The following is a 72089-nucleotide window of genomic DNA, read 5'->3' as shown; positions in this document are numbered from 1 at the left end:
CACTGGGCTTTGTTTTTAAACCATTCTTTTTGGGCTTTTAATTAAACTGTTTTGTGGGCTTGTGTTTAAACTGAATTCTGGGCCTGTGCCATAATTTGTTTCTGAATTTTTGTAAACCCAGCAAAACTTTTTGTCTCTAAATTGTGGGCTTAACCCAAACAAAGTTTGAGAATCAGTTTTAAAACCCAACTAGGCTTCTGAACTGAATTGTGGGCTTGACCCAACAAATTTTGAAAGATATTTTTAAAAGCCCAAGTGGGCCTGGTCCTATAACAAACTGAAAGCCCAACAGCCAAAATCCAGTTGGGCCTCGCACTTCAATCTCTGAACTCAGCTGGGCTTCCATATTTAAAACTCACAGCTGGGCTTGTCCCAAACAAACCAAATTTTTCTTTTTATTTGGGTTTCTTTTTCCCAAAACCCAAATAAACCAAATTTTTCTCTTTAGCCCATAAAACCAAAAGTTTTCAAAACCCAAATAAACCAAAAGTTCTCAAACCCATTAAGTCCAAATTTTCTAAAACCCATTAAAAACCAAATTTTCTAAAACCCATTAAAAACCAAATTTTCTAAAACCCATTAAGTTTTCAAACCCAACAAAACCAAAAATTTACCCATTAAAAACCAAATTTTGGCTTTGTAACACAATTACTTAGCCTTTGAGACAATCATGTCTAGATCTTGGTCTACAGTAGGGGAATACAACAAATCCCTTAGAGAACTTGCATATGGACAGACTTTAGATCATGATGTCAATAGTCACAGGAATTATTACGGACAATTTCAAAATCCTGAGCCTCATTACATGAACCCTAATGACTATTCACACATGCAACGTGAAAATGAACATATTGCTAGTGCCTCACTCACACAATCATCACTGATCGATCATTTAGAAGCTCGAGTAGCAGCTTTAGAAAGGCGAGCATATAAGAAATCTGTCACATCTAGTTTTCCTAGGCAACCTGAAATCCATGCTTGTCCCGCATGTGGTGGCTTAGACCACACTATTGCGAATTGCTATTTTTTCCATAATTTTAGGCGGACTAGAGAAATTCCAAGGTTTGAAGTACCTACAAATTAGTATGATGGTAGTTATTGGGACCATAATCAACCTTTTGAAGGTTGCGATCAATCATTTATAAACCCTAACGACCATGCACCCATGTATCAATCAACACAAGGGGAAGACGAACAATTCCAAACTCCCATGAGTCCTTGTATGCAATCTATAATGGAAAACATCAAACTCATCAAACAAAACAATGCTAGATTAGAAATGCAAACATTGAATGATCATAGCAACATTGTTATCCCTACTGAAATTAATTCTGAAAATAGTGTTGATAATCCTACTCATGCTAGTAATATTGAATATGAACCTAATTTAGAGGAAAATGAGTGGACTAGAGACACTACAGTTTTTAGGGAATGTCATTCATGTTTTGATAATGATGATGATGTTATATTAGAAGAACATGTCTATACTGATGATGCTATGGAACCTTTGGGTTCAAATACATTAGGCTACTCTGCCTCGACCTTAATGAATGATGTTTCTTCTAGTATTCCATGTGATGTTTCCCCTGATTTGCCGATACATGAGAATAAATCTGTTGATGATTCTGATTGTGATCTTGCCAATTTATTTGATGATTGTGAGCATGTTGTGACACTTGTAGACGATTTAGGAGATATTGATTTGATTCATAATGATGTGCCTATCGTCTTGCATGAGTCACAATCTGATGGCCTTCCACCCAACCTAGATTTGGTTTGTACCAATATTGTCAACCCGACTTTTATGAGAGTCCCTAATCTAAGTTTGGAACTGTGTGCTTCCCAAGTACTCTTGGACCATTTTGCATCTAAATATAATATCTTTGAGGAACCACAGTTGGAAATAGCATGTAAGCCCGTCCCTAGCACAGTCCATTTCGAGTTAGACCTCGCACATAAGGAACCCCCAAAACTGCGAGATTTTGTGTCCAAAATTTTATCTGTTGAAAAATCCAGGTTGGGGGTAGCTCATTTTGTTTCACAGTTTCACTTGCATTTCTTTCCTATTATTATTGTGTGAAGCTGTTGAAACCTCTACACTTTGTCTTTTGGGTTGATCCTCAACTCTTTAGATTGTTAGTGTATGGTGAATTTTTTGTATATAATCCAGTAGATAAAATTTTAAAACCTTATGTTCCTTTTGTATATATTTTTCTAATCCAATATGATCTCGGCTGAAATATGTTGGATTCTTGCCCTATATAACGGAGTTCAAATCTTGCTTTCGCCGAAATCGGGTATTCTCTTTCCTTTTTCTCTACTCAACATGATCCTCTTCATATTTTGTACTATAATTCTTTACATCTTTTGAAACATTGAGGACAATGTTTAGTTTAGGTTTGGGGGTATAGAGTAGATACCATGATAATATGCCATAATTGAAAACATAACTCCTTCTTTTTGGAAAAAAAATAAAAAATAAAATAAAAAAAATAAAAATGAAAAATGAAAAATGAAAAAACCTAAAAATGGAGCTCAGTTACCTTGAAAGAGTGATTTTTGTGCATATATGTTAACGCAGGATTCTTAGTCTAGATGATAAGGCACCACTGATTCTAGCACAATTCACATGATGATAAGAACTTTGCACATGCACGATCTACTAATACATGTTTAGCCTCGGGTAGGTGTTTTATCGGTTAAGTAGACTACCAATCATCTAGAATACTGAATGAGACTTGACTAGCTTGTTCTTTGGTTGGCTGGGATAGAAGTTGGAGGTTACGTTAAGAAAAGCAACCATTGAATTTGACCGGGTACATCGAAAAGGGCTACCTCTTGCAAAGTGTCATGTAAATTTTAATTTATGTTCATAAAATCAAAATTGTTAGTGTGATGTAAATTGTCGTTCACACAGTCTCAAAAAAACAAAAAAAAATCAGAAAAAAAATCAGAAAAATACAAAAATATTAAGTTATATTCATTCCATGTTTTGTCATGTAAAAGGCAAAGTTTCTCTCTTGTCCAAAAATAAAAGAGAGTAGTCAATGTAAATAAGAGTCATGTAAAGAGTCATCTTTGTGTTGTATATAGTCATGTAATAAGCAAGGAGGGTGCAGCCATCGATGTATAACGCGAGTAAACTGAAACATCACCAACTCTTGGGTGAACATTCAAAATTCTCGTAAAGCCGGACAGCTAGCTTGGCTTTGAATTCGGTTCTTAGCCTAAAAACTATCTCTTAGCGATTGGAAGTCATAACTTCTGATAATTCTTAACATGTGTAGATACACTTTACACTCTTATCACATGTCTTTAGTTGTTATCAGTGCTAGGATTCTGCCTTAGTAGCTAGACTGACATATCCATTTTGCTGTGAGCTTCAACTGTCATGCACATGTCACATTTCATGGAATCTGAGCTTATATTTTGTCCTAAGGTTTTGTGGGTACACCTCTGGTAAACCCTCACGAGACTTCAACTCGTCCACTAGGGACACTTAGTGGTTTAAAAGGTTAGTGCATACGCTAAATGCATTCGAGAGACCAGCGACAACGGTATAGTTAGGATTTCCTTAGTTTTGTTTTACTTGAGGACAAGTAAAATTCAGGTTTGGGGGTATTTGATGAGTGCTAAAAAGTGCATATTTCTATATCTTTTTCTTGGCATTTAACTCATCTTTTGTGCGCTAATTCTACATTTTATCCCATATTCTGTATTTTCATTGTTTTCAAGAATAAATATTTTTATTAATTAATTTTGCATTTTTAGGTAATAAATAAAGTTTGGATGAATTGCGGAGCGAAAAGAGCAGAAAAGTAGTGAAAACCCCGGAGGAATTACGCAAGGAAGCCGCGAGGAATGTTGTGCACAAGACCAAAAGGCTAGAAATGGGCTTAACAAGGAAGAATTATTCTTAAAGAAGATATGGGTTTGGCATACCCAAGGCCCAAAACCCATACACAAATCCATTTCCAATATCCATACCCGTCTCCTTCGTCAGCGGCCAGATTGGATCACATCTGAATCCAATGGTCACAGCATCGCCTGGACATCAAACTTGAAGTTCCTGCTTCACACTATAGCACCTAACTCCATCTTCAACCGTCATTTTCGACGTATACCTTCATCCAACGGTCGGTCGAGTCCTTCCTCATCTTACCCTCCGATTCACCTCATCATCTTATCATCCTACGGCTGATCTTCGCGAATCATAAAAATGTGTTGTACCCGCTCAACACCCAAACACCGAATACCCTATACCCCCACCAAACACTCCCTTCTCCCCAAACTATCGACCTCTTCTTCTCTTCCCCAAATTTCCTCTCTCCCATCACCTGCAACTCCTTCACCACCATGCCCCGACACCACCAGACCTCGAGCTCCATCTCCATCATGCCCCGACATCACCAGAACCCCCACCCAGTGCATCCTTTCCCCCTAGCCTAAAGTTCTCATCAAACTCATACCTCTGAACCCTACGTATGGAGTTGATGAGAAATCTCGGGTAGGGTTTACATGGAGCGACATGGAGTAGCAGAGGAGGATAAGTACAAATATGGGTTGAAGCTATTTCGGTCAGAGGGTGAGTTATTTTGATTAATTTACAGAAACCCTAATTTTCACTGTTTTGGGGATTTGTTGTAAGAACCCTAATTTGTGACATTGGGTATAAATAGGGGATGGGTTAGTGTGTTATAACCATGTCTGGATTAGCCAGCTTCACTCTCTAGAGGTCTGGACTAGCCAGGACCTCAATTGTCCTGTTTTGTTCCAAGTTCAATGTTATTTTCAATGTCCTGTTTATGTTCAAATTTCAATTTCAGTTCAGTTTATTTCAAGTTTATGTTTAAATTCAGTAGTAGTTGCATTATGTTCTAATTCATTGTGTTAAGATTTAGATGAAAACCTAGTTGATAAGAATCCCCTGTTTGATTCACTATTGCTCCATGAACTTAGAAGTAAAAGCATGCTTTAACCCCTGAATACGCATTGATTTACTCTCACCTAGTATGTCATGCATCCTAGGTAGTTAGGTTAACACTTTGATGTATATTCAAGCTTAGTAAAATGATTTTAGCTCAATTTGTGATTGCCCATACTTTAAACAGATGGGTAATGCTAGGAATTGGAATTTTTAGTTCAATCTTTCCTTGGTTGTGCCTTAATCAGACAGCCAATTCTTGGATTTGACAGACTATTAACTTAAGGTTAATTCATGACATTTTGGTGATTTATCACACCTTCAAGGTAGTTGAGGCTGGAACCTCTATACTCCTTGATTGAAGAAGAGAACTAGGGTATCAAAACAGGGATTTCTAAGCATCTAGGTTGTGGATTCAACAACCTTAGTTCACTTCCTTCACTAGTTCAGTTACAACCATTTTTCACTCTTACACATTTTGACATCTCACTGTCCTCAGCTGAGTTGTGTCTCAACACGGCTCAAAGTTCTCAACTGCCACTGTTTTAGCTTAGGAAATCTTCAAACATATACCCAAGTCCCTGTGGAATGACCCGTATTTTCATAACACCACAATCGACACCGTGCACTTGCGGTTATCACTGTAGGCTTCTCATACATTCCCATCTTGCTCTCATTTTTATACACAGTCCCCAGCCTACCAAGTACCAAAAGATTCGAAGAAAAGGGGAAGGAAAATTATTGAAAAAGGCAAGTCAAGTGAACGAGATGTGAATAAAAAAGGACCGATGTTAGTCTCTCAACCTACTCCGTCGGAACCGAGGCAACCAAGTCAACGAGGCGTGAATCTAAAGGCTCCAGTTGATACAGCACCTCTTGATGATAAAAGGTACTTGGAAGACCTACCTCCTTACATTAGAGATTACGTCATATCCACCCATGACGTCACTCCGGATGGTAATTGCGGTTTCCATGTAGTCGTACAACAAATAGGGCCTTTCACTCAAGGTGCCAAGCTATATAATGATAATCAAATCACTTATGTTCGTCAAAGGTTGTTGATGACACTAAAGCAGAAACCGGAATTCTACAAGACAATGTTGTCCGATGGCGATGCTAGTTTAGAGGTGCAACTTGTTAGGTTTCACATTCGTCTCCACGGGGCCGATCCAACCACAAGGGATCATTGGATGTCAATGTCGATATGTGGGCACTTAATCGCCGAGGCTTTCAATTTCGTAGTGCATTATTTTTCAAGAGGTGGTAGTTTCACATACACTCCCAAAACAACCATATGTGTCGAGAAACTTAGACATAGGAGAGTGGTGATTGCGTTGTTTAACAACAACCATTTTATAGGCCTCCGGTTAAAAGACAATTGTCCATTGCCACCGATATGCGGGTGCTCTTATTGGTCGGGATTTAACCCCGACACAATGTTGGGTTGGTGCATTATGTATCAATATAACATGGAGATGTGGAAAGCTTTGGAGGAATCGGACAAAATCATACACGGACATTCAGTTTCCCTTGGCTAGAATATATGTATGCTTTTGAATATCATTTGAATGAAAGATTGTGTTTTTTGGCATTTGGTCTTATGTATGCTTCAATTGATTAAAGTAACAACACCAAAATAACAAACAAATGTGCAAGAAATTTCTAGAGCTAAAATTACATAACATTTAATATCCGAAACGCGTTATGAAAATGCACAAGGATGCGGAAATGATCTTCATACTTGAAATCCTTTCTCTTCCATCTTCGCCATTCATTTTTTGCTGTTAAAAGAATGTCCTCGTATGTTTCACCCCTAAGTCGATACCGCCTTACAATCCGAAACAAAGCCATAAATTCCAAAACTCTCTCTTTAATCTTATCAAATCGGAGTAACAAAGCTATATGATCACGGTTACGAGGGTTTCCTGTGTCGGAGAAAAATTCCTCATGAATTTTCCCCCAATAAGTTTGACTCATAATACCATTCATTCTTCGTTCTTCACCCCTCTTTGGATAGTATAGTTTGTAGTTTCTACAAAGAGAAAGATCTTCACGTAGACTAAATTTAGCCGTATTATCAGCCATATTCAGAAGATTTTGAGAAAAAATGCTAACTATGAGACACGTATTTATACCACTGAGGTGTGTAACGGCTATAAAAATAGCCGTTACTTGAAATCCGTGTCATTCAAACTTCAAAATATATAGTTCGTTTACTTCTAAAATTGTGCAGGTAATCGAACTGAACCTTTAAAAAAGTTCAAGGGTTGAGTTCGGTTACCTGGTAAATTTCTGCAGGTAATCGAACAATGTCATGTTTTTGGAACTTTAAAGTTCGGTTACCTGCCATTTTTCTGCAGAAAACCGAACTGAGATGTTCGCTTACCTGCCATTATTTGACATTTCACCGAACCTTCTCCTGGATGTTTTAGCCTCTTTTCATTTTTGTTCAACATTTTAGTTCGGTTACATTGGAATTTTTCAATTTCTTTGTGATCGAACCGAACTCTAAGGTCATAGTTCGGTTATTACACAACTCAAAATACAGGGAATAACAGCAAGGATCGGTTACTTGGAAAATTTCTTTCTAATTTTTTTAAACCCTACAGTTCGGTTACATTGGAATTTTTCAATTTCTTTGCGATCGAACCGAACTCTAAGGTCATAGTTCGGTTATCACTCAACTCAAAATACAGGGAATAACAGCAAGGATCGGTTACTTGGAAAATTTCTTTCTAATTTTTTTAAACCCTACAGTTCGGTTACATTGGAATTTTTCAATTTCTTTGCGATGGAACCGAACTCTAAGGTCATAGTTCGGTTATTACACAACTCAAAATACAGGGAATAACAGCAAGGTTCGGTTACTTGGAAAATTTCTTTCTAATTTTTTTAAACCCTACAGTTCGGTTACATTGGAATTTTTCAATTTCTTTGCGATCGAACCGATCTCTAAGGTCATAGTTCGGTTATTACACAACTCAAAATACAGGGAATAACAGCAAGGTTCGGTTACTTGGAAAATTTCTTTCTAATTTTTTCAAACCCTACAGTTCGGTTACATTGGAATTTTTCTATTTCTTTGCGATCAAACCGAACTCTAAGGTCATAGTTCGGTTATTACACAACTCAAAATACAGGGAATAACAGCAAGGTTCGGTTACTTGGAAAATTTCTTTCTAATTTTTTTAAACCCTACAGTTCGGTTACAATGGAATTTTTTAATTTCTTTGCGATCGAACCGAACTGCACCTTTTAAAATTTAGAAGTTAAATGCTTGAGTTCGATTACTTGTAATATTGTGGAGGTAACCGAATTGAACCTTTAAAAAAAATCAGAAGTTCAAGGCTTGAGTTCGGTTACCTGGTTAATTTCTGCAGGTAATCGAACAATGTCATGTTTTTGGAACACTAGAGTTCTGTTACCTGTCATTTTTCTGCAGAAAATCGAACTGAGCTGTTCGGTTACCTGCCATTTTTTGACATTTCACCGAACTGTGAGTTCGGTTACACCCTAAAATTGCTATGAAACCGAACTCATAGTCTGGAAATCAAAAAACTAAAAATTGCAAACTTTTAAGGTAACCATGACTATACCAAAAACTAAAAATTTCAAACTTTTAATGTAACCATGACTGTAACATAAGTCTTCCAAACATAAGAACATAAGGAAACTAAATCCGTCGTTAAAAAGTAAACATAAGTATTTTTCACCATAATCAGAAACCAAATAACTCCAATCACTCATTTACCACGACCACTACGAGAAATCTTTCCCTTCTTGCGGCTATTACGACGAATTAGTTGTTGCTCTCGAATCGGTCCCATGGAAGATTCAGCGTTGTTCTTGCGGCTAGTACGACGAATTAGTTGTTGCTCTTCTACCGGTTCAGCTTCTTCCTCAAAATCGTTTGGTTGATTAGCTAAACGACCTAATGATGGACCTGTTCCTGGTCTTCTACCGGTTTGCTTTCGACGGCCCATTGTTATACTCGATTGATTAATCGACGGTGAAAATTTTATGAATCAACGATGAATCGATGATGGAAACGAGTTTGCAATGAAAAAGAAGAATAAGAGAGGAAGAGGAGACGATTTTGGATGATGAAACTAGTTTACGTTTTTTTTTTTTTTTATTTATTCTAGGGTTAATTAGGTTAGTATTAGGGTTAGTGTTAATTAGGTTAAGGGAAAATTAGTAAACTTGTTAAGTAGGATTATTATTAGGACATCCCTTATCATTGTAGGGTGGGTAGCCTAATAAGACCATGGTCCCCCCAAAAAAACCATGGTCCCCAAAAAATGGTTGTACCAAAATTAGACCCATTAGCAACTCAATAGCTGATGGGTATTATCCGATTAGATCCGAAATGGATCCAAAGGGGTAATAGTCATTTGATACCCGTGGGTATCGAGTACTCAATAGCATAGAATTCTAAGTACAGTAAAAACTCTATATATTAATAACCTTGGGACTTCACAAAATTGTCAATATAGGGATGGATTCAAAATTGTCAAAGCTGTCCATATATTAATAACATTGGGAATACCAAGTGTGGCGGCAGGTGTTTGCAAAGACATGGCTTCATATTTGGGTGATTTCTAAGTTGGTGTTGGAGTTCCTTGTGGATGGGAGAGTATTGTACATGCTGCTAACAGAATACTTGAACTCAAAGGTTCTTTCAACAACATGTCCATGGTGTTGGTTTATTTTAGTAATGCTTTCAACATGGTTGACAGGTATGCCTTAATACATGAATCTAGGTGGCATTGTCCTTCCATTTCAAAATGGATTGATGATGAGTGCTAAAAAGTGCATATTTCTATATATTTTTCTTGGCATTTAACTCATCTTTTGTGCATTAATTCTACATTTTATCCCATATTCTGTATTTTCATTGTTTTCAAGAATAAATATTTTTCTTAATTAATTTTGCATTTTTAGGTACTAAATAAAGCCTGGTTATCTCACGGACCGAAAAGAGCAAAGGAACGGCAAAGACTCTCGCTAGGAGGAAGCGAAGAATGATGTTTGCAAGAGCCGGATCAACTAGAAGTGGGCTTGAAGAGGAAGAATTGTTCTTAAAGAAGATATGGGCTTGGCATACCCAAGGCCCAAAACCCTTACCCAAATCCATTTCCATTATCCATACTCATTTCCATGAGAGCCGTCAGATTGGATCCATCTTGTCATCCAACGGTCTCCTCATCATTGTGCATCAAAATCCGAAGCTCCTGTCAAACACCATAGTACCTAACTCCATCTGAAGCCGTCAATTTTGTTGTATCTCATAATCCAACGGTCGCTACATACCTCTCCATCGTAGCCGTTCGATTCAATCTATATGGGATCATCCAACGTTCTTTACTCGATGTTCATCAAAGTTCGCTATCCCCGCTTCACACCCTAGCAACCGAACACCTACACCCCAAACAAACAGACCCTAATCTCATTATCCATCGAGCTCTCTTCTCCCCAAATTCTCTGCAACAACCATCCCCCAACAGACCTGCAACTTCTTCCACCTTCATCTCGAACACCACCACTACCACCTTCCCCCGACAAACTCAGTATTCCATCACCACCCTTGTCTCTTCCTTTCTCGTCTGTAGCATCGAGTCCTGATGCTACAAACTCGACAGTGAGAGAAGCTAGGGTTCACAGAAGTCTAGGGCTAGGCCAACAGCGCAACAAGAGCTAGAGGAGGAGCAGTAGAACATCAACAGGGCATGGGTCGAGCAGAATTCACACATGGGTATGTCGAATTTGATTTTCCCCAAAAGTTAGGGTTTGCAAATTTAGGGTTTTGTGAAATTAGGGATTTTGTTGTAAGCTATAAAAGGGAAGCTGTAGAGAATGCAAAACTTGTTCTTGGGTCATCCGAGAAACCCCCTAATTGGGTTAATTTCATGTTGTTTCAATTTCAATTTCATAATTCAGTTAATTTCAATTTCAAATATTTATTATGTTAAACTTGTTCTGAATCCACACTAGGGTGAGAAGACCCTTAAACCATGATGGTTAGCCATTAGGTTAGTTTTTGTTGAACTCAAAATAGCTTAGGCTAGTTAGATTCCTAAAAGCTCAACTGACTTGTGATTAGTGGTGCTGTAAGAAGACCACTAATGCTAGGGGTCAGTGGTAGTTCTAAGGGATTAACCAGCCATATTAGTTAGAGACCTAGAAACCTAAATGACCTGTGATTGTTTATGCTTTAATCAGATAGGCAATGCTAGGGGTTAATCCAAGGACTTTAGGTAGTTAACTAGCCACATGACAAGGATTTATCCTAGGCTAACTAGATAGGTGAAAGAGAATTCTCATCCATCTCCATACACTTCATTCCCATCCACATTCACATCTTCCATGTCCTGTTCTTGTTAATTTTCTTTCATGTCCTGTTTTCAAATTTTAATTTTCATATTTTCACTTTTGTTATAACTGTTAGTTCTGATTTTGTTCACTTCTCACAGCTCTCATTTCAGTCCATTCATGCTCTGTTAGCAGTTAGAGATAGCTAGGAAAACTTCATAACACCCCAAGTCTCTGTGGATCGACCCGTATTTGCACATTAGCTTCAATCGACACCGTGCACTTGCGGTATTAGTTTGTAGGTCTTTTTAGAAGCCTACCAAGTTTTTGGCGCCGTTGCCGGGGACTTGGTGTCGTGTAATGAAGTCTTTGCATCTTAGTATAAGCATTTAGTGCATCATAACTTGCATTTTCATCTTTGCATAATTTTTCGCTTTTGCATCATTTTCGCTTGCTGTTCTTGTTGTTCTTGACAGCTTCTGTTGAGCTTTCCAGGTGCTCCTGTTGCTGTGCTGTTGTGACTCTGTTTTGCTTGGCTGAGCCCTTGCTGTTGCTGCTGATTGAGTTGCAGCTGGGCCTGCCACTTGCTGCTACTTTCTTCCTCTTTCCTGTTGCTGCTGCCAGCCTCTGCTGCTGCCAAGACTACTGTTGTAGCTGTTGTGGTGCTCCTGCTTGTGCTTCCTCTGCTGTTGCTGGTGAACTGGTGGAACTGAGGCTATTAGTTTCCCTGTTGCTTCCTGCTGCTGCCTTCTGCACTTGTTGTTGTGTGACCTGACCCAAAGCCTGCTGTTGTGCTGTTGCTGCTGCTGCTGATCTGCTCCTGCTGCTAGACCTGAAGTGGTGCTGCTGCCATTCATAAGCCAAGCCCAACTGGGCTTCAACAAAAGCTTAGGATGATCCAAAGCCCAACTGGGCTTTTGCAACCAAACTGAGCAGCTGGGCTGTGCTTAAGCAAGTAAGCCTAAACCCATTAAGAGAACCCAACCTGTGGGCTTCCATTTTTCTTGTGGGCTTGTAATATTAAACCCAACATTTGGGCTTATATTTTCTTTGGGCTTGTAATCTTAATTACTTGTGGGCTTGTTTGTTTAATTGCTTGTGGGCTTGTGGTGTTAGATTGATTTGGGCCTGTAGTTTTAAATTAGAAAAACTGAACTTTTAAAAGCCCAACTGGGCCTCAGACCAAACAAGCAACAGTTGGGCTGTTTCAAAAGCTACATTGGGCTTCAGTTTGCATACACATTGTGGGCTTAGTTCACCTTCCCTTGGCAAAGCAATTTCTCCCACTAATGTGGGCTTGCTCCCAACATTAAAAACCAAATTTTTCTACCTCTTTAAAACCAAATTTGCTCCCATCAAAACCAAAAGCTCCCAAATGGGCTTTTTCTTCAAAGTCTAAAACCAAAGTTTTTAAAACCCAATAAACCAAAGTGTTTTCTTTTCCCATTAGGTCCAAATTTTTTAAAACCCATTAAAAACCAAATTTCTTTTTCAAACCCGACAAAACCAAATGTTACCCATAAAAACCAAATTTTTCCCAAAAATCCTAACCCATTAAAAACCAAATTTTGGGCTTTGTAACATAGTTACTTAGCTTTTGAGCCAAATCATGTCTGGATCTTGGTCTACAGTTGGGGAATACAACAAATCCCTTAGAGAACTTGCGTATGGACATACTCCACGTTATGAACCTCCCATAGACCATGATGTCAATAGTTATAGGAATTATTATGGACATTTTCAAAGTCCCGAGCCTCAATACATGAACCCTAATAACTATTCACACATGCATCATTCATCACAACGTGAAAATGAACATTTTGCTAGTGCCTCACTCACACAATCATCACTAATCGATCAATTAGAAGCTCGAATCGCAGCTTTAGAAATGCAATCACATGAGGAATCTGTCACATCTAATTTTCTTAGGCAACCTGAAATCTATGCATGTCCCGCATGTGGTAGTTTAGACCACCCTGTTGAGAATTGTCATATTTTGCATAATTTTAGGCAATCGAGAGAAAATCCAAGGTATGAAATGCCCATAAATTGTGAGAATGGTAGTCATTGGGACCATAATCAATCCTTTTAGGGTTGCGATCAATATTTTGTAAACCCTAATGACCATGCACACATGTACCATTCACCACAATTTGAACATGAAGAATTTTGTACTCCCATGAATTTAGACTCCACCACAGAAGCTTTAAGACTCAGTAAGCAAAACTTTGATAGATCTACATCACGAATTCATGCATATTTAGATCAGATTTTGCTTCACCTACAAAAGGAGGAAATTCATGAGGAAATGTATGTTGTCCCTAATGAAGTGTCTAGTCCCATTCATGTAAATGATGTTGAATATGAACCTAATTTAGAGGAACATGAATCGACTAATGACACCACCACTGTTAATGAGGACCAATGTGCATGCTACCATGATGATGATTATGATGATATGTTAGAAGAACATGAAAATATTGTGGAACCTGTTGGTTCAATAACATATGGCTTCTCGCCCCCGACCTTCGTGAATGTTGTTTTTTCTAATACTCATTGTAATTCATATGATTTTGATATTGACATGGGATTCGTACAATTATTCTGCGAAGATGAGCATGACATAGGAATAGTTGAATCTTCTGTAGACACTAATGCTAATATGCATGAAAATATATTTGATGTGTCTGATTCTCTACCTAGGTCACATTGTGATATTTCTCCTGATTTGCCGATGCATGAGAATAAATTTGTTGATGATGTTGATGACTCTGATTGTGATCTTGCCAATTTGTTTGCTGATTGTGAGCATGTTGTGACACTTGTAGAAGACTTAGGAGATGTTGATGTGATTAATAATGATGTGCCTATCGTTCTACATATGTCACAATCTGATGGCCTTCCACCCAACCTAGATTTGGTTTGTACCCATATTGTCAAACCGATTTTTCTGAGAGTCCCTAATCTAGGTTTGGAACTGTGTGCTTCCCAAGTCCTTTTGGACTATTTTGCATCTAAGTATAATATCTTTGAGGATCCACAGTTGGAATTAGCATGTTTGCCCGTCCCTAGCACAGTTCACTTTGAGTTAGACCTTGTACATGATGAACCCCCAAAACTGCGAGATTTTGTTTCCAAAATTTTATCCATTGAAAAATCCAGGTTTGGGGGTAGCTCATTTTGTTTCACAGTTTCACTTGCGTTTCTTTCCTGTTATATTTGTGTGAAGCTGTTGAAACCTCTACACTTTGTCTTTTGGGTTGATCCTCAACTCTTTAGATTGTTAGTGTATGGTGAATTTTTGTATATAATCCAGTAGATAAAATTTCTTAAAAACCTTTTTGTTCCTTTTGTATATATTTTGCTAATCCAATATGATCTCGGCTGACATATGTTGGATTATTGCCTTGAATAACGGAGTTCTAATATTGCTTTCGCCGAAATCGGGTATTCTCTTTCCTTTTTCTCTACTCAACATGATCCTCTTCATATGTTGTATTATAATTTTGTTCATATTTTGAAACATTGAGGACAATGTTTAGTTTAGGTTTGGGGGTGAAAAGTAGATACTTTGATAATATGCCATAATTGAAAACAAGAACTCCTTCTTTTTGAAAAAAATGAAAAAATCAAAATTAAAAATTGAAAAAAAACATAAAAATGGAGCTCATTTACCTTGAAATGTTGACTCTTGTGCAAATATGTATTTTTATTAGGAGTCTTAATCTAGATATTTAGGCACCCTGATTCTAGCACAATTCACATAGTGATAAGAAATTTGCACGCGCACGATCTACCAATACATGTATAGCCTCGATCTTAAAGGTGTTTGATAGGAAGTCACGATTGCCAATCACTTTAGAATACTGAACGAAACTTGACTAGCTTGTTCTTTGGTTGGTTGGGATAGAAGGTGGAGGTTACATTAAGAAAGACAACCATCGAATTTAACTGGGTGCATCAAAAAGGGATACCTCTTGCAAAGTGTCATGTAATCTTTTGTTTCCTTTTGTATATGTATCAAAAGTGTTTCCTTTTCAAAAAAAAAAAAAAAAGAATGAAAAAAAATAAAATCAATCAAGTATTTATCAATTCCATCCTCTCTTGTTCCAAAAATAAAAGAGAGTAGTCAATGTAAATAAGAGTCATGTAAATAGTCAATTTGTTGTTTCATTGTAATAAGCAAGGAAGGGTGTATGCCATTGATGTACAACGCGAGTAATTGTGAAATACCTCCAACTCATTCACAATTCTCATAAAGTCCGGACAGCTAGCTAGATTTCGACCTCAGTTCTTAGCCTGAGAAACTATCTCTTGGTAATTAGTAGTCATAACATCCGATCTTTATTTACACATGTGTAGATACACTTTACACTCTTATCACATGTCTTTATTTGTTATCAGTGCTAGGATTGTGCCTTTTAGCTAGATTGACATCTCCATTTTGCTGTGAGCTTAAACTGACTTGCACATGTCACATTTGATGGAATCTGAGCTTATATTTTGACCTAGAACTTTGTAGGTACGTTCTAAGCAAATCTTCACGAGACTTCAACTCGTCCACTAGGGACACTTAGTGGTTTAAAAGGCTTAGTGCATACGCTAAATGCATTCGAGAGACCAGCGACAGTGGTATAGGTAGGATTTCCTTAGTTTTGTTTTACTTGAGGACAAGTAAAATTCAGGTTTGGGGGTATTTGATGAGTGCTAAAAAGTGCATATTTCTATATATTTTTCTTGGCATTTAACTCATCTTTTGTGCATTAATTCTACATTTTATCCCATATTCTGTATTTTCATTGTTTTCAAGAATAAACATTTTTCTTAATTAATTTTGCATTTTTAGGTACTAAATAAAGCCTGGTTATCTCACGGGGCGAAAAGAGCAAAGGAACGGCAAAGACTCTCGCTAGGAGGAAGCGAAGAATGATGTTTGCAAGAGCCGGATCAACTAGAAGTGGGCTTGAAGAGGAAGAATTGTTCTTAAAGAAGATATGGGCTTGGCATACCCAAGGCCCAAAACCCTTACCCAAATCCATTTCCATTATCCATACCCATTTCCATGAGAGCCGTCAGATTGGATCCATCTTGTTATCCAACGGTCGCCTCATCATTGTGCATCAAAATCCGAAGCTCCTGTCAAACACCATAGTACCTAACTCCATCTGAAGCCGTCAATTTTGTTGTATCTCATAATCCAACGGTCGCTACATACCTCTCCATCGTAGCCGTTCGATTCAATCTATATGGGATCATCCAACGCTCTTTACTCGATGTTCATCAAAGTTCGCTATCCCCGCTTCACACCCTAGCAACCGAACACCTACACCCCAAACAAACAGACCCTAATCTCATCATCCATCGAGCTCTCTTCTCCCCAAATTCTCTGCAACATCCATCCCCCAACAGACCTGCAACTTTTTCCACCTTCATCTCGAACACCACCACTACCACCTTCCCCCGACAAACTCAGTATTCCATCACCACCCTTGTCTCTTCCTTTCTCGTCTGTAGCATCGAGTCCTGATGCTACAAACTCGACAGTGAGAGAAGCTAGGGTTCACAGAAGTCTAGGGCTAGGCCAACAACGCAACAAGAGCTAGAGGAGGAGCAGTAGAACATCAACAGGGCATGGGTCGAGCAGAATTCACACATGGGTATGTCGAATTTGATTTTCCCCAAAAGTTAGGGTTTGCAAATTTAGGGTTTTGTGAAATTAGGGATTTTGTTGTAAGCTATAAAAGGGAAGCTGTAGAGAATGCAAAACTTGTTCTTGGGTCATCCGAGAAACCCCCTAATTGGGTTAATTTCATGTTGTTTCAATTTCAATTTCATAATTCAGTTAATTTCAATTTCAAATATTTATTATGTTAAACTTGTTCTGAATCCACACTAGGGTGAGAAGACCCTTAAGCCATGATGGTTAGCCATTAGGTTAGTTTTTGTTGAACTCAAAATAGCTTAGGCTAGTTAGATTCCTAAAATCTCAACTGACTTGTGATTAGTGGTGCTGTAAGAAGACCACTAATGCTAGGGGTCAATGGTAGTTCTAAGGGATTAACCAGCCATATTAGTTAGAGACCTAGAAACCTAAATGACCTGTGATTGTTTATGCTTTAATCAGATAGGCAATGCTAGGGGTTAATCCAAGGACTTTAGGTAGTTAACTAGCCACATGACAAGGATTTATCCTAGGCTAACTAGCTAGGTGGAAGAGAATTCTCATCCATCTCCATACACTTCATTCCCATCCACATTCACATCTTCCATGTCCTGTTCTTGTTAATTTTCTTTCATGTCCTGTTTTCAAATTTTAATTTTCATATTTTCACTTTTGCTATAACTGTTAGTTCTGATTTTGTTCACTTCTCACAGCTCTCATTTCAGTCCATTCATGCTCTGTTAGCAGTTAGAGATAGCTAGGAAAACTTCATAACACCCCAAGTCTCTGTGGATCGACCCGTATTTGCACATTAGCTTCAATCGACACCGTGCACTTGCGGTATTAGTTTGTAGGTCTTTTTAGAAGCCTACCAATTGAGTTTTGCTACGCGAAGCCATCCCATTTGTACTACAGATACAACACCTTGTCGTCTTCCCAAGGGGTTAAGCAAGGTGATCCCCTTGGATCTTTTTTGTTTGCGCTAACACTTCACCCTCTTGTGAAGAAAATTGACATATTATGCAACCTAGACTTTCAAGCTTGGTATTTAGACGACGACAACCTTATTGGCGATACTATTGAAGTCTAAGGCCTTAGAGATTATTCGTAGTGATGGACACAGCAGGGGATTTCATTTGAACACATCTAAAACGGAACTGTTTTGGGCTTCCTGCGATCCACGGTGCTTGGTTGAGGGTGTTTTTCCTGCAGACATTGGTAGACCCATGGGTGGTGTCAAATTGTTGGATGGTCCTGTTAGCCTAGATTCTCAATTTTGCAGTCAGTTGGTGGAGCAACGTATACTCAAAACCATTCATCTTATGGATTCTGTTCGCAAACTTCATGACCCACAGAGTGAGCTATTACTTCTTCGTAGTTGTACTGGCGTTTCACGTATTTATTTCTCCATGCGTACAACTGATATTTTGGTTGTTCAAAGGGTGCAATCTACTTATGATGATTAGCTTTTTAAGTATCTTCAGCAAGTAATTACTGGCGATGGACCCGGTTTTGGACCCTTACAGCAACGTTTAGCTTCACTCCCCCTTAGAGACGGCGGGCTTGGTATTCACAGTAAGGATGATACCAGTCGTTACTGTTTTCTCGCTTCGTGGGCTCAAACTAAACCATTACAAGATAACATCATGCGTAAGGCCAACGTCTCAAGCACCAGCTCCGCATTTCATTTATCTCTTGATCAGTGCATTCAGGTATGTGGTTATTTACTTCCTTCAGTATCGATGACACTTTCCCACATCTTATGAGAACCATGGCAGTTCCATATTTCGAAGTTGTAAAGAAGGATATGCCCACTAAATACCAAACGAATGATAGAGATTCTGTCTTGTGGCAATGTAACAAAACTAAACATGCGCAAGATTATATCATGGTTGTTCCCATCGAAGGTCTTAATCAAAGTATATTCCTCGTCATTTTAGGTCTGTACTTTTTTACCGCCTTGGTATTCCCCTCTTTGATGCCGACATCTTGTGCCCAAGTTGTAACCGTGATATGGATATCTTTGGTGATCATGTTTTACACTGTGCTAGTGATATTGGGTTAAAATTCCATCATGATCTAGTTCGAGATACCTTAATATATGTTTGCTTTAGAGCTGGTGTTCCTATTGGGAAAGAAGTGGTTCTAGGTTTCTTGTCTGATAATGGTACAGAGTTGCGACCCGTTGATCTTTTGGTATACAATTGGGAAAACGACAAGGATGTGTGCATGGATGTTACTGGTGTTTCTCCTTTCACTGGGAGTGGTATTCTGTCCTTTAAGTCTGGCATCGCAATATCCAATGTTTTCTCTCGGAAACACAATAAGTATTTGGATAAATGCGACTCGCGCGGTTATGATTTGAGTGTTCTGGCTTTCACCACCCTTGGTGAGTTGGGGGGAGACGTGATATCCTTCCTGAAAAGACTGAAGAACTGCATTGCTCGACATGATCTTAATGTCAAAGTCGGTAATTTCTTATTTCACAGGTTAGGGATTGTCATTCGGAAAGGTGTAGGTGCCCAGCTTGTTGCTAGGCTCCCTATCATACCCCTTGTAATGGAAGAGTTATCTTTCTTTGATTAATATTTTATTGTTTTTTATTCTTTAATAAAAAAATTTATAGGGAGGTATACTAAAATAAATGATATTTTTTGCTAATTTAAAGTATGTAGATGATAATGGATATGGATGTCTTCCTTAATCATCCAAATGAGCAACAAGTCGTATATGCTTTAACCAAATAAGAAATCATTGATGGAATTGGAGAAGAAGCGAAAGGAGATAATCGTATATGGAACGGAAATACCAAAAGTTTCATGTCAAAAAGCTTTAAACATGCTCGGCAAGTTGGAAATGTTTTTGGCTTCAAGAAGAAGGTGCCCATAATAATGAGGTCTTACGTATCCGCAAATCAAAAAGTTACATAATTTCTCAAAAAACTATAGATAAGTATTTTGTTTCATCTTAAATTTCGATGTAACAAGATCTATAAGTTTCCAATAATGACGATTATATTAATATATAGAGGTAAATTCCTTATGACGGGACTAGAAAAATCTATTAATATTAAAATATGGAGGTTATTATAATTTATAACTTTTCCAAGTTGTGATTATCAGGGGGTTAGTCGTGGGAGAGTTCGAGAGATTTTAATGTATTTAGGTTTTCTCCTGTTAGTCCTGAGGGAGTCTGAGGGAATCTCTCCAAATCTCCGTTAGTCGTGGGGGAGTTTAGAGGAGTCTCCTAAACTCTCTAGAAAACACCTGTTAGTCGCTGGGGAGTTTAAAAAAAGCTCTTGAACTCCCTGTTAGTCATAAAACCCTACAATACTAGGGAGTTGGTTGCTTTGGGGAGTTCGAAGGAGTTTTTAGTGTATTTTGGTCTCACAACAAATCTCTCAAAAGAGTAGAGATTTGGGAAGGAGTATGGTGCGTAGAAAACCATAGGAGAAAGAAGAGGAAACATTTTTTTCCAGGTATGTTTTTTTTCTTCTTTGATCTCCATGATTGTTTATAATAGTTTGATTTGTGTACTATTTTGATTGTTTTTCATATCTTTGATCTCCATGATTGTTTATTTTGATTGTGTGTATAGTTTTTTTTGTGGGTACTCTCTCTCTGTCAAAACCCTAATTTGTGGTTCAAAAGATCTTGGTAAGAAATTGCATGATTTGATTATAATGATATCATTAAATTAAACCGTTGAAATATGATGAAATTTGAGTATGTCGTAGTTTACCTTGTTATAGAAGTACAATAAAATTTTCACGCGGATCAGGTCATGTTTGCTACTGCAAAACTTGCACAATTTATGACTATGGTCTGCTGAGTTTAAATCCCGAATAGGGGACTGATTCCTATTTATCTCATTCTCCGCTTATCGGACAAAGCTGAAATTTTAGTATGATGTTTTTATATATGAAGGTTACCTACTGTAGAAATTTCATGAAATTCTGATCAATTTAGGTACACCGAAGTGTGAGAAATCCGGAACTGAATTCTGTATGCACGTATTGAAAGTAGTCGGGTTCTGAGTAATGTATCTTTTTAACGAACCGTTGGAATGCTATGATTTTTGAGTGTGTTGTGGAATATTGAGTTGTAAGTGTACCATAAAAATTTAAAGAGGATCAGGTAAGTATTAGTACTGCAAAGATTGGAAAATATGAAACTGTATTTCGGTGAAACAGAATTCCTTTACAGCTATCTTCATAATTTGTTATGTCATCATGCATTAATTGGCTTGCTACTTTGCATGGGTGTCATTGAGAATCTATATGCCAAAGTTCAATACAGTGGCGTACTTCATTCCGTATTGGCGTGTTTTAGCCAATTCATACGGTGCTTTTTTTATACTGATATATTTAAATGCAACCGTTGGAATATGATGAAATTTTATTATGTCGTAGCTTACCTTGTTATAAAAGTACAGTAAGATTTTCACGCGGATCGGGTCACGTTTGCTACTGCAAAGCTTGCACAATATATGACTAAGGTCTGCTGAGTGTAAATCCCGAATAGGGGACTGATTCCTATTTATCTCATTCTCTGCTTATCGGACAAAGCTGAAACTATAGTATGATGTTTGTATATATGAAGGTTTCCTACTGTATAAATTTCATGAAGTTATGATCACTTTAGATACACCAAAGTGTGAGAAATCCGGAACTGAATTCTGTATGTGATGAGTGCCAAATATTGTATATATTTATCCCTTTTTGTTGGCATTTAACTCATCTTTTATGAATTAATTCTACATTTTATCCCATATTCTGTATTTTCATTGTTTTCAAGAATAAATATTTTTATTAATTAATTTTGCATTTTTAGGTAATAAATAAAGTCTGGATGACTTGCGGAGCAAAAAGAGCAGAAAAGTAGTGAAAAGCCGGGAGAAATCACGCAAGGAAGCCGCGAAGAATGGTGCGCACAACCTCATTTTCTACACACAAAAACGCCTCCGTTCTCAGCCATCAGATCAGTTCTCAGAAGCATCCGACGGTCGCTCCTTCATAGAGCATCAAAATCTGAAGTCTCTGCCAAGCACCACAGCGCTGAAATTCCAAGCCTTCAGATTAGATGGTAGTTGAATCCAACGGTTGCTCCCTTGTTGTTCATCAAAGTTTGATATCTCCGCCTTACACTACAGCACCCAACCTAATCTAGCACCGTTCGTTTCGTTGTATCCATTCATCCGACGGTCGCTCCTCGCTTGCCTCCGAATTACCGTCCGATCTACCTACCATCTCCACACCCCACGGCTAAGCATCGCAAGACATCGAAATATGATGGGCCCGACTCACACTCAAACAACCTAACCCTATACCCATCAAACCAAACAGACCTTACCCAAGTCTCATCTTCCTCCTTCGAGCAGTCGAGCTCTGCTCCTGCCATGTCCGCCACCTTACCCTGCCCCGCTCAACCACCACCTCAACCACCACCATCTCCTCTCAAATCAACCAAGCACCATAACACATCTCCACTACCATCATTACAACCTATCTAGCCACCTAATTTCCCATTTTTATACACGTTTTTCTCAAAACCCTAACGTGTGAAAAATTGGTAAGTTAGGTGAGTTAGGAGAGCAATTGGAGGCGTGGAGAGGTAGAGGAGTAAAAATGGAAGCATGGGTCGAGAAGAATTGGGAGTTATCACATCAAATTAGGTAAAATATCTAACCCTAATTTTGACTGATTTGGGGGAAACTTGTAGAACCCTAATTGAGTGTTGTGGACTATAAATTGAGGGTTGTGGGTGTGTTGTAAAGGTATGCTGGACTAGCCAGTGTCCAGGACCGTGAAGTTCTGTTAATGTTTAATTTTAAATTTCAATTTCAATTTTAGTTAATTTTCAATTTCTGTTTTATTTTATGTTTAATTCCAGTTCTTGTTTATGTGTTAGAGTCATTGTTAATGTCATGTTAGTGTCATGTTAATTCACTGTAAATGTTTAGTGTTAAGTTTGTGATACATGTGAAGTGATGGAATGCTAGGATAGAAGCCTTAGAAGCACTGAATTGATTGAGTAATGGAAGAAATCAGTGCTCATAGCAAGCTTATTATCTTGCCATTCCATTTTTGTATGCTTAGGATGCATTGTGTTGATTGAGCATTGGGAGAAATTAGTGCTTATAGCAAGCTAATTCTCTTCCCATTCTATTTGTTTGCCTGTATTCTTCCCTTGGCCTTGCATTGTCACCATTTCAGTTTCACCATCTCCCTTGCCCTTGGCCTTAGGCCTTGGTTCATTTATCTTGTTCACACTGTTTTCTTCATTGTCATCTTTCTTTTGCTGTTTAGTTTTTAGTCTGTTTAATCTTTGCTGTTTTTGCCATTCTTTTGTTCTCTGGTTTGCTTCCATCTTTGGCCTAGAGCCACTGTTTACACTCCTCTTTTGCTACTAAGCCAGAAGCCCTGCTGCTGTTGCTTTTGCCCTGTTGTTGCTTCCCTACCCTGCTACTCAGTGCTTGTGCAGCTGCTTTCTTTGCACTGCTGTTGTTGTAGTTGATGTTGTTGCAGCTGCCTTTTCCTTCTACTGCTGCAGCTGCTGCTGCAACCCTTCCACTGCTGCTTTCCTCTGCATTGCTGCATTGCCTCCCTTCCACTGCTGCTGCTGATGCAACTGAGCTTGGCTCAGCCCAGAGTCATTACTAAAGCCCACTGTAATAGTTCACTTTCCAAGCAAAGGCCCAGTTCACTGTTACCAAGCCCAGGTTTGAACCAAAAGTTAAAGCCCAGTTCATTAAGGCTCAAACCCAATTCAGTCAACTGTGGGCTTAATCAAAAGCCTAATTCAGAGACCAAAGCCCAAGTCCACAGTTCTATTCAAAAGCCTAGTGTACTGATAGGCTAAAGCTAAAGCCCAGTTCATTCCCAAAGAATTCAAAGGCCCAAAGCACAATCATAACCCATTGGTTACCAAAATCCATTGGTACCCAAAGCCCAACAATAGCAACTAGAACCCAAAATAGCTAAACACTACAAAACACTCCCAATCTCTGTGGATCGACCCGTACTTGCACGAGCTACAACCGACGACCGTGCACTTGCGGTATTACTGTAGGCCCGCGTTTCTTCGCTTAATTTTATACGCATCCCCGGGCCCACCAAGTTTTTGGCGCCGCTGCCGGGGAACATTTTGCATTTAAATATAATATCTTTGAGGCCTACCAAGTTTTTGGCGCCGTTGCCGGGGATTGGTGCTGTGTTTTTCTTGTTGTTTTATTAGCTATTTTTGCATTTCACTGCATAGCATTTGCATCTGCATCTGCTTCACTTCATTTGCTGTTGGACCTGCTGTTCTGAACCTGTTTTTCCTCTGCTGGGACGCCACCAAGGAAAAGAACCAAAGCCCAACTGGGTTTTTGCAACAATATCAGAGCAGCTGGGCTGTGCTTAAAAGGTAACCCATTTAAGAGAACCCGAATTGTGGGCTTCCAATTTTTTTTAATTGTGGGCTTGTAATATTAAAGCCAATTTTTGGGCTTCTCTTATTTTCTGTTGGGTTTGTAATAATTTATTTGTGGGCTTGTTTGTTTAATTTGTGGGCTTGTATTTAATTTTTGTGAGCTTGTTTAAATTGGACTTGTATTTTGTATTCTGGGTTTTTAAACCCAGCTGAGCTTGTAACCGATCACGCTAGTTGAACTCGTTAGTGGGCCGAGTACCCAAATTCTAGGCCGAGATTTTGGACTCAGTTCCACCAAAAGTTTTCAACCAAGCGGAGCCAAAGCAAACACAAAACCAACAGTGGGCTTGCTCCCATTCAAAAACCAAATTTTATTTTCTTTTTTTTTAAAAAAAAAAAAAAAATCTTTTGCTCCCAATTTTAAAACCAAATTTCTACTTTGCTCCCATTTTTAAACCAAATTTTCTTTTTCAAATATATCCCATCAAAACCAAAATTTTCCCATAAAAAACCAAATAACGGGCTTTGTGTCTTTTCAAAATGGGCCAACCTAGTGCTCTCCATGAATACATGTATCCCACAATAAAAATTCCATCATCATGTATTGTCTTACCTCAAACCAATAACCCTTTTAAAATAAATGCAAGCATGATACAAATACTTCCTATATTTCGAGGGTTCGATTCTGAGAACCCCTATACTCATGTAAGAGAGTTTGAACAAATTTGTCGGACTATGCAACCTGATCATATGTCCGAAGACTCTCTGAAATTGCGTTTGTTTACATTTTCTCTAAAGGAAAGGGCCAAAACATGGTTTTACGGTTTGAGACCACAATCAATCAACACTTGGGACCAACTCACAGATCTATTTTTCAGAAAATTCTTTCCACATCATAGGACCATCGCTATTCGTCAAAGTATCAATTGTTTTGTCCAGTTGGATGAGGAAACTGTTTTTCACTATTTTGAACGTTTTAATGAATTGTTGAGTGAATGTCCGCACCATGGATTTGAGAAGTGGAGACTTGTCGTCATCCTCTATGAGGGACTAGACTTTAAATCTCAAACCATGGTTGATTCAATGTGTAATGGTGAGTTTATTGATAAATCTGTGGATGATGCATGGAATTTTTTAGCCGAGATTGCAGAGAAAACCCATCAATGGGAATCCGTTAGGGAAACAGGAACAACACCACATGATATGAGTCACCCTCATGAATTAGAGTTTTATTCTTGTAATAGCTCCGACCTTAGGATTGAAAATTATCCTAGTTTGCAAAATTCCTATCATGATGATGATGATGATTATGATGTTATGTTAGAAGAACATGTCTATACTGAAAATGTTATGGAACCTTTGGGTTCAAATACATTAGGCTTCTCTGCCCCGACCTCAATGCATGATATTTCTTCTAGTATTCCATGTGATGTTTCCCCTGATGTGCCGATACACGAGAATAAATCTGTTGATGATGTTGATAATTCTGATTGTGATCTTGCCAATTTGATTGATGATTGTGAGCATGATGTGACATGTGTAGATGAGTTAGAAGATTTTGATTTGATTGATAATGATATGCCTATTCTTCTACCTAAGTCACAATCTGATGGCCTTCCACCCAACCTAGATTTGGTTTGTAACAAAAATTTTAAACCAACTTTTCTGAAGATTCCCAATCTAGGATTGGAACTGTGTGCTTCCCAAGTCCTCTTGGACTATTTTGCTTCCAAATATAATACATTTGAGGAACCACAGTTGGAAATTGCATGTTTGCCCGTCCCTAGCACAGTTCACTTTGAGCTAGACCTTTTGCATGATGAACCCCCGAAACTGCGCGATTTTGTTTTCAAAATTATATCTTCTGTAAAATCCAGGTTTGGGGGTAGCTCATTTTGTTTCACAGTTTCACTTGCGTTTCTTTCCTGTTATATATGCGTGAAGCTGTTGAAATGTCTACACTTTGTCTTTTGGGTTGATCCTCAACTCTTTAGATTGTTAGTGTATGGTGATTTTTTTTTGTATATAATCAAGTAGATAAATTTTAAAAACTTTTTTTTCCTTTTTGTATATATTTTGCTAATCCAATATGATCTCGGCTGAAATATGATGGATTTTTGCCTTGAATAACGGAGTTTTAATCGAGCTGCCACCGTACAATCGGGTATTCTCTCTCCTTTTACTCTACTCAGCATGTTCCTCTTCATATATTGTTTTATAATTCTTTCCATATCTTGAAACATTGAGGACAATGTTTAGTTTAGGTTTGGGGGTATAGAGTAGATACCATGATAATTGGACATAATTGAAAACGAACTCCTTCTTCTTTTTGAAAAAATTGAAAAATTCCAAAAAAAAATTGAAAAAACAAAATTCAAAAAAATTAAAAAATTGAAAAAAAACATAAAAATGGAGCTCATTTACCTTGAAATGTTGACTCTTGTGCAAATATGTATTTTTATTAGGAGTCTTAGTCTAGATATTTAGGCACCCTGATTCTAGCACAATTCACATAGTGATAAGAAATTTGCACGCGCACGATCTACCAATACATGTATGGCCTCGATCTTCAAGGTGTTTGATAGGAAGTTACGATTGCCAATCACTTTAGAATACTGAACGAAACTTGACTAGCTTGTTCTTTGGTTGGTTGGGATAGAAGGTGGAGGTTACATTAAGAAAGACAACCATCGAATTTAACTGGGTGCATCAAAAAGGGCTACCTCTTGCAAAGTGTCATGTAATCTTTTGTTTCCTTTTGTATTTGTTCAAAAGTGTTTCCTTATGCAAAAAAAAAAAAAAAAAAAAAAAAAAAAAAAAAAAAACGATGTATATATTCAGAAAAAAAAAAGAGAAAAAATATCAGAAAAATACAAAAAAAATCAAGTATTTATCAATTCCATCATCTCTTGTTCCAAAAAAAAAGAGAATAGTCAATGTAAATAAGAGTCATGTAAATAGTCATTTTGTTGTTTTTTGTAATAAGCAAGGAGGGTGTATGCCATTGATGTACAACGCGAGTAATTGTGAAATACCTCCAACTCATTCACAATTCTCGTAAAGTCCGGACAGCTAGCTAGATTTCGACCTTGGTTCTTAGCCTGAGAAACTATCTCTTGGTGATTAGTAGTCATAACTTCAGATCTTTCTTTACACATGTGTAGATACACTTTACACTCTTATCACATGTCTTTTTTTGTTATCAGTGCTAGGATTGTGCCTTCGATAGCTAGATTGACATCTTCATTTTGCTGTGAGCTTAAACTGTTTTGCACATGTCACATTTGATGGAATATGAGCTTATATTTTGTCCTTAGGTTTTGTAGGCACACCTCTGGTAAACCTTCACGAGACTTCAACTCGTCCACTAGGGACACTTAGTGGTTTAAAAGGCTTAGTGCATACGCTAAATGCATTCGAGAGACCATCGACAGTGGTATAGTTAGGATTTCCTTAGCTTTGTTTTACTTGAGGACAAGTAAAATTCAGGTTTGGGGGTATTTGATGAGTGCCAAATATTGTATATATTTATCCCTTTTTGTTGGCATTTAACTCATCTTTTATGCATTAATTCTACATTTTATCCCATATTCTGTATTTTCATTGTTTTCAAGAATAAATATTTTTATTAATTAATTTTGCATTTTTAGGTAATAAATAAAGTCTGGATGACTTGCGGAGCAAAAAGAGCAGAAAAGTAGTGAAAAGCCGGGAGAAATCACGCAAGGAAGCCGCGAAGAATGGTGCGCACAACCTCATTTTCTACACACAAAAACGCCTCCGTTCTCAGCCATCAGATCAGTTCTCAGAAGCATCCGACGGTCGCTCCTTCATAGAGCATCAAAATCTGAAGTCTCTGCCAAGCACCACAGCGCTGAAATTCCAAGCCTTCAGATTAGATGGTAGTTGAATCCAACGGTTGCTCCCTTGCTGTTCATCAAATTTTGATATCTCCGCCTTACACTACAGCACCCAACCTAATCTAGCACCGTTCGTTTCGTTGTATCCCTTCATCCGACGGTCGCTCCTCGCTTGCCTCCGAATTACCGTCCGATCTACCTACCATCTCCACACCCCACGGCTAAGCATCGCAAGACATCGAAATATGATGGGCCCGACTCACACTCAAACAACCTAACCCTATACCCATCAAACCAAACAGACCTTACCCAAGTCTCATCTTCCTCCTTCGAGCAGTCGAGCTCTGCTCCTGCCATGTCTGCCACCTTACCCTGCCCCGCTCAACCACCACCTCAACCACCACCATCTCCTCTCAAATCAACCAAGCACCATAACCCATCTCCACTACCATCATTACAACCTATCTAGCCACCTAATTTCCCATTTTTATACACGTTTTTCTCAAAACCCTAACGTGTGAAAAATTGGTAAGTTAGGTGAGTTAGGAGAGCAATTGGAGGCGTGGAGAGGTAGAGGAGTACAAATGGAAGCATGGGTCGAGAAGAATTGGGAGTTATCACATCAAATTAGGTAAAATATCTAACCCTAATTTTGACTGATTTGGGGGAAACTTGTAGAACCCTAATTGAGTGTTGTGGACTATAAATTGAGGGTTGTGGGTGTGTTGTAAAGGTATGCTGGACTAGCCAGTGTCCAGGACTGTGAAGTTCTGTTAATGTTTAATTTTAAATTTCAATTTCAATTTTAGTTAATTTTCAATTTCTGTTTTATTTTATGTTTAATTCCAGTTCTTGTTTATGTGTTAGAGTCATTGTTAATGTCATGTTAGTGTCATGTTAATTCACTGTAAATGTTTAGTGTTAAGTTTGTGATACATGTGAAGTGATGGAATGCTAGGCTAGAAGCCTTAGAAGCACTGAATTGATTGAGTAATGGAAGAAATCAGTGCTCATAGCAAGCTTATTATCTTGCCATTCCATTTTTGTATGCTTAGGATGCATTGTGTTGATTGAGCATTGGGAGAAATTAGTGCTTATAGCAAGCTAATTCTCTTCCCATTCTATTTGTTTGCCTGTATTCTTCCCTTGGCCTTGCATTGTCACCATTTCAGTTTCACCATCTCCCTTGCCCTTGGCCTTAGGCCTTGGTTCATTTATCTTGTTCACACTGTTTTCTTCATTGTCATCTTTCTTTTGCTGTTTAGTTTTTAGTCTGTTTAATCTTTGCTGTTTTTGCCATTCTTTTGTTCTCTGGTTTGCTTCCATCTTTGGCCTAGAGCCACTGTTTACACTCCTCTTTTGCTACTAAGCCAGAAGCCCTGCTGCTGTTGCTTTTTCCCTGTTGTTGCTTCCCTACCCTGCTACTCAGTGCTTGTGCAGCTGCTTTCTTTGCACTGCTGTTGTTGTAGCTGCTGTTGCTGCAGCTGCCTTTTCCTTCTACTGCTGCAGCTGCTGCTTCAACCCTTCCACTGCTGCTTTCCTCTGCATTGCTGCATTGCCTCCCTTCCACTGCTGCTGCTGATGCAACTGAGCTTGGCTCAGCCCAGAGTCATTACTAAAGCCCACTGTAATAGTTCACTTTCCAAGCAAAGGCCCAGTTCACTGTTACCAAGCCCAGGTTTGAACCAAAAGTTAAAGCCCAGTTCATTAAGGCTCAAACCCAATTCAGTCAACTGTGGGCTTAATCAAAAGCCTAATTCAGAGACCAAAGCCCAAGTCCACAGTTCTATTCAAAAGCCTAGTGTACTGATAGGCTAAAGCTAAAGCCCAGTTCATTCCCAAAGAATTCAAAGGCCCAAAGCACAATCATAACCCATTGGTTACCAAAATCCATTGGTACCCAAAGCCCAACAATAGCAACTAGAACCCAAAATAGCTAAACACTACAAAACACTCCCAATCTCTGTGGATCGACCCGTACTTGCACGAGCTACAACCGACGACCGTGCACTTGCGGTATTACTGTAGGCCCGCGTTTCTTCGCTTAATTTTATACGCATCCCCGGGCCCACCAAGTTTTTGGCGCCGCTGCCGGGGAACATTTTGCATTTAAATATAATATCTTTGAGCCTTCTCTGCCGGGGAGAAGGCTCTCTGGACTAGCCAGTAGAGAATTAAAACCAAATTATTATGCAATTCCAATTTCAGTCTTCTTATGCAGTTACAGTTGATTTTTGTGTGTATGTTATGTTTGAATTATTTTGCATGATGAATGCTTGTGTTGTTATCATGTGTAGTATGAGCTAATTAGCAACAAGCTAAGGCTGTGATGAAGCCTTGGTGCACTGTCAAATGGTAAATTGCTAGGATAGGATGCCATATGCTTGTTTTTCTTGTGCATTGGGAAGAAAGCAGTGCTATGACTGCTTGTGATTGATTGTGCTGTCAAAAGACAGTCAATACTAGGGGTATTTCTGTTAGCAAGCTGTTTTTCTTTCCTTTATATTGTACGCATTGGACTCAACTCAACCTAGGAATCTGCTATCTGATTAGGACACCATGTGGAATCTAAGCCTTAGCTTAGCCACAATTCCTTTTTTTTTCTCAGTCACTCAAGTTCAGTTCTGTGTGCTTTCAAATTCAGTTTATTTTCTTGCCTTTGTTTCTTGCATTTTGAAGCCTTTTGTGCACTGAAGTCAGTGCACAAACTCACCTCTGCCCTTGGCTTCCAAGCCTTGGTTCTTAGCTGCTTTACCTTGCTGTTTTCTTAGCTGTTTTCTTTGCTTTACCTTGCAGCCTTGGTTCATGCCATTTGCCTTCTTTGTTTCACTGCCACTATAACATTGTGAGATTGTATCTTGTTTTACATCATTTGCTAGCTTAGGAAAACTTCTTGTATGCTCCCACTCCCTGTGGACTTTCCCCTGCTTTCCTCCTATATTATAAACTTGGCCTTGTATACTTGCAAGAGTTTTTGTGTGTTTTCCATTCCACATCAAGTTTTTGGCGCCGCTGCCGGGGAGTGGTGCTGCCATCTGCTGTTTCCTGAGCTGCTGCTGCTGCTGTTGCTGCTGCCAAGCCAAAGCACTGCTGCCTTTTCCCTGTTGCTGCTGGTTTCTTTTCTTTGCTTCTGCAGCTGCCTTTTCTTTCCCCTGCTGCTGCTGGTGCCTTCTCTGTGTTGCTTCTGCTGTTATTGCTGCTGCTGCTGCTGTTGCTGCCAAGCCTGCTGCCAAGCAAAAGCCCAACAGTTCACTGTTAGCCCAAGGCCCAGTGCAATTCAAAAGACCAAAGCCCAAACTGCTTCACAGTTAATCAAAGCCCATCTTGCTCTTATTGTGAAAGCAACAGTTCCTAAGGGTATTCATAGCCCATTGATATTCAAGACCCTTTGGTACCCAAAGCCCAACAATGGCAATTTAGAGCCCAAATAGCTATAAACACTCCAAAACACACCCAGTCTCTGTGGATCGACCCGTACTTGCACGATCTACAACTGACGACCGTGCACTTGCGGTATTACTGTAGGCCCGTTTCATTTCGCTTCAATTTTATACGCTTTCCCGGGCCCACCAGTATGCACGTATTGAAAGTAGTCGGGTTCTGAGTAATGTATCTTTTTAATGAACCGTTGGAATACTATGAATTTTTAGTGTGTTGTGGAATATTCAGTTTTAAGTGTACCGTAAAAATTTAAATAGGATCTGGTAAGTATTAGTACTGCAAAGATTAGCCAATCTGAAACTGTGTTTCGGTGAAACAGAATTCCTTTACAGCTATCTTCATAATTTGTTATGTCATCATGCATTAATTGGCTTGCTACTTTGCATGGGTGTCATTGAGAATCACTATCACTTGTTAAGTCCTCTTATTTAGACACATACTTCTCTTCTATTCTATATGCCAAAGTTCAATACAGTAGCGTACTTCATTCCGTATTGGCGTGTTTTAGCCAATTCATACGGTGCTTTTGTTGCAAGGAGTTGCTAAGGGATTTTATTTGATTAAAAATTTGGCTAAGTAGCTCTGCGTGTTAGTACTGTGTAATCTAGTATCACATTTTTTATCATGTTTACATTAGACTGTTTGGTGTTATTACTATCCTTGCTTTGTTAAGTTCTAGTATTAGTCTAAGTACTAATGTAGCTAACATGTCACACCATAGAATGGAAAAATCCAGTCAACCTGCTGAAAACAACAAGAAGAAAAAGAATGTTAGGAAGAATAAGAATACGGAACCGGAAACGGAAACGGAAGTGACTACGAATTACAAACAATGGACAACTCGAGAGACTGAGAAATTATTGGAACTGTTGGTAGAAGCTACATTTGATAAGAAGAAAGATACTAGTGGATGTTTTACTAAGAGAATAGTGGAAGAGGAGATACTTCCAAAACTTAACCAAGCATGTGGTTGTGACAAATATTTTGAGAACTATAAAGGGAAACATAGATGGCTGAAGACTATATTTGGTCAATACCAGGATTTGTTTAAATCTTGTACTTCTGGATTCGGTTGGGATGATGCTAACAAGATGATTACTGGATCCGACGAGATGTGGAACAATTACTTTGAGGTATGTGTGTGTTACTTACTGAAAACTAAATTTGATATTTTTTTCTTCTATTTTGTGCAGAGTTCTAATTCATGCTTTATCCTTTATTTATTTTTTGTATGTTAACAGAGCCATCCAAACCAAACTAACTTAAGGGAAGATAATGGTAAAGACTATGCTGACTTGCTTATTGTTTTTGGGAATAAATGTGCTTCTGGAAAAGTTACAGTTGATCTTACCCATGAGGGTACAAGTGCTAGAACCTGTGATAAGGAAGATGAACAAGATGATTACTTCGATGTTGATTATACTCAACGAGAGCAATATGATAATGCTTTTAACGTATCATACGTGGGATATGGCTTAGAGGAAAGTGATGAACAAGATAAAAATGAAACTCAAGATATGAACACAAAGAAAATTCCTGTCAGAAAAACGGCACCGAAGAAAAGACCAAGGTGTGATATTGGTGACTCTTCTACATCAACTAATCCTACTGGGAAGTCTGATTATCTAGAGAAATTGATTGCCAACAGTTCATCGATTGCTTCTTCTATTGATTCAATGCATGCTCTTATTGCGAAAGAGAAAGAAGACCGCAAAATTGAAAAAGAAATGCGCAGAATTGATAAGGATAAGAAAGATAACCAAGTATGGGATCTTGTTTATGGCATGAATGAAATTTCTTTGGAAGATAAGCTGGAAGTAATTGAAATGCTGGACAACAATCACAAGAAGAACTTATTCATACGTTTTACTCCTGAAGAGAGAAAGTTGTGGATTGGTTCAAAGTTAAAAGAATAAACCTGTCATCTTTGCAAGTTTCTATTAGGTTTAATGGGCTTTTAGAGTTACAACATTTGATCGTTTTTCTTCATAACTATTAGTATTTAATTTTTCTTTTCTCCTAGTTGAGAACTTATTGTTATGGATTGATTGCTACTAATTTTTATGGGTTGACATCTTTATGGTTATTATGATTGAATTTATGAACTTTATATTCTATATGCTTATTTTCTATATACATATACTTTTATGCTTTTGAAATAATGATGATTCTAATAAAAAAAAAAATACTTTTATCATCTTTTTAGGTGAACATGTCTGATTTGGATTTATCTACTGAAAGTGAAGATGAAGCCTTTGATACAGAAGAAGAAAGCAGTGATGATGAAGAGGTAAGCAGCAATAATGAATTTGAACTATCCATATTTTTGAATATACTTTCAGCGGTGCATTCATGGTTGATGGATATAATCAAGCAATTGCCATACATACAAAGTCAGCGTATTGAAAGACCAATGAGACGCCCAGTTACTTTGTTTGGATATAACTATATAAGGAGAGTTTTGCGTCAAGACCCAGAAGACTTTCGAAGAAGTTATAGGATGTACCCTGATATTTTTCTAAAACTATGTTGTATCATTAGAGAAACTACATCATTATGTGATACAAGATGTGTTTCTATTGAAGAAATGTTTGGTACATTTTTACTCATTGTTGGCCAAAGTTCACAATATTGCACAATACGTGACACATTTGGTCGCTCTCGGTGGACAGTTAGTAAAAACTTCAACAGGATGTTGCGAGCTTTAAATTCTATAGCTCCGAGGATGATGGTTAAGCCAACAAGTGCAACTCGATTTAAAATTCGTGAGAGTACACGATTTTATCCTTACATTAAGGATTGCATTGGAGCTATGGACGGTACACATATCCCAGCAATGGTAGAGAAAAGAAATGCAGTCGTTTATTGAAGGGAAAAAAATTATCTCGTTGCACAAAATAACATACTATTGATACAGAGATATAATCATTTTCATTTATTTTTTTCTTTTGATTAAAGATCAATGTTATTTGCAAATAAGGGTTTATTGTTTCTTAAAAGAGAATGAGTTAGGAGTGAACTCTCTCAAACTCCCCCAAACTCCCTCTAATAAACTCTCTCAAACTCCCTACACTCCCCCAAACTCCCTGAACTCAAAAACACAAAACTCTCTCAAACTCCCTACACTCTCTCAAACTCTCTCAAAATCCCTGAGATTTAAAATACACTCAACTCCTCCGAAATCACTCGAGGACTAACCCCTTGTATGATTTTTTTTTAATATAGTACGAGAAAGCACCAAAAAACTTTTTCTCTTTCCTCTCATCTCTAAAAAAAAAAAAAAAAAAACTTAGCCAAAACCTGAGCACACCCAAAGGTTTCCTTTCCTGAACATCCATGTGCTTTCCTAAACGTTTGATGATTTGAGTTTAGGCACACCTCTGCTTTCATCTATTACATAGAACTCACTCCACGTTCGTCTGAGTGAAAGCTACCATATGGATTCTCATAGGTAAAAGTTGTAGAATGTTCGGGCTCATAAGTTGTGATTTTCTGGTTGTGCAGAAATTCGTGTTGCAAAAGCAGGAAACCAAGAAGATTGGTGTTGAAATGCAATTATTTTCCAGAAGTTGACCTTACTGATTGGGAAGCTCATGTCATCGTCCCTCGACTACTGCGAGGTTTGTGAACTAACATATAATTATCTTGACATGCTGGTTGATTTTTTTGTACTTGCTGAACATTAACGGCCGTAAAATTCAGCTGTACATCCCTAGTTTCTCGTTCAGCTATACATCCCTAGTTTCTCATTCTTCGTGTGTCCTCCTTCAATGAAGTGTATTATGTATCCATATCTCTTTATGTATTTCTCGTTTTTCAATTACAATCTATTAACAGACCCGATTTTTTATATTTTTTTGCTATTTTAGGTTGGTATTCGATTTCTAAATTTCGGTGTATACCCTAATTAGAGGCACTTGACATACACATCTGATGGTGCTGCTAGAATTGAAGGGATGTGGTGTTCTATCCGAAGCATCCATTCGTTGTCCCCATTTAATAACGCTACATTCTTCTTTTAGTGGGTAATGCTCTTTCTTTTCTTTTCATTTCTTTTTGTTATTTCATTAAGGTGCTGCGCTCAATCTAATATCTGTAATTCAACCGCTAACTGAAAGATGATTGCTTGTCTACTGCTATTTGTATGCATCTGCATTCTCTCGTGACTGGTACAAGCACCTCCAGAGCCCAGTCCAACTGCAAACCCCATTTTCAAGTTCAAGCCATTAGCAAACTCCGGCCGCAGTACCCAACTCCAGATTCTGTCTTCCTAAGCACCATATCCATATTTCATCACCGCTGGTTGCACGGACTCCAGCCAATTACCCATACAAACATCCAGTAAACACAGACCTTCACCTGTTGCTGTTCTGCGAATTTCACAACTGAGCAATTCAATTTAAACCCATTTTCAGACCTAGCTTCGCTGCTGCAAACCAATTCCAGTTCAAACCCTCCAGTTCTTCTCAAAATCACAGTTCACTTTCTTCCAAACTCGGCTACAGTACTGCTCCCAGTTCAATCAGTTCAACCATCTCAGAACTGAGCTGCATACAGCCACGAATCGATGGCAGTAATGCAACAGCCAACGAACTGCCAAGCCACAAATATACTGACGCTGTTAACATCTCCATACAACCACCGTTATCCCGTTGACTTAGCATTCAACACTCATCTTCTCTTCCTTCTTCATAGCCATAACCATGGCAGCAACACATTTCTTTCTCCCTGATGCCGCAGATGTTGTTAATAGTAAGAAGATTCAACCTCAGTTGAGATTGAGAAGAGTTGCTGCTCATAAACTCCAACAGCACCAGCAGATTCAGTTAAATCCCATTTCCTCTGCACCAGTTCGCAAATGGGTTTTACCCAATTCAATCACCACCAGTTCATTCTCAATCGAATACCACGACCTATAATACTTTCTTTTTCACTACCATCTAATCTCTCAACCACCACAAAAAAAACCAACAGATCCATCGTCACTGATCCAACAACTCCATACAAAACCCATTTCAGCTGACTTCAAAACCCCCAAAATCTGTTGCTTAATCTTCTCGATTTATAATTTGATCTAATAGAACCTCCAAGTATTGATGTTGCGGTTAATAGTGAGAGAAGTCAGTTGAGATTGAAAAGTGTTGAAACTTGAAATCATGAACATCTCCATCAGCAGCAAACCCATCTTTAATTCCTCCATTTTCTGCATCTCTCCATCTTATTTCCATCTCCATGCGAACAGCTCTACTACCCCCAGCTTTGGTGCCTCGTATTCAATCAAATTCGGCTCACACATGGCTGAAATCTTCACTGATTCGAACCCCTAGATACACCCAATTCAGCTGTTGTTGTTGTTGTAACCACTACTGTTTCAGATCTTTTCTCGTTGTTGCGGCAACTTGAAGAAGAAATGAACCCAGATCCCCTTTAGGCTGGTAAAGAAATGAACTGATATTCCTATCTCTCGATGAAAACAGAGAAGAAGCTTACAAGGAAAATATGGTGTAGAGTGAGCCACGTTTCACCATTTCACTCTCTTGTGCAGAATCAACCTCTCTAGCCAACGGATGGCCTAACTGGTGCGGCAGATGAGCAGGTGAATTGCCTTGGCATCCCACTGACTCTTTGCTTTTGGTTCCTCGAGTCGCCAACTCCAATATAGCCAGTTAAGCTACTTATCTTCCGGGTGAAAAGAATTTCTTGCATCTCCTGTAAAAGTTCTAAAATATATTTATTAGCGAACTACCTAGCTAGTATAAATATGGGTATAAAAATGCCGCAGTTGCGTGCTTATCAAATATTGCAGGGAGATGGCTTGCAGTTGGTGAAGTTCAGTCTTATTAGCAGTTCGTGAGATAGGGAAAGGAGTTTACAGTGAATGGGTCTGGAACAACATTTTCCATTTTAATGGTGGTGGGGGCGATACATAAAAGAAGGGTGCAAATGTCTTATGTAAATGTGCAATAAATAGAAGGTAAAATAGTAAATGCATATATATATATATATATAAATATATACTAAGATGAAATTAAAATCATTAATATTTAAACTTAATTGGGTCAATCGAAGTCAACGTTAGTCTTTAGACCAAATTCAAAGGCTCGACAAATGTTAAACCAAACCCTAGTTTTGGTCAAAAAGTTAGTACCAAAAACCAAATAATCCTGTTGATAATCTCTGTTCCTTTCAAATCCCTATTTCTTTAAAGTTTCTCCCCATTTCCCTTCCTTCCCTAGATCTGTCATTTAATCCATTGCTAAGAGCGGCGTTTCTCAAATCTTTTTAATCATTATGTCCTACTTGGTCATCGTCATTTGATTTTCACGACTGTGTGTGAATATTTCCTTCTCACCAGGGGCATCCAGAGAGGGTTTCACTGTTGGTGAAAACTTTGATGTTTGAAAGGGTGGTAAAATGATGCTTCGGGTGCTCTATTGTTCATTATCACTGCAAATCTAAATCACATTTCAAATCTGAAGTTAAAGGTGGTGTTCCAAAATTTATTAAATCTGTGTAAGCCTTCTTGTTCTTCATCACTTGCTGGTCAAGACTTGTGCAAAACATTCCTTCTCTTTTGGCATCAAAGAGAAGGTTTCAATGTTGGTGATAGATGTGATGTATGAAGATGGCGGTGTAGATGCAGATAAAGGTGCTATAATGTTGGGGTTGCAGGCAAAGAATTCAGTAGGTTTATCCTGAAAGTTCTCTGCTCAAGGTGGTAATGTTACATTGTTCATAGTGGATCTGAGCTTTGGTGGTGGCTGCGGCGGCTGCTTGTCTTTGAAGAGGCATTCCTTAGTTGATTCTAGAGTGAGGTTGTAAATGGGATTCCGGTTTGGTTTGGGTTGGAATATTTGGCAGGTGGGTTTAAATTTAGATATGAATGGTTGGGTTATTAGCCATTTAAAGTTCCACCGTTTTTTTGGGACCATGGTTTTTTTGGAGGACCATGGTTCTATTTTGGGTAAAGACATTGGAAGTAATTCTAGGTCACTACATATCTAGTTATTTATTTAATGCCTAATCTACTCTCCTAATTAATTTAGGTTATGATTAATAAAATAATTTAGTTAAAAACAACTAGTGAGATTAAATTAAAAGATGGGTTTATTATTAGTTGAGTAAATTATTATGAGTAGAATTTTTGTGAGATTAGAGTTAGAGAAGATGAAGGAGAAAAACATGGAAAATAAAAAAAAATCCAATTCACCCCATTTGAGTATTCAAGTGATGAATCTGATTCTTCATCTCCATCCTCTCATAGATAATGTATGTTTAATTGGTAAAAATTCCCCAAAGATGTAAGATTTGGAACTGGATTTTGAACAGTTCGGTTAGTTTATATGAAGAACAAGTAACCGAACTCATCTGAAGGTGTAGTTCGGTTTCCTTGTGAGGATGAATAAGTAACCAAACTCATCTGAAGGTGTTGTTCGGTTTCCTTGTGAGATGAACAAGTAACCGAACTAGTTTGAAGATGTAGTTCGGTTACTTGATCCAAACACGCAGGTTACGGAACTCCATATCAATGAAGTTCTGGCATGCAGCGTTATGTTCGGTTGGTTCGCAACTAACCGAACTTTACGTACAAATTAATTTGATATAAGTGTATAAGGTTCGGTTGGGTCGCAAACTGCATGCTTCTGCGATCCAACCGAACTCAGAATAGTAAGTTCGGTTGTTTCTTAAACTTGAACTTAGAGCATAGCCAACAGAACCTCCAAAGCAAAAAAATTTCTGAAGTTCCAGTGTCTAGTTCGGTTGTGCAATAAAATTTACATGTTACCGAACTCTCTTCCTTTTGTTTGTTCGGTTACTTGCAAAATTTCATGTAACCGAACTTATTTGTAATTTCTTGAGGTTTTTAACCCTACAGTTCGGTTACATGGAGGTTTTAAAATGTTTGCGATCGAACCGAACTCATAGGTCAGAGTTCTGTTTTAAGACTAATAAAACCAATGGGAAAAGTGGTAAGGTTCGGTTACATCCTCAAAATTTCTTTCTATTTTTTGAACCTTACAGTTCGGTTACATGGAAATTTTACAATTTCTTTGCGAAACAACCGAACTCTACAGTTCTGTAACTAAGTTCTGAATCACATTGAACCGAACTTTTCTTCGTGTTCTTCAGTTCAGTGAGTTCGGTTAGGAACTTAGGGCAAATAGAAAACACGTTCGAACCGAACTCAACACTGTAACTACCATTTCAAGCCTATTTTGATGATTTCTATTCAACTGAATTGATGAAAAACAAATTAAAATGAATGGGTTTGTCGAGATATACCCGTGTATGATTTCTATTCAACTGAATCGATGAAAAACAAATTAAAATGAATGATTCCTATTTTGATGAAGACGAGTTTGAAATGAAGAAGAAGAAAAAGAGAGGAAGACGAGTGGGGAATGGTTGAGTGGGTGCGACAATTTTCTTTTTTCTTTTTTAGATTAGGGTTAATGTATCAGGTTAGGGTTAGTATTAGGGTTTATGTTATTAGGTTAAGGGCAAATTAGTAAACTTATTAAGTAGGATTATTATTAGGACATCCCTTATCATCATAGAGTAGGTGGCCTAATAAGACCATGGTCCTCCGAAAAAACCATGGTCCCAGAAAATAGTTCTTAAAGTTTTTGAGTGGGGTTCCAGTTTTGGGTTTTTCCATGCGTATTCCATTTTGGTCCATCAAATGGTATTCCTTTCATAATTCATGAAAGTTTGTGGACTTTTATTGTGAGGGTTACATGTAACTTTTTTGTTATACAGTTTGCAACAGTTCTTTAATTATATAAAAATTATCTTTACTGATAAATTTTCTTTAATATATGAAGTATTAATTTACGGAGTCTCCACTGTATTTTGTTAGTGTTGGTTTTGGTTTTTATGATTTCTTCCCCACATTTGATCTTTATTTAGAACATTAATAAACAAATAATAATAAATTTGTATAAAATAATTAGATTCAATTCAAAAAGAAAAATTATTAAAATTTTGAGATATTTTTAGTAGTTTAGTTTCTTTTTTACCCAATGAGCATCTGAAATAGATGGGTACGAGTTATTGGCTCCAGTTTTGGATCCACTAGTGTAGGACCTTGACTCGAAATCATTAAAAACAGGACACGACTTTTGTAATAGGATCGATTACGGATCCAATTATACCTAAATGCTTCCGATTCCATTGACATCCTTAATAGGGTGTGATCAAGGTTCGAAAAACGGGTCACGGCCCAGGTCACAGGTACTAGGCGTGACCGTTATAACGTGTTTTGACGGGTGTGAGCACGTTTTGGGTCAAAAACGCGTTATATAGGAATGAAACGCGTTTTTTTGACGTTTTTTTTAAAATAACGGGTGTGATAACGGTTAAATAAGAAAAATAAATAATTTGTGATCTGAATTTCCTATGTAACGGTAATTACAGCTGTGAAAACGGTTACAACGGGTCTAAATAACGTTGTTACTACGTTTTTTCATTTTTTTGGTTTAATTTATTTATTTGTTTATGGGTTTTTAACATACAAATTTATGGATATCTAGTAAAATTCACAACCCTAAGTCTATGACTTATAACAATGCATTGTAGTTATCGTCTACCGACAATATTTATACACGCATACTATCATTATCCACTTGATATGTTCAAGTTGTCACTCGAATAGTTCAATGCATTCCCCAATATTTCAATAATGCATATTCGGATTCAAAAGCAGTCAAAACTTTGTTGTCAAATAATACTCCTACGCTCTTAGCTACTTGCTACAAGACTAACCAACAAGGAATGCAACAGGAAGAGAGTCAGAGACTAGCTAGAGAAAAAGAGAGTGAGAGAGGGAAGTCAGGGAGTCGATTTATCTTTTTCTTTTGCATTTGGAGGTGTGTACAGTATATGCTACATGTGGTCTGTACTTTAGAGTTCAGACTCAAAAGTTAAAGAAATAAAACAAAAAAAAAAGTAAAAAGAGTAGTTGGTTTCATGATCAAAGACATAGCTAGCCTGTGCTTATATACGCATGCAACGAGATTCCAAATGTTTCAAGAATATTTCGATTTGCTAGCTATTATGTCTTCTTGCCCAAAGGAATGCTTTAAAAGGACAAGAAGAGAATTGAAATGAAATCAATACCTCTGGTTCTCTGGTTCTCTGCTTCTTGCTCAAAGGAATGCTTTACATTTTGAATTTCTCAAATACAAGTTTAAGAGGTAATATTAATTATTTTTTGTAGATTTTTCATTCAATTAGAGATATAATTTATTAATACGTTATTAATTTATTTATTATAATTTTTTTCTTTCATGATGTTAGAGTAGTGAATATAGATGTTTGAGAAATATCGATGTTTTTTTCTTTCATGATGTTTGAGAAATATTTAAGAAATGTTAAGTGAAGAAATGTTTCATTCTATTAACGTATATTTACTTAATAAATGTTTCATTTTTATCTAAGAAATGTTTTAAGAAATATAGATTTTTTGTTCATTTTATTATCATTTATTTAAGAAATGTTTTAATAAATGTTAATATTCATAATTAAATAGTCCATCAACTTGAATCAGTTGGCACGTAAAAAATCATTGTTTCTATATAAAAAAAAATGGCATGATGAATTGATATATGTCACTTATTGCTATGTGAAAGTGATCCTTTATTGAAAATGATCCGTTTCTTGGATTCAGATAAACCTACCATGGGTTATTTGTTTCATGCACTTGCTACATGTGTGGAAACTATAGAAAGGGGTTTGGGTAAAACTCGAAATAATTCTATTGTAGGTGTGATTAACCGACGATGGAAAGATCAGTTGAGTTCTCCTCTTCATGCTGCAGCGCATTTTCTGAATCCATATTATATCTACAACCCAACAGCCAATCTCATCAACAATGAAATTTCTCAGCCCCAAATTTGTCTCAGTGAAGTTATATAAAAATGATTAGTAGCCCTCAAGAACAAGCGACATGCATGCTAGAGGTGTGAATTTTTATTAACAATTAATTTCGTAATTATATGAATTTCTATTCACAGTTTTTGATATTTTTAGGCGGGAAGAATGCAAATGATGCAAGGCCAATTTGCATCACCATCAGCAAGATTGGCTGCTCTGCAAGGTGATCCTGAAGCTGGTGGTTGTCATACGGTGCTCAGTTTCCATCACTCCAGAGGATCGCGGTAAAGGTACTAAGCCAGACAAACACATCGTCTGGATCCGAGAGGAATTGGAGTGTGTTTGAAAGAATTCACACCAAACTATGCAACCGCTTAGTTTCGTCAAGAATAAACGATTTGGTATATGTTCAGTACAATTTAAGATTGGAGCAGCAAAGAGTTCAAGGTAAAGCAAAGCGACATAACATCGATGTCCACGATGTTCATAGCCTGCTGACAGATGAAAATATGCTTGATTGGATAGCAGGGGATGATGAAACACCAGTTTTACCTCAGGAAGAACATTGGTTAAATGAATTGGAAGAGGAAGCAGCTAATAATCCAGAGCCTCTCCCTCCACCATACGAATGGCATGATCCAGAAGTTGAAATCTGATATCAAAGGTTGCCAGTGAGTAACTTTGTTTATGACTTTGGTAACCTAACATTTGGAGACAATACACAAGGTCATGAAAATGAAAATCCCATATACAATTCTCATTACACTGAAGATCGTCCAGAAGAAGATACCCGAGGAATTAATGAAGAGTATAATTCCAATATTAATATCAATAATGAAGTAGATAATCGTAATGATAATGAGGAAGAAGACTATGGTTATGAAGATGACGATACTGTTAACTACGACAGCCAGATGCATTACGCGAACCAATATGAGGCGGAGGAAGAGGAGGAGGAATCAACTGAGAATCGTCAAGAAAACAGAAAATACTTGAATAAGTCGGAAAAAAATGCCGGTACAAGTTGGTTTGTCTAAGTTTAAAATTTCAAGCACTACTGTCACTAGGTTACTTATTATAAGTTTATAACATTTGAAGTGTTTAATGATTATTTATGAAATTTTAGTTGTAAGTTTGAAATTAAAAATTGTATAAGAATTTCTCCAACTCAATTTTTTTTTCCTTAAAAACGGGTTTAACCGGTATGAAAACGGAAAATACGGTGTAAAAAACATGTGTTAAAATGTTATTTAGAAGAAAAAAAACTGAAATATTAATTTTAGAAAAACGGTAATCACAGGTGTGAAAACGGTTATAACGAATCTAAATAACGTCATTTTTTTCTATTTATCGGTGTTATTTAGGTAAGCGTGTTGGTGAGCCTCACGGATACGGTATATGGACATGAGCGTTATAACGGACGTTTTTTCGGAAAAAACGGCCGTTTTTCAAACCTTGGGTGTGATAATAAGTGATAACCTCCTGTTCTGAAGGGTAGAATCAGACTATCGGTTATTGAATATTAAGAAGGGTCATTAATTGATATGCCTCCATTTTTTTAAAATATTTATATTTCTGTCCTGTTACCTTTGGAAAATACCCTTAAACCATCTTTTCCGTCCATCCTCCTTTCCGTTTTTCTCCTTTCATACCAACAATAGTCTTTTTTATCCACGTGTTAATAAGTGCTAGGCAGAAAAAGACCACAAGACCCCTAAATTCAATTTTATAAAGTAATCTCCAGAACCTTAAGAAAACCAACCTGTTCTTAGTCACTGTCTTCTTCTTCTGTGTACAGAAATCTCTTAAAGAATCTTAGGATTGTTTATGACCCGAACTCAGTTGAAAATTCTAAATAAAAGTAGATAAACACATTCTAAAACAAGTGGTTTTGATATAAAGATACTAAATAATGAGATAAGAAAAATACAAAACCTAATTCCTAAAAGAGGGCTTGATCGAGAAAAAGCGGGAAAAAACTCCCCAAGACCCTCTAATAGAAATCTTAAAACAACCAAATAAAACATGCAACAAACAGAAGTCTTACGAATTTCCTACTGAAATAAAAACTGAAACTAATGATAAACGCTTTCCCATTAATCAACTACTGAAGTTAAGTAGCTTTGACCGTGAAGATTGTGAAGATTCAGCAAGATTAATGTTGTTGTTGTCATTCTTCTTATGTTTTCCAGTGCGGCTTTGACCGTGATTATAGTTAATGCTTGTGAAAGTCTGACCATCTACCTCAGTTCTAAGTCTCTTTGCCTTCGGATTTGAACCAACTGCTCCACCCCCACAAGTAGTTTTGTTGTGACCAGTTTGTTTGTACTTGCTACAGGACCTAGGTTTCTTCTCAGATTGTGGTTCATCTTAGCTCCTCCTCCTATTCACTCTAGGCCTTCCCGGTTTCCTCATGAGTATCGGAGCATTGATCACAATGGTTGGCTTTAGAAAAGAAGAACAATATATGTTAAACAGAGATTTTTTAATGCACATGAACAATAGATAAAAAAAGTGAAAAGCTAGAGCTTAGAATACAGACACTGAATAATGCTTGAATTTTGTAAGGGAATAAAATAGGTAATTTGGAAAACATACCTCTTCCCAGTCATCAGGACCCAATAAAGGTGCAATTATAGGTGCATAAGTAGTTCTGAAGTTGTCAACAGTGTAGAAACTACTACAATATCTGTCCAACAAAAAAGATTAATTAATAACTTCAAGCATAGAAAAAATGTATAATAAGTGTTAGTGATGTGTTAGACTTACTCTGCCCAATTGGGTCTTATCATCTTAAGAGCACAAACGGCATGTTGACAAGGAAATCTCCTAAACTGTCACTGGATACAACTACATGTTTTATGAACAAGATCTACAGTAAACACTATGTTGTGGATACTTGTTACTTCGTACAATTTACCGGCCACAGAGCCCTCTACTTTATACTCACCAGTCAGCATTAACATCTTTCCAATCAACTTTTTAGCCGTAGGCACTAAATCTCCATCTTCCCAACATAGACATGCATTCCTCCTCTTATAAAACATACCCATAACTAACTGTCCATACATTAACACCATCTTGCACACTTGTTTCTCCCTAATCCATGATATCATATTGTTACAACTCTCGGAAAAGTTACTGTTCAAATGTTCACAACAGCTGCTACGGTCAAAAAAGGCCCTTGCCCAACAGTTAGGGTCTGCTTCAGTCAGATATAAAAAAGCATCAGCATTCTCTGCAAGCAAGCTGTCCATATGAGCCTGAAAAATACACTGAATATTTAGAACATCTTCAAAAAAAAAATCAGAACTAAGTTGGTAGAATGTATAATGCAAATAAAATAAAGTCATACCTTGAAATGTTTCTCTTTATAAGCTCTAGCGGCATTCCAGAAATGATTGTGCAACTTAGAACCTTTGTAGTGTGTTTTGAAGTTCTTAGATAAATGCCTGTAATGAAGTCAGTGATTTAGTAAAACACACACCATGGGACAAAATTAGAGTACTAATTGCGTTGGTTAATAAATTACCTAATGCAAAACCTGTGTGGAGCACCAGGAAACAGTAGAGCCACTGCTTCTAACAGACCCTTTTGTCTGTCAGAGATGAAGTTCAGTTGCAACCTATGATCAACTAATCTGGGTTTAAGATCTTTCAAAAAGAAATACCAATTCTCAAAACATTCATTCCTACATATCATTATGCCTAAAGGCACCAAACCATTCTGAGCATCAAGAGATGTAGCCGAAAGTAAACAACCTCCATACTTCCCCTTGAGGTGGCAGCCATCCAAGCCTACAATTGGTCTACAACCATTTATGAAACCCTTCATAGGTGCATCAAAGCATATCATCACAGGATCAAAGCAATTTATCATTCCTGCGAAAAGAAAAAATAATAGTTTAATCAATGTTTATATCCATATAAGTTAAAACTTCAAATTTCTAATTCAGAAAATTACCTTCCATATGTGAATTTTGCTATGGAGCCGGGGTTAGTCCTTCTAATCATCTCACACAAACTTGGAATAAGTTTATAACTCTCATCATATCTTCCGTTGATCTTCTCCAACACAATGTTTCTGGATTTCCAAGCAACATGATATGGAATTAGAGTGTTGTGGCTTGTCCAAAAGTCATTTGCAATCTCAGCAGGCTTAGGTAAAACATATGAAGTTGAAGTCTTCAACTTCTCGATAACACATTGAGCTACAAATTCAGGATTAGCCGAAGAATTTCTCCCTAGTGGGTCTCCAATACAGGTGTGCTCCAAACAGAAACCCTTAAGGTTGAATGTAGTTTCATTAGGAAGCTTTCTGGCATACATAAACCATTCACAATTGATTGGCGGTCCAGAGAACTTGCATACAGCTCTGATTCTCAAGTTGTCACTCTTCTTCAACTTATACTGAGTTCCATGTTGCACATAGTAAGCTCTGAGGTGTCTTTTGAATGCCATCTTATCACTAAATTGTGTGCCCACCTCAACTAAACCTGGTTCTACAAATTGTTCACCCCCTGCATCTTCAAGAAATAACTCTTCGTTATCTAACAGGTCTTCACCAAAAATATCTTCATAGTCATAAAACCACTCTCGATGCCCATTAGGAATTTCAAGCGATTGATCAACTGGAGATCCATTGACCACTTCAAGACCATTATCCTCTTCCAGTACATTTGTAAGAAAATCAGGTCCAAGGTCAACATCTGGTCCATCAATTTTTAGTTTATCTGCAGCAAAGGAGACACATTTAACATGAACAAAGATTCCATATAAGTAACATACAGAGGCTCATCGACAGTACCTTCAGCTTCATCGTCCGTCTCCAACAACTGCTCGTATCCATCGTCTGCAAGCCAACCATTATTAGTTAAATACATCAAAAAAAATCAAGATAAAATATAAATCATAAGTTCAGAAACATAACCTTCACTACTGCCTTCTTGGTCACCATAGTCAGATCGGTCACCTCACACAGAAGGACCACCAGGACCAACTTCCTTAAAGTTATAACAGAACTCAGACCACTCCGTAGCATCTTCACTCTCACTATATAAAAGTGTTTTTGAGTCCATGGTTCATCTTCAGGATGACATTCGTCCTCTCCCCAATTGTCTAGATTACAAACTGACTCCTGCATTTCCTTAATAACTTTTGTTGAAGCTTTTGTCTAGAAACGAGCTTGTTCCTCTTCATTTTGAAGATCAACAATTCCTTGACTGCCTCCCACATGTAAATTGTCACCACCACTTGCTTGAGTTGGCTGTGTTGGCTTAGGATCATCACCAAAATCTAGGACTACATTACTAGAACTTGAATTCAGATTATTCGTAGCTTTAGCAATAAGTCTTGGGCTTTTTCTCTGAGTAACATTTGGCTCTGCTGGTGCTTTAGCCAACTTGTTTGGTGTTGAACTCCTGTAATTATGATCAATAAAATCATAAAAATAACGACATCAGATATGTTCCAAGTACACAGTAAGAATTTACATGAACATGCAAAAAAAAAAGAGTAAGAAGATTTCGACAATTTCCATCAGAGAATCCAAACATGAATGCTCATAAACCAACAGATGCACATATAAACATATAAATCAACAACACCAACAACCCATTTGAGTATATAATAAATCAAAAAACACACTAAATCAAAGAAAAAATCACCAAAATAAACATACATATAAAGGTATAAAATTTGGATTTAATACCTTAATTGAAGTTCCTTTGTTTTTTTCTTCACCATTTTCAGCACCACTGCTTGCTGATGAACAAAAATCGAGTGCAATAAAAAATTCACAAACAATCCCTAATTTATAAGGAAGAAATTTGGGGGAAAGAATTGATAATAGGAAATGGGGGAAATGGGTTAGAAACTGAATTAGTGGATAATACGTGGGATTTAGCATCTCGAATTTTCATTCCCACTACATTTGTTCGTGGATTCATGAGCAAATAAGAGGGGAAGAAGAAGGAACTGTGAAGAAAATGGGCAGAAGGGTTTAATCCATATCCCGCGTATTTCCCTTTCAACTTGAGGGTACATGCGTCCATTTATCTATCATGCTATGTCCACGTAGCACTTAGTTGCCTACTATTTAGTGTTTCCAAAGGGGATTCACTAATTTAACATTTTTGAACGGAAATTTTGACTAGTTTTGAAAGTTTTAAAATAACGGGTATAGATTAATATGTCGGTTATTAGTTTGGGGACAGTTTGATCTATTCCCCTATTAAGAATTAAAGACCGAATTAAGTCTCATTCGGAGAGCAAACTCATTGGCTTCGAAACTTATCAAGAACATGTCAGGCATTGTAAGAAGCAGTAGGTCAAATGAAGTAAATGGGTACATTATCCACCATATCTAGTAACAAAGTAACCAATAAACCTGATCATGTATGATGATATATCCACGTGTAATTGCTTCGCGGCTTGTTTTAAATAAATCATGCTTTTTAAGAAAAAAAAAACCATCAAATAAAAACACACTTCTTTCGGTGTTATTCGAGATGGCGGTGTTGTCAATATTTCACTGATATTTTTCAATATTTCATCGAAATATCATATTTCGGCCCCGATCGACATTCACCGAAATCCGATATTGACTGCATTGCTTTCGTCTAACAAAAATGAGTCTTCATTCTTATCTTTATTTTAATTTTACCTAAGGTGGAAGAAGTATTATTTAGTATTGATATTGGTATTTTGGATAAGTGTTGTTTACGGCATATAACCAATCATTTTAAACATTTTTCATATGCAAAAGGGCGCGCACAAATTATACATGTTCCTACTTTCATTTTGATATTCTCCAAAAGGTAAGCAATTCCCTTCGTCATCACGGTATATGTACTAGCCATGTTCATGTAGTGGTGGGACCGATAGCTTCCCTTTCGAAATTTGTTTCGTCTCGGAATAAACAATCTCGAAAGGGGAATTTTAATTGTGAGGAAGAACTATGCTCCATTCCGAGGTATCAAGTACCAACAAAATTTTAACTTGTCGGTTCCAACGGACTGGCAACTAATAAAACTGTGCTTGGGCTAGGGCTTGGGTTTACGTTTGGGATTAGGGAAGAAGGACCGCTAAGGCACTAACACAAGTTGCCACTATCCATTAGGAAAAAACAATCAGATCAGCAGAAAAAGTTTGATTTTGGTGCCCATAATTTTGTGCACCTGCTGACGAGTATTCACGTGACGTTTCGATTCGTCTCTCGGCTTAGTTTTGAGAAATATGTATCAAAAGCTGCACGCACGGTAATGGAACCATAATGGTGAAATATTTATAATAACATTAAATAAAAGCTTCAACCAATCATTCTAAGCAGTTTTTGTTACAATGATATGGTATAATTACGATGGTAAACAACACACAAAACGAAAGCATAAAATAAATTTTCTCATTTTTTCTTGAAGAGAAGATGGGTGAGCATCCATTCTTCACCATTCTTATACCCAAACAACTCTGCTCCACACATGCAAAAAATCCTCCAAAAATTGAGCAATTTGATTGCTTCTTTCTCAGTTTTAGTTATGGACCTCATTATTTCTTTGAATTCAACAATGTTTTTATCCATGTTTTTCAACCATTCTTCACTGCAAATCCAAAAAAATAAAATGAAAAAAATAAACCCATTAAATAAAAGTGGAAAATATCTGTTCTGATTCAATTTTACTTTGTTAAGTTAGAGACTTTATGCACAACTGGAATATAGATGGTGTAACAATAGTGGCACAGCCAAGATTAAAAATAAATATAGAGTGTGTGGAAATATGTATAAATAAGTTTAGAAAACCAATTAGTAAATAAAGACAATTGTATCCACTTGCCCATATCTAATTCCGTTCATATGATTATATTTTGTGATCAGAATAATTATAACACTTACTGGGATCTAGAGTAATGCTTTCCACTCAGAGTCCATTGATTCACAACTGAAACATCATCCTGCCATGCCATTACAGTTTCGAGAATCAGGCGAGAGTTATGAATAGAAGCACATTATATAAGCAAAACGATATAGAAAATAAAAATTGAGCCTAAATTTTTTGAATGAACTTACTTGAAAGTAAAGAAGCATTGAAGCAGATGATAGAGTCAGAGTTCCAGCAGGGAATATGTAATTAGTGTACCAATCTTCTGCATCAACGGGCTATAATAATTGACAACAAAATCAGTATCCTGTCAAATACGTTAACTTGAAAAATTTAATAGAAATGAGAGACTATGGACCAATATATACCTCATAATGGTAAGCTAGAGTCTTATGGCAAACATGTTCAACGAAAAGAAGTCCATCATCTTTCATCCACTCTGATATTTTCTTAAGAAGCAATTGATAGTTCTTCATATGCTACATGGACGAAAAATGTAACATTATATTTGTGCATTTCATCAGATGATCTTGACTTAATCAAAATTCATGGATACAATCATGTCATACCTCAATCAATTCAACAGCGAAAATCCGATCAAATCTTTCTTCGGTTTCGTAAGTTGTTATATCAGCTAATAAAACCTTGACGTTGGTCAACTTAAGCTCCCTAATTGAGTAGAAATAGACATATCATCTGTCACATCATCTGATCATACAAAGTGAAAGTCAAAAAATTTAAGTCAAGCTGATACACTTACTTGCATTTTCCTTCAATGTAATCTTTTTGTTCCACAGAACTTGTAACTCCAGTAAATTGACATTTCTTAAATTTGTTTGCCCCGAAAAGAGCTACAGCACCCAATCCACACCCTAAATCAAGTACACTCTGACCATCTTTGATCTGTGCCCTCTCCATATACAAATCCAGCATCGCTATCTCAGCTTCGTCCAACGTTGTTGATTCATCAGTGTAGTAACCCGCACTTTATATGCAAACATTCAGATCAAAATTCCATCCACAAACTAGACAAAAATTGGTTCTAGCAATGAACAAAACTTCAAAAGCCAAATACCTTTGTTTCATGTTGCTTCCATGTTGGATCTTTAAGAATTCCATAGGTGCTTCGTATAGTTTTAAATCCAAATTCTCCATCTCAGTTGCCATTTTCATACCTTTCAGAGCTGCATATATTCAAATTGATGATGAATCTCAATACTTAACGAACAAACAAGTGTAACAAGAGTGTGAGAACAAGAGATGGCAACACTTACAGTGAACCAAGTCAAGAAGCTGAGAAAGCTGTTCTTCATGGGTTTCTTTGTAACCCCATTGGAGACGCTTTTCTAATTCGATTCTAATCCGTTGTCTAATCTCTTGGTCCGGTATCAACCCAAGCTCCATGTTTCTCAACAGCTCTTCCTTTTCCTTTAGCTGCATCTTCTTCAACTTGCAAAGAAAAACACACACAAAGTCTATTGATCTTCCAGTGAAGTTCAGACAGAGAGTCAGAGGTGGTGGTGGTGGTGGTGGCGGTGGTGGTGGTGAATACTACTATCAATGATGTGGTTTTTATAATTTGAAATTGACGTCGTTTTTATAATCTGATAAAGAAAAAGTGAGCTATATGACAAAGCCAGTTCCATTATTCAAATGCATGGGGTCGGGGATGTAGAGTTCAATATTGGCGGACCTGCACGCGCTGTAGGGAAATTGCTTCGACATGCTTTGCTTGGCTTGACCACGTGCTTCTCGTGACTCTGCTGCGCTCACGCAAAGGATTTGCCAAGATGATTTTTGCGTATATGTTTTGAGGACAGTTCTTTGACATACGGTGTGGACCTTTATAGTTCTCTCACGTGGTAAATTGGGATTTAGTATGTGCTGGCAAGGAAAGAGGGGGACTGGGAGTTTGTAATCTGAAGTAGATGAATCAATACCTGTTGGCGAAATGGTGCTGAAGATTTGGTCAAGAAAAAACTAGGCTGTGGTACCAAATTATAGTGGATAAAGATGGAGATAACTTCTCCTGCTGGATTCCCAATAAAGTGAAAACTTCGCATGACGTTTCATGTTGGAAAACAATAGCTAACACGGCGCAGCTGGTGAGTACTATTCTTTTTTGACTATTCACTCAGGTAAAGCAATTTCTTTTTGGAATGATGTCCGGAAGGGTGATGCTTCTCTTGCCTCCATATTACATTCGCTGTACAAGTTGGCCTCTAATAAGAACTCGAAGTTAGCTGACATGGTCACAGCAGATGGGAACTGGAAATTTAACTGTGTATACATATATCTCACCATCAGACACGTGTATATAGAAAGATACGTGGAAAGCATGCAGGCCAAGACATCAAAATACGATACACTACGGAACACCAAATAAACCTCAAGGAGTTACTTTATCTCATCCCCAAAAGAAGCTAAGATCAACGGTGGAGAGAAAGTTAGCTGACATGGACGTGACAGGAGCAGAAGACACTTGTCTGACACAAGCAGGCATCTCAACTACCCTCATTAAACACTCTGAGCAGTATACGTGTGGATCAACCCGTGGGACGAGCGAGGATGTATCTGCGTGATCAAGTGGCAAACGCAGACCTCTGCATAATGGACACAAGACACTAGAAGATAAGGTTCCAACGGCCTTCAGAGAGGGGTCCCACACGCTAACCCTATAAATACCCCCTCCCCACCAAGAGGAAAGGGGATCGGAAAAATCAGGAAGGGAAGGAGAGAGAGATTTCGAGTGTAAGTTAATCCTTTAGAAGAGAAAATACATGTAAGCCCAAAAGTCATTCGACTACTCTTGTAACCGTGAAGAACATAGTGAAACAACAAACCCCGTGGACGTAGGCCTTAGTGCTGAACCACGTAAACCTCGGTCTTGTTTATATTTCAGCACTTTATATTTTCCTAACCCCATGGATCTTTACTTGTATGTATTGTTTTCTTTGTTTTTACCTATATCCCGTGCGCAAACGCCCCGCATGGAGTTGTTAGATGAGGCTGTGATAAACCCAAAGGTTTTGAGCCAAGGAATCAACACTAAGATATCATCATCACAAATCACTCTAGATTACGATGATTGGTTGTGAGCATTCGGATGCCTTCGTGATTTGAGTGTTCACAATTTGGCGCTAGAAACAGGGATTATAGCGTGATAATGGAGACGCGACTAGGGGAAGTAGTGTATCCGACCCGGATTATGACGACGGAGAATCAGACTATAACGAGCAGAAGAACATAGGGCACCACCGCGCGATGGAAGAGCTACGAGATGAGATGATGGCCGAGATCAGGCAATTAAAAAGTAGACAAGGCGGGGGGAGGTTAGAAGAGGTCATGAGAGAAGCTAACTCTACGCCCTTAACTCATCGCTTGGCCAACACCCCTATTCCGCTGAAATGCCATGTCCCAACGTTCGAATGCTATGATGGATCCAGCGACCCTGCTGCACATATTCGGTATTACAACCGTGTCTTAGCTAGATGGGGTCAGAACGACGCCGTACTCTGCAGATACTTCCCGTTAAGCCTGAAGGGATCGGCATTATCATGGTTTGATAATCTGCCACCAGACTCCATCCACTCATACGACCAACTCGCAGAGAAATTCTTAAGAACATATATGTACAACAAGACTGTAAACACCGGAATGGATAAGCTCTTTTCACTAGCGATTGGCTACAAGGAAACCACGAGGGAATACACTAACAGATGGCACAAGATCTGCCAAGCCATAGGGAGCGTGGACCCAGTGGTAAGCATCAATTGCTACAAATGGGGATTAGACCGAATGAGTCCCCTATTTTTTGAGATTCATGGAAGCGTGCCTAAGACAGAGGGAGATCTTCGAATAATTATTTAAAAGCACGCTCGACTTGAAGAAATTCAACGGGAAAACACGAGGGCATATCCGCAGAGATCTCACCGCACCAATTCAGCAGAAAAAACTAATGGGGCCAAAAGGAGTTGCTCAGTGGAGTGATGAGTGCTAAAAAGTGCATATTTCTATATATTTTTCTTGGCATTTAACTCATCTTTTGTGCATTAATTCTACATTTTATCCCATATTCTGTATTTTCTTTGTTTTCAAGAATAAATATTTTTATTAATTAATTTTGCATTTTTAGGTACTAAATAAAGCCTGGTTAACTCACGGAGTGAAAAGAGCAAAGAAACGACAAAGACTCCCGCAGAAAGGCAGCGAAGAATGATGTTTGCAAGAGCCAGACCAACTAGAAGTGAGCTTGGAAGGAAGAATTTGTTCTTAAAGAAGAAGTGGGCTCAGAATTGTCTAAGCCCAAACTCTAACCTAAGCCCAAGACCAATCCCAAAGCCTGCCTAAGCTCGTAGCCGTCAGATTGGATCCACAGATGCATCCTACGGTCGCTTCATCGTCGTGCATCGAAGTCTGAAGCTCCTGTCAAGCACTACAGCACCTAACTCCATCTTGAGCCGTCAGTTTCGTTGTACTTCCGCATCCAACGGTCGCTCCTCGCTTCCTTCTGTCTCGCCGTTAGATCGATCCATCATCTTCGCATCCAACGTCGCATCCTCGCTGTTCATCAACAATTGCTAAACTCGCCAAACACACGAGCACCTAACACCTTCCCCTACCAAACCAAACGCACCCTTCCTTCTTTCCCATCGAACCCATCTTCCCCCACCTCACCTCTGCAGAACCACTACTCCACTGTCACCACCTTCTCCATCATCGCCACCACTCCCTGACGCCACCAAACACCACCAAACCACTCTACCTTTTCCATAAAAGCAAAACCCATCATTTTCCCCATCTTTCTAGCCTCCTACTTCATCAATCTCGCACCTTCCCTATCCCTGAAACCCTAGGTTAGAGATTGATGAATTAGGTGAAGCTAAAGAAGAAATTGAGGCGTGGGAATGAAGCAGTGAAGTCAGAGGAAGATTGGGTCGACATTGTGGGTAAGATTTGACCCATCAAAGTAGGTAAATTTCATAGCCCTAATTCACTGTTAAATTTGGGGATTTTTGGGAATTGTGTGTATGAACTAGAATTGTGTAAATTGGGTATAAATATGATAATATGGTGTGTGTTGTAACCATACCTGGACTAGCCAGTGTGTCACCCAAGAGCACTGGAATAGCCAGTGTCTCAAGGGTTGTAGTTCAATGCTCTGTTTATGTTCAATGTTTCAATTCCAGTTATTTAATGTGTTAAACATGTTCTAGTTCTTCAGTTAAGGCTCAGATGAAGCCTAGTGCACTGTTGAATGATGTATTGCTAGGCTAGTTATCTTGATGCCTGTTTTGCTTGAGCAATGGGAAGAAATCAGTGCTCTGGTATGCCTGTGATTGACTGTGCTGTCAAAACACAGTCAATACTAGGGGCATATCAGTGAGCAAGCTGATTTTCCTCCCATTCTAATATATGTTCAAGGTCTTCAACTCAACCTAGAATTGCATTGCTTGATTAGGACACAAGGTGGAAATCAGTGCACAAACTCTTCCCTGCCCTTGGCTTACAGCCTTGGTTCTTAAATGTCATGTCATTTGCTTTGCTTTGTTAACTGTTTTCCCATCTTTGCATCTGCCTTATTGCTTTGCCTTGCTCACTGCCATAGTGCTTTGCACCCATAACTAGCTTAGGAATGCTTCAATACACCCCAAGTCCCTGTGGAATGACCCTGTCTTGCACACATTACTACAATTTGACCCTGTGCACTTTGCAGGTATCACTGTAGGCTTTCTTTTACTCTTATTTCATACATCCTTTCAATGCCTACCAAGTTTTTGGCGCCGCTGCCGGGGACTCGGGTTTTTTTTTTTTGTAGTTTTATTAGCTATTTTTGCATTTCACTGCATAGCACTTGCATCTGCATCTGCTTCATTCTTTTGTTGTTGGGTCTGCTGTTCTAAACCTGTTTTTCCTCCGCTGGGACGCCACCAAGGAAAAGATCCAAAGCCCAACTGGGCTTTTGCAACCAAGCTGAACAGCTGGGCTGTGCTTCAAAGGTAAGCCTAAACCCATTAAGAGAACCCAACCTGTGGGCTTCCGTTTTTAACCTGTGGGCTTCCATTTTTAATCTGTGGGCATGTAATAATTATTTTAATTTTAATTTTATTTCTTTCTTTGTTTGGGATTGTAATAATTTTAGTTTTATTTTCTTTTTCTTTTTTTTTTTTTTGTGGGTTTGTAATAATTAGTTTTATTTTTATTTCTTTCTTTATTTTGGGCTTGTAATTTAGTTGTTTGTTAGGCTTGTAGTTTCTTTTAAACTAAAATTTGGGCTTCAAAAAAAAAAAAAAGAAATCAAATCAATCAAGTATTTATTTATTTATTCCATGTTTTGTCATGTTAAAGACAATAGTTCTCTCTTGTTCCAAAAATAAAAGAGAGTAATCAATGTAAATAAGAGTCATGTAAAGAGTCATCTTTTTGTTGTAAATAGTCTTGTAATAAGCAAGGAGGGTGCAGCCATCGATGTATAACGCGGGTAAACTGAAATATCACCAACTCATTGGGTGAACATTCACAATTCTCGTAAAGCCGGACAGCTAGCTTGGCTTAGAATTCGGTTCTTAGCCTAAAAACTATCTCTTGGTGATTAGTAGTCATAACTTCAGATATTTCTTTACACATGTGTAGATACACTTTACACTCTTATCACATGTCTTTATTTGTTATCAGTGCTAGGATTGTTCCTTTGATAGCTAGATTGACATCTCCATTTTGCTGTGAGCTTAAACTGACTTGCACATGTCACATTTGATGGAATCTGAGCTTATATTTTGGCATAGAACTTTGTAGGTACGTTCTAAGCAAACCTTCACGAGACTTCACTCGTCCACTAGGGACACTTAGTGGTTTAAAAGGCTTAGTGCATACGCTAAATGCATTCGAGAGACCAGCGACAGTGGTATAGTTAGGATTTCCTTAGTTTTGTTTTACTTGAGGACAAGTAAAATTCAGGTTTGGGGGTATTTGATGAGTGCTAAAAAGTGCATATTTTTATATATTTTTCTTGGCATTTAACTCATCTTTTGTGCATTAATTCTACATTTTATCCCATATTCTGTATTTTCTTTGTTTTCAAGAATAAATATTTTTATTAATTAATTTTGCATTTTTAGGTACTAAATAAAGCCTGGTTAACTCACAGAGTGAAAAGAGCAAAGAAACGACAAAGACTCCCGCAGAAAGGCAGCGAAGAATGATGTTTGCAAGAGCCGGACCAACTAGAAGTGGGCTTGGAAGGAAGAATTTGTTCTTAAAGAAGAAGTGGACTCAGAATTGTCTAAGCCCAAACTCTAACCTAAGCCCAAGACCAAGCCCAAAGCCTGCCTAAGCTCGTAGCCGTCAGATTGGATCCACAGATGCATCTTACGGTCGCTTCATCGTCGTGCATCGAAGTCTGAAGCTCCTGTCAAACACTATAGCACCTAACTCCATCTTGAGCCGTCAGTTTCGTTGTACTTCCGCATCCAACGGTCGCTCCTCTCTTCCTTCTGTCTCGCCGTTAGATCGATCCATCATCTTCGCATCCAACGTCGCATCCTCGCTGTTCATCAACAATTGCTAAACTCGCCAAACACACGAGCACCTAACACCTTCCCCTACCAAACCAAACGCACCCTTCCTTCTTTCCCATCGAACCCATCTTCCCCCACCTCACCTCTGCAGAACCACTACTCCACTGTCACCACCTTCTCCATCATCGCCACCACTCCCTGACGCCACCAAACACCACCAAACCACTCTACCTTTTCCATAAAAGCAAAACCCATCATTTTCCCCATCTTTCTAGCCTCCTACTTCATCAATCTCGCACATTCCCTATCCCTGAAACCCTAGGTTAGAGATTGATGAATTAGGTGAAGCTAAAGAAGAAATTGAGGCGTGGGAATGAAGCAGTGAAGTCAGAGGAAGATTGGGTCGACATTGTGGGTAAGATTTGACCCATCAAAGTAGGTAAATTTCATAGCCCTAATTCACTGTTAAATTTGGGGATTTTTGGGAATTGTGTGTATGAACTAGGATTGTGTAAATTGGGTATAAATAGGATGATATGGTGTGTGTTGTAACCATACCTGGACTAGCCAGTGTGTCACCCAAGAGCACTGGAATAGCCAGTGTCTCAAGGGTTGTAGTTCAATGCTCTGTTTATGTTCAATGTTTCAATTCCAGTTATTTAATGTGTTAAACATGTTCTAGTTCTTCAGTTAAGGCTCAGATGAAGCCTAGTGCACTGTTGAATGATGTATTGCTAGGATAGTTATCTTGATGCTTGTTTTGCTTGAGCAATGGGAAGAAATCAGTGCTCTGGTATGCCTGTGATTGACTGTGCTGTCAAAAGACAGTCAATACTAGGGGCATATCAGTGAGCAAGCTGATTTTCCTCCCATTCTAATATATGCTCAAGGTCTTCAACTCAACCTAGAATTGCATTGCTTGATTAGGACACAAGGTGGAAATCAGTGCACAAACTCTTCCCTGCCCTTGGCTTACAGCCTTGGTTCTTAAATGTCATGTCATTTGCTTTGCTTTGTTAACTGTTTTCCCATCTTTTCATCTGCCTTATTGCTTTGCCTTGCTCACTGCCATAGTGCTTTGCACCCATAACTAGCTTAGGAATGCTTCAATACACCCCAAGTCCTTGTGGAATGACCCTGTCTTGCACACATTACTACAATTTGACCCTGTGCACTTGCAGGTATCACTGTAGGCTTTCTTTTACTCTTATTTCTTACATCCTTTCAATGCCTACCATGGAGAGACCTCACGAAGATAGGAAGGAACGAAGGGATGAACGAAGAACAGGTGACTGAAAATTCGAAGATCAAGTTTACAAGAAACTCAACGCTAGCTATGCTCGTATCCTACGAGAGATCAAAGGGAGGGAAAACTTGGAGTGGCCATGGTCTAAGGGAAAGCATCCCCCGAGATCCGAGAAGTCTAAAGATTACTGTGAATATCATTGTTTCAACGGACACTAGACCGAAAAATGCAAGAACCTTAAAATAATGATCCAAAAATTAATTGATGCGGGAGAGCTCAAACATTACGTACGAAAGGCTATTACCGAGGATAGATCCAAACGAACCAAACCAGTCCAACTTCCGGAAGGAAACCGCACAATCAACACCATCTCGTGTTCCGAAGCCACAGGGCCCTCACTTACAGCGCAGATAGGAAAGAGGTTACGGAAGCAATTCGAAGACCGCTGCGAATTGTATAAGGTCGATGGGATAGAGGTGGACGAGCACGAAGAGTGGATGGAATCTCCTATCATCTTCGATGCCGAAGATATCGAAGAAGATATGGAAGAACGATCCCTTGGTCCTAACACACCTAGTAGCTGATGTAACCTCAAAAAGATCCTCATAGACGGGGGAAGCTCCGTAAACGTCCTATTTTACGATGCATTCAAACGGATGAAGCTCCATGATGAACAGTTAATGACCTCTTATTACACCATCTACGGATTCAATGGAGCACCCACGAAGCCCTTGGGAGACTTCGTGTTGCAGGTTAACGCAGGGCCCATGAAATTAGAAACTCGATTCAGTGTGGTGGACACCCCATCCCCCTACAACGCCATTATTGGATGAAAATGGATACATAAACTCAAAGGAGTTGCGGCAACGTACCACCAATATCTCAGATTCCCAACACCTGAGGGAGTAATGGAAATCAAGGGAGATCGGGTCACTACGAGAGAGTGCCAGGCCACTCAGGATCATATCAACAACGAGCAAGAAGAGCAGCGAAAAATCCGAAGAGTAAAAAATAAAGAAACCGCGAAAGAGAAGGCCATAGACCTGTTCCTCAAGGAAACTACAGGGAAGGGCTTGACGAAAGATGATAATGTCCTAAGCACAGAGACAAGTACTTCAACAACCAGCGAAGGACAAAACACGCTAAATAGCAATTAAAGAACGTCCCAGTCCTCGGAAATCCGAAGCCTGTGTTCACACCAGTGGAGCCCGTAAAAGAAATCAACATAGGAACGGAAGAAAGCCCGAAGATGATCAAAATAGGGACCATAATGGACGAAGGAAGAGAAGATTCTTTAACCAAATTACTTAAGGAATACGCGGATGTGTTCGCCTGGAAGCTAGGAGATATGCCGGGGATTGACCCGAAAGTAATCCAACACGAGCTACGCATCAAACCGGGCACCGCCCCCGTTCAGGCAGAAAATACGAAAAGTAGCTCCAGAGTATCACGAGCAGAGAGTAAAAGAACTTCGGAAACTACTAGACGCAGGATTTATCAAGGAAGTCAAGTACCCTACCTGGATCTCCAACATGGTCATTGTTCCTAAGAAAAATGGAGGGGTTAGAATATGCATCGACTTTACTAATCTCAACAAGGCATGTCCAAAGGACAGCTATCCCCTGCCAAGCATAGATCAGCTGGTAGAAGCAGTAGAAGGATATGAAGAACTGTCATTCATGGATGGACATTCTGGCTACAACCAAGTAGCCCTGGCAGAAGAAGATCAGCCACACACAACGTTCTACACCCCCATGGCCTTTATTGCTACACTAGAATGCCCTTCGGACTTCGAAACGCAGGGGCAACATACCAAAGAATGGTCGATGCTATCTTCAAGCCATGGATTGGAGGAACCTTAGAAGTCTACGTTGACGACATGCTCGTCAAAAGTAAGCTGCGCAAAGATCACCACCAGGATCTGAGAAATATCTTCGAAGCAATGAGAAAACATCACATGAAAGTGAATCCGGAGAAATGTACTTTCGGTGTCACCTCGGGGAAATTCCTCGGGTATCTGGTAACAAAAAGGGGCATCGAGGTAGACCCAGCAAAGATTCAGGCCATAGTAGAATGCGTCCCCGAAGAATTTAAAGGAAGTACAGAAACTCAATGGATCCATAGCAGCTTTGGGCAGATTTATTGCCCGATCCTCGGACAAATGCAAACATTTCTTCAATATTCTCAAAAAAGGGAGCAGGTTCGAATGGACCGTTGAATGCGAGGAAGCATTCCAAAAAATCAAAGAACACCTAGCCTCAATCCCGATCCTGCAGAAGCCAGATCCTGATGAGGTTTTGGCATTGTACATAGCAGCAACAGAAGACGCAGTCAGCGCAGTGTTGGTCAAAACCAATACAAGATAGAACAACCTATCTATTACGTCAGCAAGACCCTCAATTCTGCGGAAAGGAACTATACCAAGATCGAACAGCTCATCCTCGCATTGGTATGGGCTACTCAAAAGCTGAGAACCTACTTCCTAACTCACCTCTCGTCAGGGTCCCATGCAAAGCACCATTGGAAGCAGTCCTCAAAAGCACGGGAAAAGTGGGCAGAATAGCCAAATGGAACACCCATCTGGACCAATTCAACATCATTCATGAAATTCAACATTCTCGGAAGTCCCAAGTTCTGGCGGATTTCTTAGCAGACCTCCCCCTTGACAACGACGAAGAGATTAAGGGAATACCAGAAGCCGAGGAAGAAAACAAGGATCCAATGGATATCCTCGAACCCGAGTCAAAGACAATGGGAAGTCTTCGTCGACGGATCCAAAAATAAGGAAGGAGCAGGAATAGGCATTGTCATCATCACCCCAACCGGAGAAAGGATTATACAGGCACTTAGGTTAGAATTCAAAGAGCATACCAACAACATCGTTGAATACGAAGCTGTCGTACATGCCCTCCGTATAATAATAGAGATGGGGGTAACCGATGTAAGGCTGACAAGTGATTCGCAGCTTGTCATACGGCAAATAGGGCTCGAGTATAATGTGTACGATGACACCCTCTCAGCTTACATGGCCTTGGTCCAACATTGGCATCACAAATCCCGAACATTAAGTTCCGGCACTTATGCAGAAGGGACCTCAGGCACGCGGATGCCCTAGCATATATATCATCCATGCTGAGGGATAAAAACGTCGAAGCTATTAAAATAGCAAGGGTATACGAGCCTTCGATTGCATATCAATTCTCCTTCGCTACCAATCAAGATACAGCGGAAGAAAATATCGAAGACCAGGTAGGAGAAGACATCCATAACGACTTTGACGAAGAAGATATCATGTAAAGAGCAAATCAAGATGAAGACTTCAGCAACGAAGATGACTGGAGAGTGATGATCCATGCCTTTCTCGAAAAGGGAAGCTTACCTGCGGATCAGAAGCAAGCTAGGAAGATACTCTCCAAAGTAGGAAGATATGATCTTCGGGATGGGGTTCTGTACAAGAAATCCTTCCTCGGACCATTACTACGTTGCCTGTCTCGGAAAGAGGGGCATCGAATTCTAAACGATATCCATTATGGTGACGCGGGGAATCATAGCGGCATGAGATCACTAGCTGACAAAGCAAAAACGCAAGGATATTACTGGCCGACAATGATACAGGATGCCGCGAGGATGTCCCGAGGGTGTGAAGAATGTCAGCGCTTCGCCAAAAAGATCCACGCGCCGGCAACAATGTTAAACTCCGTCGATAGCCCGTGGCCATTTGCAAAATGGGGCGTAGACATCGTCGGGCCTTTCATCGAAGGATCAGGGAAAAGACGATTTTTGATAGTAGCCACGGACTACTTCAGTAAATGGGTGGAGGCTAAGGCCTTGGACAGGATCAGAGACGTGGATGTGTTTACTTTCATATTCCAGAACATCATTTGCAGATTCAGTATACCCGCTGAAATTGTGTCTGATAATGGTAAACAATTACAGGGGAAAAATATAGACATGCTCTTCGATACTTTCAAGATAAGAAAGAACAAGTCCACCCCCATATACCCTCAAAGCAACGGGCAAGCGGAAGCTACCAACAAGATCCTCGCCCTTATACTCAAAAAACAATTAGACGATCATAAAGGGAGATGGTGTGAACAGCTGCACAATGTGTTATGGGCATACATGACAACGCGAAGATCCGCCACTGGGGAATCCCCGTTTCTTCTCACTTATGGAGCTGAAGCAGTCATCCCTACAGAGATACTCATGCCAACCACAAAGACCGAAGCGTGGGAGAAAAATATCACAACAGACATGATGTTAGAGAGATTGGACGACCTAGAAGAAAGAAGGGAAGCAGCATTGCAGAAGATGGAAAATTACCAACGAAGACTTGCAAGAGAATACAACAAAAAGGTAAAGCTTCGGAATTTTGTAGAGGGGCATTATGTGGTGAGAACAATCCCACAGTATCAACGAGAAAAGAGATGGGGAAAGTTATCACCTACATGGGGAGGACCTTTTATAATACACGATATTGCGGGAAGCGGTTCCTACTACCTTCGTAATCTGAAAGGCGAAGTCCTCCGACATCCTTGGAATGCTAAGTGGCTCAAACCATACTTCCCATAGAGGCAACGCAGCCTTGCAACTGCGTGAAGGGTACCAGAAGAAGAAGGGAGCGTGACCACTCTACATGTTTCTATCTCTAGACGAGGAATTGCAGGCCTCAACCTATCAATCAAACAAGCTTTCTATATATAAACTAAACCTATCGACAATATTGGGGAAAGTAGTTAATCTACAATCTCTCACGGCTCCCCCGTCAGTGTCCATAAGTGTAAGACCAGGGGGAAGGCACCCAGCAGAAAGAGATACCCAACCACTCTTAAGGCAACGGGTCGACGGAATGGGTGTATGTAAATTTTTTAACCCCATATCACGAAGGTACCTCCCTTCGGGATCGCACCCAAACACTTAAAATCCTTTTTTATTTTAGAGTCTTTCATCACAATGCTTAAAATAAAAACAAACCAACATTGCAAGTATATCAAGAAAAGGATCCATTTCATAAAGGACGATTACAAAAAGTGGAAGGCCAATTCAAGGAAGAGTACACATCAAAAAATATTCCTTTTACATGATACTAGCAAAAAATATTCTTTTTACATGATAAAAATGTTGCGGTCTCTACAAAATGTTGCGGTCTCTACCTAGATGATGTCGCCCCATCAGCAGGATTGTTCCGAAGACTTGAAGGGACGCTCCCATCAGATGAGGGTCTCGAGGATCCAGGCAAGGCAGCAGGAACTGGACGACGCGGATAGTTCTTCACAAGACCATGCTCGTTCTTTAGGCCAAGTTCTATCTTCTCTAGCATCTTGTTCGTCTCCTCAGCCAATTGACACCGAGCCTTGTGCTTAATAACTGTTGTCCGCTGTTGGGCTTGGGATAACAATGAAGACAGACGATTCACTTCTTTAGAAGCAGCACCGACGGCCTCTTCGCGGGATGCCGCCAAACTCTTAAAATGCTTAGTCTGTTCTTCCTGCTGCGCTAAGGAAGATTGAGCCTTTTCAAGTTTTTCATTTGTAACGCGAATTTGTCCCTCGAGTTCTGAAAAAGACAACACCAGGGAGTTAGCACAGAAAAGACACAATCACACTCGATGGAATAGGGTTATACCTTCGACACAAGCCGAAGCTTCTTCATACTCATTAACAACCGCATCTCGCGCTTCATCAAGATGGTCATATTCCGCGGATAATTTCTTATAATCTAGTTGAAGGTTGGTGAGAGTAAATTGACTGGCATCTAATTCTACCTGCTTCATCGAATCCATGTGACGAAGGTGGTCGACTTCTTTGTTTATCTCTGATACCTCCTTGCTCAATCTGTACATACACACTTCAAGATTTCTCTCAGACTCAGCCTGACGAGCTACTTCAACGCGGGACGCGGCAAGGGCCTTGCTTAGAGCATCGGCTTCGGCACGGGCATTGTCCCTTTCTCTGATAAGACACCCACACTATCCTCATTCCTGGAAAAGGGAGGGATCGAGCCTTTTGTAATTCCTCTTCCAGAAGTTGTATCCTAGACTCCAACAAAGAAGTACGCTCACGGGATTCCCGCAGACTATCATGTGTCCACAGCAGCGTACCATTAAATAAAGCACGGTCATGGTTATACAGATTTTGCATGTCGACCATCTGAACATGCCTCGCGCGCCATACCTCAGCCCGAGCATCCCATTTCTTGGCTTCATTCTTGATTTTCTCAACAAGATCTTTAATACGAGATCTTTGCCGTGCTCTTTCGTTTCGAAGCCATATCAGCTCGGGCACGCCACCCACTGGAGATAGGGTGGGGAGACTCATACAGAACAACTAAGAAATAGAGGAATGACGACCCACTGCGAGGGAAAAAGAGAAAAAAGAACCAAACCTGTGAAAGCTGAAACTTGGCCGCGAGTTTGCTCTAACTCAGCGCGAACAACAACAAGCTTCACCCAGCTTTTCTTTCTCCTTGAGGATTTTCTTCAGCTCTTCTATTTCCACCTCATCCGCAGATAATTCCTTTTCTCTGTGACGAAGCTTATCCTCGAGCTTCAGAGATTTCGCTTTGAAGAACTGATACATCACGTGGTTACAATGCTCACTCCTCATCATCTACACATCAAGACGAAAAACATTATTTCACCGAAGAATTGGATCGTCACGTAGAAGTATGTACAAAAATTTACCTCCAAGACACGCTGCTGAGGAAAGCCATATTGATACCCGTCGGCTATGGCCATCATATCTGCAACGGAAGTAGGAGGCTCCGACACAAGGGTAGCTTCGGGAACGCTCAAATTTCTTCTCCAGGCCTCAGACACCCGCGCCTTGGAAGACATTTCCATCATACGACGGGTATACGCATCGGAATCCTTTTCACCGGGAACAACAGGGGCGGGATGAGGGACAAATAGCAGATTCTTTTCCTTGAGCCAATCCATTATGGCGTCCTCACCCTCAGATGTCGGCGAATGAGGAATATCCGCAGCAGGCGAATCAATCACCGACTTCTCCTTTTCTGACACGGCCCCTTCAGCACAAATGTCGGCACCCACATGCGCACCATGATCCTCCGCGCCACCATCTTGAACAGCAGCGTCTCCGTTACTAGCACCCCCGAGGACATCCCAATCATCATTGGGGGAAAGTAGAGAGAAGTCCTCAAGAAAATCTAGGGCATCATCCATAAACTCCCCTGTGGAATACAGCCGATCAAAATAAAACTCTTGAGAAAGGGTGGGGAGAGTATCTGCGGCATCCCCAACAGGACCAGAAATATCACCAATAACACCGTCATCAGCTACCACGGCGTTGTTTCTCCCTTCACCACCATCATGACCCACGCAGACCTCTTCTTCGACATTGATAGGGGAAGTACCAGTACGTTCCTCCCCATCTGTAATCTCCTCATCCTCAGCAAACTCTTCGTTCACCGGACTTGTAACTTCTTCATGGGCCTCAGCCTCACCCATCACAATGGTAGAAGACTGCTTCGGCTTAATCTTTTTCTTCTTCGACATCTAAAAACCAACACCACAAAAATAATTATTTTTCCCGAACAATTGAATTTCTAAAGAAGGAGAAACGCAACTAGAATCCGCGTACCTGAGCAGTCGAGGCACTCCTCGGTGGAAGTATAGCACCAGAACCTTCCTCCTCGTCTCCCTCAACGACGTCAAGGGCATAAGGAAAATTCATACCTGCGAAGTTTAAACGCCAGGGACAGAAATCTCCATAACGAGCAGGAGGAGATTCACGTGGCTTGCTGCTCTCAATAGGACGCCAACCGCGTGGAACAAGGATCCAACCGTACGCCCATGGACCAACAACTTCGATAACGGTAGCGTGCCACTCGTAGTCATGGTCGCGCTTGATCCTCTCGCGGGCCGGGAAAAGTCTCCGCTGACTCGACCCCTCCGTGCCGGGAACATACTTCAGCTTGGCATCGCTGACCTAATTTACAGACGAATTTCGCCCCGAGGAGCAGTGAGATTCCGAAGGCTGACACTCCACGGCTTACGGTTCCTACTATTGACGTAATCACCGAAGGAGTTATTGAAATTCTCAGGAGTATACCATTCCTTCTCCGCGGGATTGGGAACGTAACAAGTCATTGTCGTCTCCCCCTTACTCCGCAGATAGCACTCCCTCAGGGCACGGAGATAATTCCCCGATAGTTGCGATACAGAACGGCTGTGAGTATTGGTGGAGGAGCCTTCACGACTAGCAAGCACATCATAGTAGAAGGAATCACCTGACTTGTACAACGGCAGCATAAGACCAGCTTCGAATGCTCCAACCGTAGTCAACAAATGAAATTCATCGAACTCATACTTTGAGATAAGCTCATAAGTAATATCATCCTCAGGGGCATAGAAACGAACCTCGAAGGCTTGAAGCTCATGCTTTTCCTTGAAAATTTCGAGTTCAATATGCTTGAACGTTAATTTTTTCTTGCTGACTGATGAGTGCCAAATATTGTATAATTTTATCCCTTTTTGTTGGCATTTAACTCATCTTTTGCGCAGTAATTCTACATTTTATCCCATATTCTGTATTTTCATTGTTTTCAAGAATAAATATTTTTCTTACTTAATTTTGCATTTTTAGGTAATAAATAAAGTCTGTATGACTTGCGGAGCGGAAAAGAGAAGAAAAGTAGTGAAAAGACGGGAGGAATTACGCAAGGAAGCCGCGAAGAATGTCGTGCACAAGACCAAAAGGCTAGAAGTGGGCTTGAAGAGGAAGAATTGTTCTTAAAGAAGATATGGGCTTGGCATACCCAAGGCCCAAAACCCTCACCCAAACCCATTTTCTATATCCAAGCCCGTCTCGGATTTCAGCCGTCAGATCGAAGCATTTCAGCATCCTACGGTCGCTCCATCATCGCACATCAAACTCCGAAGCCCCCGCTTTACATCACAACGCCCATCTCCATCTTGGGTCGTCCGTTTTGCTACATCCCTTCATCCGACGGTCGTTACACGCTTACCTCCGTATCGCCGTTGGATCCACCTACCATCTTCCCATCCATCGCTCCTTGTCGCATATCATCAAACCTCGCTGAACCCGCCTAACACCCTAGTACCTAATACCTATACCCATCGCCAAACACACCCTTCCTCAAACCCCATCGACACCATCTTCCCCCCCCCCCCCCCTCTCTGCAACAGTACCACCATCTTCCCCAAATCACTCCACCATCTTCTCCCCAAATCACTCTACCACCACCACACCTAAACCCATCATTACCATCACGTCCTATCTCTTTATCAACCACTGATTTCTCCAATTTCTCATCTTTCTTCTCACTGAAACCCTAGGTGAGAAATTGGGGATATAAGTGATGTTAAAGCAACAATTGGAGCATGAGATGAACGAGGAGAAGTAATTGGAGAGTGGGTCGACGAGATGGAGTGAGTATCTCAACACATTAGGTAAATCAATTTTACCTAATTTTCTGTTTTTGGGGAAAAGGGGTTGGAACCCTAATTCTGATAGGGGGAGTATATATTTGTAATGTTTTGTGTGAGAGAAGGGAGGGGATGCTCTCTGGACTAGCCAGTAGAAACTTGAAACAAAATTTATGCAATTCCAAATTTCAGTTTATCTATGCAGTTAACAGTGAAAGTTGTGATGTTTTGATTTTTATCTTGAATGTTGATTATTGTGTTTAATTTATCATATGTGATGAATATTGATGCTGTTAACATGTGTAGTATGAGCTAATTAGAAACAAGCTAAGGCTGTGATGAAGCCTTGGTGCACTGTCAAATGGTAGATTGCTAGGATAGGATGCCATATGCTTGTTTTTCTTGTGCATTGGGAAGAAAGCAGTGCTATGATTGCTTGTGATTGATTGTGCTGTCAAAAGACAGTCAATACTAGGGGTATTTCTGTTAGCAAGCTGTTTTTCTTTCCTTTCTATTGTATGCATAGGACTCAACTCAACCTAGGAATATGCTATTTGATTAGGACACCAGGTGGAATCCAAGCCTTAGCTTAGCCACAATTCCTTTCTTCAGTTACATTCCTTTATTCACTGCTTAGTTATTCACTGCTTTTATTCATTGCTTAGTTACATTCCTTTACTGTTTTGCTTAGTTCTTGCATTTTGAAGCCTTTTGTGCACTGAAGTTAGTGCACAAACTCACCTCCGCCCTTGGCTTCCAAGCCTTGGTTCTTAGCTGCTTTACCTTGCTGTTTTCTTTGCTTTACCTTGCAGCCTTGGTTCATGCCATTTGCCTTCTTTGTTTCACTGCCACTATAACATTGTGAAATTGTATCTTGTTTTACATCATTTGCTAGCTTAGGAAAACTTCTTGTATGCTCCCACTCCCTGTGGACTTTCCCCTGCTTTCCTTCTATTCTATAAACTTGACCTTGTATACTTGCAAGCTTCTGTGTGTTTTCCATTGGCACACCACTGACCGAAACGATGCGTATCAATGGGACAGCCTCATCCTCCTCGGCGGGACCGGATGAACCAATGAACGCCTCGGAAGCCTTTCTCTTCAAAGAAGGATTTTTTGAAGATTCAGCCCTCGGAACACCACCTTTCGTATTCTTCCCTTTAAACTGGGCTCGTCCAACTGAGGTGGGCTTCGTTGTTGTTGCTTCTGCTGGGCTGCTAAACCCAACTGCTGTTGCTGGGCTTGAGCGAGAGCTGCTAAGGACGATCCTAAAGCCCAACTGGGCTGTGCAACTAAAGGGAACAAAAGCCTAACTGGGCTTCCCTCCTTAACCAAGTAAGCCTAAACCATGAGTAACCCACTTGGGCCCCATTAAATATTCAATTTGGGTATGTAATAATTAAATTATTTTTAATTTGGGCTTGTAATAATTATTTTTATTTTTATTTTTATTTTCTTTTTCTTTTATTTTCTTTTATTTTTCTTTTATGGGCTTGTAATTATTATTATTGTTTTTATTTTCTTTTATGGGTTGTGCTAATTTATGTTAGGTTTAGTTCAAAAACTTTTCCAAAGCCCAATTTTAAACCAAAAACAAAATCCCTTATTAAAACCAAAACTCATTCAAAACCAAATCTTCGTAACCCTTGTGGGCCAAAACTGTTTCCGATTGCTCTGACTAACATGTTAGTTAAGGTACCTACTAGGACATGATTGTGACCTACAGAGACCAAACAAACAGACTTGTTAGAATTAACCCAGACGAACCTATCGAAATTCTAAGTTCTGAGGGAGACAGTCCAGATCAACCAGAAACAATGGGAGAACCCCGTACCCTCAAGGATTATATGTACCCAACTAGAGCCAGTCAACCTTCTTGTATTGTGCTACCCGAGGCTAATGGCCATTATGAGCTGAAATCAAGCACAATACAGATGCTTCCTATTTTTAGAGGTGTTGAGAATGAAAACCCGTACCACCACGTGAGAGAATTCGAGGAAATTTGTGGAACTCTGCGTTTCACTCAAATGTCCGATGAAACCCTGAAGTTAAGGCTTTTTCCTTTCTCCCTGAAAGATAAGGCAAAGGCCTGGCTCTATGCTTTACAGCCTCAATCCATCATGACATGGGATGACCTCATAAAGGAGTTTTTCAAAAAGTTTTTCCCGAACCACAAGACTGCGACAATTCGTCAAAGTCTGAATAGCTTTGTGCAATTAGAGGGTGAGACCTTAGCTAGATACCTGGAGAGATTCAATGAATTATTGCTCCAATGTCCCCATCATGGTTTTGAAAAATGGAGACTTGTGCAAATTTTGTATGAAGGTCTAGATGTGTCCACCCGAACAACGGTTGAGTCGATGTGTAATGGTCTATTCGTAGATAAAACTGCTGACGCGTCTTGGGACTTCTTGATTGAAGTAGCTGAAAAGACGCAACAGTGGGAATCCATCCGTGAAACCAGAAAGACTACATCCGAAGCAAAGGCTTTTAGAATTGAAGCGGATTTCGAGGGAAGAGCAAACATGGCATCAATAATTAGGAGATTAGAAGAGTTAGAACTACATAAAAATTCAAAACCTTCCACCACTACTCTCCGAGAACATGTCGCTTCGTCTGTTTGTGCCGCTTGTAACGATCCCAACCATCAATTCCAAAATTGTCCCGATTTGCTTGCAGTCCAGGAATCTAGGCTTGAACAGGCACATGCCATGTTTCAAAAACCAGAGCATAACCCTTATTCACAGACCTACAATCCAGGATGGAGAAACCACCCTAACTTTTCATGGTCCAAAGGACCCACTCAGGGAGGACCATCTCAACCCAATCAGAGCTATCAAAACAATCAGGGATATCAAAACAATCAAGGTTATCAACACCCGAGAAACCCTCAACAACAATCAAACTCTCAACAACAATCATATCCTCAACACAATACCGACAAGAGATTATCCACCCTAGAGGAAATGTTCCAGAGTTTGATGCAAAGTCAGAAAAATCTAGATCAAAAGATGGATCAAATGTGTGAGAGAGAAAAGGGTAAACTTCCGAGCCAACCCCAACAAAATCCAAAGAGGATATTTCAAACAGGCACAACATCCTGCACTGAAACCTCACCCGATCAATCCATGCCATTACCACCCTCCGAAGTGGTAAAGTCATCGAGAACAACGTGGGCGAACCTAATGAATCTGATACAAATTCCACGCTGTCTCCACAACCCCAGAAAACCAAAGAATCTGAGCAAGTTGGAAAATCTGACAATTCTACTGCTGTGAATGTCCCTTTGCCAACTCATTCTCCTGTTGCCCCATTTCCTCAAAGATTGATCTATCAACAGAAAAGTACCCATTACAATGAGATGTTAGATCTGTTCAAGAGAGTCAACATCAACATTCCTTTTCTTGAAGCAATCAAGCAAATCCCTGCTTATGCCAAATTCCTCAAAGACTTGTGTACTCAAAAGCGCAAGCTCAATGTGCAAAACGTGCTTTCTTAGCTGAGCAGGTGAGTTCCATCATTCTGAACAAAACTCCACCCAAGTTTAGGGAT

The 72089-nt window shown here is 39.2% G+C and overlaps 3 protein-coding genes across 3 annotated transcripts; 1 reads left to right on the top strand and 2 right to left on the bottom strand.

Annotated features, from left to right (window-relative positions):
- The first annotated feature begins 4098 nt into the window (after positions 1–4098).
- On the top strand, positions 4099–6462 carry LOC113293942. Its single transcript, XM_026542382.1, has 2 exons — positions 4099–4585; positions 5614–6462. The coding sequence occupies exon 2, from the start codon at positions 5713–5715 to the stop codon at positions 6460–6462; it is 750 nt and encodes a 249-aa protein (XP_026398167.1). The 5' UTR covers positions 4099–4585; positions 5614–5712.
- Positions 6463–44416: 37954 nt separating this feature from the next.
- Positions 44417–48463, bottom strand: LOC113292608. The gene is made up of 9 exons (XM_026541490.1): positions 48199–48463; positions 47419–47908; positions 47296–47340; positions 46453–47221; positions 46022–46370; positions 45845–45941; positions 45259–45752; positions 45088–45178; positions 44417–44934 (listed from the first exon to the last, which is right to left on the bottom strand). Exons 4-7 carry the CDS (start codon positions 46457–46459, stop codon positions 45327–45329), a joined length of 879 nt encoding a protein of 292 aa, XP_026397275.1. The 5' UTR covers positions 46460–47221; positions 47296–47340; positions 47419–47908; positions 48199–48463; the 3' UTR covers positions 44417–44934; positions 45088–45178; positions 45259–45326.
- Positions 48464–49751: 1288 nt separating this feature from the next.
- Positions 49752–51959, bottom strand: LOC113294670 ((S)-coclaurine N-methyltransferase). Its single transcript, XM_026543053.1, has 8 exons — positions 51640–51959; positions 51441–51549; positions 51126–51350; positions 50935–51034; positions 50734–50844; positions 50554–50643; positions 50380–50438; positions 49752–50086 (listed from the first exon to the last, which is right to left on the bottom strand). The coding sequence occupies exons 1-8, from the start codon at positions 51803–51805 to the stop codon at positions 49891–49893; spliced, it is 1056 nt and encodes a 351-aa protein (XP_026398838.1). The 5' UTR covers positions 51806–51959; the 3' UTR covers positions 49752–49890.
- Between the last annotated feature and the right edge of the window lie 20130 nt (positions 51960–72089).

The sequence above is a fragment of the Papaver somniferum genome, chromosome 7 (assembly GCF_003573695.1).
Source record: "Papaver somniferum cultivar HN1 chromosome 7, ASM357369v1, whole genome shotgun sequence".
NCBI classification, from domain to species: domain Eukaryota; kingdom Viridiplantae; phylum Streptophyta; class Magnoliopsida; order Ranunculales; family Papaveraceae; genus Papaver; species Papaver somniferum.
The sequence above is the reverse complement of the archived record's forward strand: the minus strand, read 5'-3'. Positions and strand labels throughout refer to the sequence as shown.

Bases quoted from the DNA above. Each gene is read 5' to 3' on its own strand.
- LOC113293942 (XM_026542382.1), top strand. From the start codon at position 5,713: ATGTTAGTCTCTCAACCTACTCCGTCGGAACCGAGGCAACCAAGTCAA.
- LOC113292608 (XM_026541490.1), bottom strand. The intron at 45,942-46,021 runs GTAATTTATTAA...ACTTCATTACAG, and splicing joins CCACACAGGTTTTGCATTAG to GCATTTATCTAAGAACTTCA. The intron at 45,753-45,844 runs GTATGACTTTAT...TGTATTTTTCAG, and splicing joins ATAAAGAGAAACATTTCAAG to GCTCATATGGACAGCTTGCT.
- LOC113294670 (XM_026543053.1), bottom strand. From the start codon at position 51,805: ATGCAGCTAAAGGAAAAGGAAGAGCTGTTGAGAAACATGGAGCTTGGG. The intron at 51,035-51,125 runs GTAAGTGTATCA...CTACTCAATTAG, and splicing joins TACATTGAAGGAAAATGCAA to GGAGCTTAAGTTGACCAACG. The intron at 50,087-50,379 runs GTAAGTGTTATA...TTGGATTTGCAG, and splicing joins AAGCATTACTCTAGATCCCA to TGAAGAATGGTTGAAAAACA.